At 39.3% G+C, this 72,089-nt stretch overlaps 1 protein-coding gene across 1 annotated transcript; it reads right to left on the bottom strand.

Moving 5' to 3' along the window:
• Positions 1 to 11,745: 11,745 nt before the first annotated feature.
• On the bottom strand, positions 11,746 to 48,050 carry Chic2 (cysteine rich hydrophobic domain 2). The gene is made up of 6 exons (XM_042678421.1): positions 47,575 to 48,050; positions 31,854 to 31,908; positions 31,561 to 31,716; positions 18,090 to 18,146; positions 17,864 to 17,923; positions 11,746 to 13,358 (listed from the first exon to the last, which is right to left on the bottom strand). Exons 1-6 carry the CDS (start codon positions 47,691 to 47,693, stop codon positions 13,308 to 13,310), a joined length of 498 nt encoding a protein of 165 aa, XP_042534355.1. The 5' UTR covers positions 47,694 to 48,050; the 3' UTR covers positions 11,746 to 13,307.
• Between the last annotated feature and the right edge of the window lie 24,039 nt (positions 48,051 to 72,089).

Genomic DNA, 72,089 nt, shown 5'->3' on the forward strand with positions numbered 1-72,089 from the left:
AACCATGATCTTCAGACCTTAGCCCACTGAGTAGCTAAGATCACCGGTGTGAGCCACCAATGCTTGGCAGAAGAGTCTACATTTCTTCATTTCTTCATTGCCAGCTGTTACCCCATCTCACCTTTTAATTAGATCCAATTTTCCAGGTGATTTTGACTACATGAATTTCACTTGTGAATTTGACATATCTGTTTTAAGGAACACAATTTTGATAAGTAGAAAGTTTTGATGTGGATTTCCAAAAATGTAATTCAGTAAGGAAAACAAAGTAAATAGCTGAGCAATTGTTCATGTTTACACATTTGTCTGAAAATTTGGCATTCAAGAATTATAGCATATCTGAAATATAATTACAAGGTTACACCAGAATGCTAGAAGACAGTGTGAGACACTTGCCAGAAAGTCAGCAATCCTGCAACATCAAAAATAGCTCAAGGCCTTGCTGGTGGCTTCAATAAATGAACTCCAAAGCAATGGGAGTTTCTTAGAGTGCTCCAGGCATTCAATAAAAAGAAAAGCACATTTATAAAAATATGAAAAACTATAATTTAGGTCTGGGAATGTGGTTTAGTGGTAGAGTGCTTGCCTAGCATGCATGAAGCCCTGGGTTCGATTCCTCAGCACCACATAAACAGAAAAAGCCAGAAGTGATGTTGTGGCTCAAGTGGTAGAATACTAGCCTTGAGCAAAAGCAACTCAGGGACAGTGCCCAGCCCCTGAGTTCAAGCCCCAGGAGTGGCCAAAACAAACAAAAAAGAAAACAACCAAAACCAAAAATAATACTATGATTTAATATGTTTTCTATTTTTTTAACCAAAAATATATCTAGAGCTATTGTTTTTAAGCTGGTAAACTTTCAAACTACGGAAGTACAAGTTTACAGATTCTGATCAGAAGACATTCAGCCAGTGAAAAACCATTTTACATATTGTAACTGCAGCCCACTAGTTACCATGTGTCAAATTTACGTGACACATAAAAACTCTCAGAAAACATTTGACCTTCTCACTGTCAATAGCCACAATGTCATTATTATCACCTATGCCAATAATTAAAAGTAAGGCCTTTCCTGTTACTTCACGGTACCTGCTTGTCAACTCCTGCAACTGGCACCTTGCTAGATGGCCAGCTCCTTAGTTCTCAGGTCCAATATGTCTGTTCATTAAAGTCACTCCCTACAATTGAAAGAATTTTCAAATTCTTTTTTTTTTTGGCTGGTTGTGGGGCTTGAACTCAGGGCCTGGGAGCTGTCTTTGAACTTTTCTGCTCAAGGCTAGAACTATACCACTTTGAGCCAGTTTTTTTTTTTTTGTTGTTGTTTTTTGGTGGTTGATTAGAGTCTTGTGCACTTTGCTGCCCAGGCTGGCTTTGAATTGAGATCCTCAGATCTCAGCCTCCTGAGTAGCTAGGATTACAAGTGTGAGCTACCAGCCCCCCAGCTCAAATTCTTTTCATAACTTCACAAAACCTTTTAAAATATAACTGTCTCAAAGGATGGAAAACTGGAACTGAAAAATTTTATATTAATCTCTAGTGAATGTTGACCAGGAAATATTACTCTTATAATGTCACTTATTTGCAAGATTCGATTCCCATCCATGCAAAACTAGACTGCAAATGGTTGTTCACTGCACAGCGGAGTAGTGATACGCTCAGAATACCCTTTACTACCTACAAGCACTTATTACAGAAGGAATATTACATGGAATTTGTGTGCATAAAATAGCTTCATTAAAATTGTTGCAGTACATTATAGTTAGTTTACGCTTTGAAAGAAAAAGGGAAATTGATAATAAAGAAACAGTGTATAGTTAGCACTGCCTCATTCACTTGTTTGGTTGGAAGAGTTCAATGAGAACATACACACACAAATCAGTATTTGTAGACCTTGCAATTTAAAATGTTAATGAAATGTAAATTTTTCAGTTGGAAATTCATGAATGTTCATCCTTCAGCGGCATTGTATCCAATCTTGTAGGAATCCTTTTTAAAAAATTTATTAGTCCCAAAGTCACTCGTTGTGCCTTTGCCTTCCATCATTCTGGGTGTATATGACAATCAAAATGAGAATGATGGCCAGAAAACACAAAATAATTTTAACTTAGAAAACAACTTGCTCTCTTCATTTTTTTCTGATGAACTCAGGTTTTTGGGCTCCAAGCTATTCATCAGGAAGAGAATGTGTTTAATCTGATGTGAAGCTGGCTACTGAGCAGTCTAGTCAGCCTGCAGAATGTTTAACTCGGGGACTGGTAGGCTGCCAGCCATTGTAAATGTTTTCACATGATGAGAAGTACACCATTAAATCTCTTAAATGGGCAAGACAGAGGACTAAGATTTCATCCCTTTCAGAGCAGAGCGGTGGGGAACAAAGTTTGGAGGGATTGGGCCATCTGCCTCAGGTACTCTGGGCATTCTTGATTTCCTTTCAATCCGCTGGGATGACATTTTCTCATTTTTCAAGAGGTCAGTTCTACAATCTTCATCCTTCCATTTGCAAAGCAGTTTATTTACAGTACTTACTATAAATAAGATTTATAGTATTTACTGTATGAAAGAACCTACAGTTGTGAACTAGAGGTTGATACCTGAGGTGTTAATCCTGGCATTGTCACCAACAACCTACAATCTTAAGTCACAAAACTCCTAGGTATGCCATTCTAAACTGATGGAAAAGTTCTCAAAATTGAGAATAGTCACATTCCATCCATATTCCATGTACATTTTAAAACAAAACAAAACCCCTCATGGGGTTTCTTTGTTCTTTGCTTCTCATACAATCACCTGCCGGTCATCTCTAAGATTTGTTTTTAACAGATGAGGGTTATTTCTAACCTTCAAACAAGCTCTGTTTTCACAGATTTAAAACCATGTGATTCTTTGATTTTCAGATGAGCCAATGAGTGCCTGAAAGGCATGTGTATTCAAAGCTGTTCCCAGAGTGGGGCTACTGCAAGGTGGTAGAAACTCTCAAGAGAAGGTTTTAAGGTAGGTCTGCTAGGAGCATGCCTTGAAGAGGACTGTGGGACTCTGATATCTTTGTTTCCCTTTCTCACTTTCTAGCTATAAGCGAATGGCTCTGCTCCTACCAGGTATTTATTCCTTGCCATGATCAGCATCCTTGTCACAGCCCCAAAGCAATGGAGCCAACCTATCAGACTAAGACCTTCCAAATGTGAGCCAAAACCTTTTCTCTTTGTAAGCTATTTGTTATATAGTACACAAAGCTAGCACATTTAGAAGAAACACTAATCAGATAACCAGGGAAGAGTGGTTGATTTGTTACTCTTATAATCTTTTACAAAATCATCATCCAACACGAATAAGAATGTAACTCAGGAGTAGGGAGCTTTACTGGCATGCACAGGGCCCTGGATTTAATCTCTAGCTCTGAGAGAGAAAAATCACCACCCAGCACACAGTATGTTACAAGCAAAAGACTGAGAAGCTAGCTTTCCAGATGCATAAGTGTTGGAAAACTTCCGGTAAACTTTACATAGCATTGAAAAATATTAGTGAGGTTTTGCCACATATTGGATGCTCAGGGTAAAACCACAGTGAACACATTTTATGTACAGTAAGTAGTAGGTATGCCTACCTCCAATCAGAATTTTCCAGTGTGAGACTTTTAAACTAACTTAAAAGTTAGTTTTAACATGTTAATTCCATCCCCCCTCCCCCGCTTTTTTTTGCAGTGCTGGAGATTGAACCCACGGCCATGCTCATGGGAAAGTACTCTAAACTGAGTTATATCCCTAGCCCTAGTTCCAATTTTTTTTTTTTTTTTTTTTTTTTGGGTCTGGTCGTGGGGCCTGAATTCTGGGCCTGGGCACTGTCCCTCAGCTCTTCAGCTCAAGGCTAGCGCTCTACCACTTGAGCCACAGCCCCACTTCCGGCTTTTTTCTTTTTGCTTATGTGGTGCTGAGGAATCGAACCCAGGGCCTCAGGCATGCAAGGCAAGCGCTCTACCACTGAGCCACCTTCCCAGCCCCTAGTTCCAATTTTTTTAAGAGAAGTTCTTAATGTTCACAAGAAAATGTCTTCTCATTATTTATATATCTCAGCTATACTCTTGGCTACATTTCCATTAAAAAAAAAATTTTAGCTTTAGCATTATATAATACAAAAATATACCTGTGGCTACAAAGACCATTGTCAAACACTGCCAGAAAATCCAGGTTGAAAATACAAATAAATTCTTCCTTGTACTTGACTTTAATTAACTTTAGTCTTTGGACTAGAGTTAGTTTTAAAAGTTCTGAAAACATTGGAAGGAAATCCTCCCCACTCCCCCCCAAAAAACCTACAAGTATTTCATGATACAAAAACTAGTCTGGAACTTAGCATTTTGCCTAGTTGAAAGCTAGGCATCTTTAGGAGAAAGTCTATGAGAACAGTAGAAGATTGAAACTAATGATTTCCTTTTTCAGACATCTCTGCAGATTTCAAATTTCCCAGTGATTACAGAATGTCTAATTTATCCTGCATTTATAAATCACTGATACCAAAGAACTGATAGGTGACTTTTATTTTTAATCAACAAATTATTTCAATAACACACAAACACTTGTTTTTAATTTCCCTGTAGTTCTGTAGTCATTTTCCATAGTTCCTATATTACTTTTGACATAAGTACCTAAAACATCTTCAAAGTTACATAGGTGCAATTTTGTGCTTTTAAAAACAAACAACCATATGTAGGTGGCTCAGTTCCTCAGGAGTCTTAGAGCTGAAGATCATACTTTGAAGCAGGCCTGGATGGGAAAGTCCCTGAGACTCTTATCTCTAATTAACTACCCAAAAAGCCAGAAGTGGAGCTGTGGCTCAAGTGGTACAGCATTAACCTTGAGCACAAAAGCTCAGGCTGAGCACAGTGCCCAGGCTTCAAATTCAAGCCTTAGGACTGGAACAAATAACAACAACAACAAAGCCACAACCTCCCAACCATAGTAACACTCTGCTGTTTCAACAATGTATTAAGCTTATACTGCTTGATCTTTTTATGTTATTTCCCAGGTAGACAGTCTAGTTGCTGTTTCCTCAGTGTGAGTGTTTAAGAGTCACATTGGATGTGACAAACTAAGGAGCATATAAGTAAAACTTACTTGAACTACTTAACATGCTTCTCATCTAAAAAGACATGGCAAGATTTGAACATGCTCATCTTCAGAACCAGAACTGATTCATCTTGAGGACTTCTGTACAAGACAAGTTAAGGTGAAAAGGAATCGATGTAGCTCAAGTCCCTCTAAGATGGATGCAAAGCGGGGAGAGAGAACCATCTCCTGCCCTGTCAGAACTCTCCCTTTTGAAATAGCCCGGTATTAGCCAGTGAGGTAATCCGTGATGTACCAGCCATGGCTCCAGAAGTGGGTGGTCTTTGTGGAGGGAGGTGCTCACTCACTCTACCTCTGGTCACAGCCAGTTCCTGCAGCTGGAGAGAGGGCAGCCCAGACTTCACTGGCACATTTCTTCATTTCTCACTTGAGTGCCCTTCTTTAGTTTCCTTTCAACTGCCCACTTTATATTGGCTTCATTACACCACCGCTCCATTTGTAATGTAAATTGGGGGACTCGGGGGAAGTTTTTCTTTTGGCCTTGTCTACGGAAGAATACCGAGAGGTATTCAAAACGTATTAACACAAATCAATGGCACCAATAAAAGCAAAATCTCCTTAGCAACATAATCTTGATTGCAAAAGGAGAACTGAGAGCATTTAGCAGAACAGTGGCCCACATGGAATACGCATTTGTCTGGAAGAATCCAGCACAAAGCCTAAAAGAGAGATTTTGAAAAAATCCGAAATTAACTCACAGGGAACAGTTACTCTTTTTTTCAAAAGTACACAATTGGCTACATTAAATCTATCGTGTGCTTTTGGCTCAGCAACATTGTATCACACCGCTTTGCAAACTGAAATTACAACACCCTGCATGCTTCACATGAGTTACAGGGTGTTTTTTGTTTGTTTTGTTTTTCGAGTTTTTTTCCTTGGTTGATTTCTTTAGTAAAGCAAACAAAAAAGTCTCAAGAAATATTCATCTCCCACACAATGCAAGGAAAGTTGAATGGCACTCTAACAATATGGAAGACTATAGGTACAAAAGGTTGAGCTATCTTACGTTTTCTGCAGTGGATTCCAGGACAGGAACTACGGCAGGCAGTAACAGTCTCCATTTGAGAAAAAAGAAACTCAATACACTGCAAAGAACCTGTATGAGACTCGTTTTACTGTAAAAAGTGAATATAAGAATGGAAATTCAGAAATACTGGATCATTTTCTAAAAACTGTAATATTGACATAAGGAATTTAAAGAAGGCAATTCCTTGTTAGACTTCAAACTTTTCATCTAATCCACTGTCATTTTATATTTTAACTAAACAATCCTAGTGACAAAGGTAAAAATATCTTTATTGCCCACTGTAGAGATTTTTAGTAAATGAAGCCATTTTGCTAAACATTTTATCCCTTGTTGTATTGCATATGAAAAACATGTGTAAATACATTTTCCATATATGTGGTACTATTTTTATAAAGGTTAACATTGGAATGTGGGCTAAATGGAAAAGAATGTAACAAATTCATACATAGGCCTTAGAAAATACTAATGCATATTTACAGTAGTGTTTAGAATAATTTCTGCCTCCACTTTGAAATTTAAAAACCTGAACAGGATAATAATCCTATTGAAAGCTACATGCATCTAAAATATTTACAAATAACTATATTTGGGAAATAAAGGTAATACTTAAGTTGTTCTCCTCTTCCCTTTCTCCAGCACTGAGAACAGAGCCCAGGGCCTCATGAATGCTAGGCAAGCTCTTTCTTATTCTTTCATGAACACGAATGAAAGTCCACGAAAACGTCACATTTTAACTTCATTGTACACAGTCCTAACTTCATATTCATAATAATGCCAATGTAATTGTCTTACTTCCAGACATTATGAATAAGTTGTGTCTGCTGAAGATGTGTTCATGTATTCATGGGAAAGTACACCGTGTACTCCGTCCACTCATTTCCACACATCTTACTAGCTCTATCAACTTCTTTAAAAGGATTTCTCAACTCCAGACTCTTTTCCAATTTTACCTAAACTTCCTTCTAATTTTATAGAAAGTATTTTATAGACTGAACATTGTGAATTTTAGTTTTGACCAGGGCATTACGTTTTGAAATCACTTATTACAAATAGACTAAAAACACTAAGACTGGGATGGTGGTACACATCTGTAATCTCAGCCCTTGGAAAACTGAGGCAAAAAACTGAGTTCATGACCAGTTTGGAATACATAGGAAGACCCTGTCTCTGTGTTGCTCTCTCCTCTCACAACATGCACAGAGAACTAAAGAAACAAAACCAACAGCAAGTAATCAAAACAAGCACACTAACCAAAAATGTTTAAACATGCCCTAGCTGAAATCAGATTTTTGTTTATTGGGATTATATTTTGCATACATACATACACACATGTATGTAAGGTATCTTAACTGTAATTCACCAACTATAACACATGTCTGGCCAAAAAAAAAATTTATCTAACCAAAAAGACAATTTGTTCTAAAAAAAAAACAGTATTTGAAAGCAAAATATAACTTATGTCTTGGAAATTCAATTCCATATTTTACCAGTTATGTTCATTTTTAGAATGTTACAGTACTACCTAAATGTTTCTATACTTACCTGGAAGCATAAGGAACCCTGCCTACCCATCAGAAATTGCTGGTGCTTCTAAGAAACTATTTCATTCCCATTCAAGTACACGGGTACACATTCCTTGAATCCTTTATTTAGTAGGTTTTTCTTCTAAATATTTTTTTTTTGTAAAAAATGAATAGAAGTATACTTTTTTCAAGGTAATGTTTTGATATCTTCTCAAAGTAATAACAGTAAGCTAAGTAGAACAATATTTCCTTTTAGTAAAAATTTCCATTTTTAAGCCAGGCACCAGTGGCTCATGCCTATAATCCTAGCTACTCAGGCGGCTGAGATTTAAGGATCATGGTTCAAAGCCAGCACAGGCAGGAAAGCCCATCAGACTGACCTCCAATTAACCACCAGAAAACCAGAAGTGGCATTGTGGTTCAAAGTGGTAAAGGACTCACCCAGAGCGAAAAGCCCTGGGACAGCACCCAGGCTCTGTCTTACAGCCATGCCCACAACTGACAACAACCAAAAAACAAAAAACAAACAAAGAAAATCCATTTTTAATGAATGAAAATAGAAATTTCATTCATAGGGAACAAAACGCTTAAAACAAAAAGTCCATGTCTCATGGACTTTCCTGCCCAGGCTGGCTCTGAACCATGATCCTCAGATCTCAGCCTCCAGAGTATCTAGGATTACAGACATGAGCCACTGGTGCCTGGAGGACTATTTCTTAAAGAGCTAAGAAAGCAATATATTATTTTTCATTAACAGAAAAAAAGTCCATTCTCCAATTAAGAGCACTGTGAACAGAATAATTATTCAAATATCTTAGATGTTACTATAGTCTTAAAAGTCTTAGAGAAAGCAATTTTTCAAGTATATTTAATATTCCCCAATTCTTAAAGCATTCTAAGTACTCAGACTTTTCCATTTCAAATGCAAAATCTGACAACTCAAGCTTAAAATGACATTGTAAATAAGTTGGAAAAAAAAAAGGTAATCTCATTTCTACTAAACATCCAAGACTTAAAATTCAAACATCATTAAGTGGTTAAAATCCTGCTTTGGAAATAAAAAAAATAGTAACAAAGAAGCAAAATCATTTGATAATCTTCTAGAACATGTGAAGAGAATTAAAAGTCAAGATCAGAATTCCCTTTTTTTCAGTTTTTTTAATATTGAATACTCTGTTGGTTCAATTTTTCATTTTATAAGGAAACTACCAATCATTATTCCAGAACCAGGTATACCAAACTGCAATTAATCAACAGTAAGTAATCTTTCAAGCTGCTATCTAAGCATCTTTATAGAGCCCAGTGCAGGTGGCTCATGTCTGTAATCCTAGCTACTCAAGGGCTGAGATCTGAGGACTGAGGTTCGAAACTAGCCTGAGTAGGAAAGTCCATGAGACTTATCTCCAATTAACCACTTAGAAGGCCAGAAGTGGCACTATGGCTCAGTGGTAAGAGTGCTAGAGGAAAAAAAAAAAAGCCCAGGAACAGTGTACAAGCCCTAAGTTCAAGACCAGCACAAAAATAAATTTTAAAAAGCTTCATAAATGTACAGAACAAGATAACTCAAGAATTAAGGTGTCTTTCAAATATCAACTTATATGAAAGGTTTCCAAAAAAAGACAAGGTAGGCTGTTATACCAATGAAAAATTATTTCACTTTTAAAAAGAGCTAAATTTCAACATGAAAGTAGGGTTAACCATTCAAACATAAATAGTTTTGGAATTGGGCCTATTCTTTCCTCCCAAATCATATGTACTTTTGTAAAACAGTAGTTTGAGCTGGGTGCTGATAAAGCACACACCTGTAATGCTAGCAACTCAGGAGTCTGAGATCTGAGAATTGTGATTTGAAGCCAGACAGCTCAGGAAAATCCATGAGTCTCTCCAATTAATCACTAAAAAGCTGAAAGTGGAGCTGTGGCTCATGTAGTAGAGCATGGGAGAGCACCCAGGCCCTGAGTTCAAGTCCCAGGACAGACACAGACACACTATACACACACACACACACACACACACACACACACACACACACACACACACACAAAGTGGTCTGAGAAGCAGCCTCAGGTCCATTTTTCTATCCTTCCTTCCTGTGTATAAAGTATGAACAGACAGGATCTACCAAGAAGCAAAACAGCAACTGGACCATTGTATACATTCTTTTACAATAGGTATAGCAGGGGGTAGGACGGTGCTCAGTGGTTGCCTTGCATGCATGAGGCCTTGGGTTCCATTCCTCAGCACCACATAAGCAGAAAAACCCACAAGTGGTGCTGTGGCTCAAGTGGTAGAGAGCTAGCCTTGAGCTGAAGAGCTGAAGGACAGTGCCCAAGCCCAGAGTTTAGGCCCCACAACCGACAAAATAATAATAGTAGTAGTAGTAATAATAATAATAATAGCAGGGAACTAGTGGTTCAAGCTTGTAGTTCTAAAGTGTAGGTCGAGACCTGGAAAATCATAGTTGAAAGCCAGCCCTGGTTTAAAAAAAAAAAGTACGCAGGATTCTATCCCCAACTAACTAGCAAAATGCCAGACTGAAGACCTGCCTAAAGTGGTAAAGTACCTAGAGCACAAGGGCCAGTTCAAACCCCAGCACCAGTATAACAACAAAAATTCAATTACCATCTTTGAAGAACTGAAGGTGTCAAACTACTCAACTTACTGTGACTCACTTTAGTTGGTCTTCTAAACACCTAGTTAAGAATGTCAGAGGGTAGGCATGGTGGGACCTGCTTCTAATCTCAGCACTTGAGAGACTGAGGTAAGAGGATAGAGTTCAATATACTTCATTCTTTCTTCCTTTCTTTTTTCTTTGGTCCAAAACTGGGACTCAAATACTTTCACTTATTGGCTGGTACTCTATCAACTGAACCCAAATATACTGAATTCAAGACCAGTCTGTGCTACAAATAAGGAAGGAAGGAAGGAATGGAGGGGGGAGAGAGGGAGGGAGGGAAGGAGGAAGAGGCAGAGGGAGGGAAGGAGGAAGAGGCAGAGGGAGGGAGAAGTGGCAGAGTAGTTTCCCATCTTTCCTGCTTACATGCATGCACACACAGAGATCCACAATACTTCCAACAAGTACAAGGAGTCTAGGACTAGATGCTAGAGTAGGGTCAAATAATTTTAAATACATTTTTCATTTAGTACTACTGATGAACAGCAAGTCACAGCAGATACTTATGGTGGAAATGAGGCATGTAGCTAATGGGTACTTGGCTGAGAAGCCAAGTCCGTGAGAACTGAATCACATGTAAAAAATTACATAAAACTAACTCAGGCAACTTTAAGTCCAACTATACATATCACTAATGTCACAAATGAATGTCAATGTACTCGAATGAAGTAACAATCAGAAGTGCTTTGTAAATGATAATAAAAACATCATACTATAGTGCTTGATTTCAAAATATTCCATTATAGCTGGGTGCCGGTGGCTCACGCCTGTAATCTTAGCTACTCAGCAGGCTGAGATCTGAGAATCACTGTTTAAAGCCAGCCTGGGTAGGAAACTCCATGAGACTCTTATCTCTAATAAACCACTAGAAAACCAGAAGTGGTGCTGTGGCTCAAGTGGCAGAGCGCTAGCTTTGAGCTGAGGAGCTCAGGAACAGAGTGCCCAGACCCAGAGTTCAAGACCCATGACCAACCAAAAAAAAAAAAAGAATACACATTCCTAGAGAATTTTTATGCAACTGCACAAAAAATAAAAATCATAAGTGACAAAAGACTAATTAGGATAGAAGAAAAATTACGTTAAATAGCTGGTCACTATAGTTCTCTATGATGTACTGCTGCATAGTCTACAAAGTCATTACATTTTTATGCTTTTTTGAATCCTGAGGCTGAGTATTTTATGGATATACAGAATTTTCACATTGAAACCACAGGAATTACTGGGGCTTTGGGGAAGCAGTACTTTTAGTTTCACTACTTTAAGGTGGTATGACACAATCTAAACAGAAGTTAAATAAAAGTGAGAAGTATTTGAGTTCTTTTTACTTTGTACACTTCACAAAAAAGTGTTATATAAATCCAACTTGTTAAGTATTTGGGTGTGTGAGGCAACAGAAACCAATAATTCTCAGACAAAAACTGTTGTAAATTTTAGTTTTAAGATTGCTCCTAATGCCCAATACAGAAACAGGATATAAGATACTGGCACTTAACTATTCAAATATATAGAGAAAAGTACAGTACTTAGGAGAAGCACAAAGAAATACTTAAAAAAAAACCACAGGTATATTAATTAATGAAACTGGTATTTAAAAGATTTAATACAAGGAAAAAAGGTATAGTGGTACCAATTCTTAATACAAATTATTAAGCACAGTTCATATAATTTCAAAAATTATTCACATTATTGCTCGATACCACAGCCATAGGGAACAAGTTGTTGACACATTAAAACGTGTATTGTTTTAGCCATATAAAAACATAAACGTACAGATAGGCCATTCATAAAGTTCTAAATGCATGGAGATATGTACAACCCAAAGGAAATAAGATATAGTTATATATGTGTGTGTGTGTTTAAAAGCAATAAGCTCATCTGACTCAAACTTACATGTCACATCTTCAATAAAAAAGTCGTACACATAACTGGATTGAAGGTGAGACCATAGGGTGGATAAAAACAGTACTAAGTGCTCCATTTCTTAGTAATAAGCTGTTCTAAATATTGATGAGGTACTAAATACCAACTTACTTTTAATTCTATAACTTTTACTCACTTTTCCCCACACTCTTCAGAACCATTATGTCCATCCTACAGTTACTGTCAGATTAAGAGAAATATTTTTCTTAGAAAACTTTAAAAGAATTATGTCCATACATTTGTATAGAAGATTTAATGACAATAAAAAATAACCCATATAAGGCCATTATTAATATCATTCTGATCAATCAAAAATATAAACAGATTATGATGCTATTATATTTTGTGATCCTGAGCTCTAGCAACCATTAGATACATGCATACCAGCCATTGATTTGTCTATTTTAATAAAAATAATTTAATCCTGCCTTCCTACCTTTGAAGACAGAAATATTTTCAAAACTTTTGACAAGTCTTCATAATGTTAACAGATATATCTGCTGTAAACAGAGCATTAGGAACTATAAGAGAAAGGACATGTCAGGTTTCAAAAGGCTATTAAAGAAAACTTACTATTTTAAAAATAATTACTATTTTAAAGGGAAGAAAAATTTAATATAAAGAGTGTGCTCAGTAGAATAAACAAGTAGAGACTTAGAAAGATGTTTTTCTACGTTAAGAATTTATAAATACAGGGCTGTGTGTACCTTGGTGATAAAATAAAAAAGGCTGGCCACTTTTTATGCTAAGTTCAAATGTATTTTTTTTTTGAGAATACAAAAAAGTAATCCTTGAAAATCAGAATACATAACAGAAAAGAGCACAATAACTTAAGTATTAAACATCTGTATGAAATAACTTGCAAAGTTTGACAAATATGCACACATAGAACATGCGGTTATTTAAAAACAAAAACAAAACAGAAACAAAACAAAAACACCACACAATTCTGTAGAACCAATGTTATGTCACCACCAGGAGAGCACCAAGCAAGGCACCATTGGAAAGACAACATACTTGGAAAGTCTCTATAAATAAAGTAAATGCTAATCTGGTCGAAAAATCGGTGTCTTTGGTAAAAATTCTATGAGGATGACCTGTAAATGCAGAAGAAAAAGGTTTCAAAGATTTGAACAGACAATTATCTTAAAACTTTAGTTATACTATATCTTGTAATTTTTTAAAAATTCTATTTACTTTTCAAAACTACAACTTTGTTTTCTTAAAGACACTTATCTGATAACCTAGAACCTCACATTGAAAATGTAGTTTATTTCTGCATCTTTACCAAATATAAAAACTTCTTTCTCATAAGGAAAACTTTATAACTTTACAATTCCTTTGACAGTGGAGGAGCACATGCACAAACATGCATGCCTGGATGAGAACAGGAGGCTACCTGCACGTCAAGTTTTTCATGGTCCACAGATTTATTTAATCCCAGTAATTATCATCCTTGTTTTAGATGAGAAAAACAATGATTCTAGTTGTAACATCATAGATTGTGGAGTCAGAATGCGATCAAGAGTCGTAACTTCAAGTCTTGCCTTGCCTTATTTCTACTGTTCTAAAGGACTGCAGCTGATCAATAATCTTCATGCTTCCACACTATTATTATTCATAGATCTTTGGGGTGGAGGGGGGTGGTAGATACTGGGATATGAACTCAAGTTTCATGATGGCTCAGTTTGCTTGCTTGGTAGTTCTCTAACACTTGGGCCACATCTCAGCCCTGCTTTTTCCAAGTTATTTTGGAGATAGACTTTTCTGCCTAGGCTGGCTCTGAACCACTTACCTTTGGATCTCAGCTTCCTAAGTAGCTGGGATTACAGACAAGACTATGGGTGCCCAGCTCATGTTCCCACTCTTTTATCAAGGTCTCTAAATTCTAAAGTTGCTCCTATTTTACCTACCAGGATTTGTGATCTCTAGATAAAGAATGTGAAGTCACACACACACACACACACACACACACACACACACACACACACACACACACACACACACACACACACACACACACACACACACACACACACACACACACACACACACACACACACACACACGGCAGGGGGGAGAAGCATATGTATATATGTGTACCTTAGGCTGGCGACTGGCTTTCATTTTTAAATTGTTCTCTTCTTAGATTAGCAAAAGTAATTTGTCCCAAAAGACTTTTAATAGTTAAGTGAAGGAAAATGAGCAAGAAAACACAGTAACACTAAAATACACAAGGGGGTCAGGGATAATTTTTATTCAACTTGATCTGTCTTAAATTACAATTAACTCTTTTGCTTCAACTCTACATAAAACATATACTGATAAATATATATATATATATATATATATATTTGACCTGAATAATTTCCACATGTGGTAAACTAATTCTTTCTTCAAGACACTATGTCTTGATATGATTTCCACATCTGAACAACATATGCAACTTAAGTCATCTGAGGCAAGAATCTTCATTTTTACCCTTGAGTTCTACTAGTTTTTGCTCTGCCTTCTATATCTGCCTCAAAAACCTTCATCCTGCTCCAGTTAGCCTACAACTAAGCCTGCAGAGCCATGTTTGCCATTCTCTGGACTTGTTATTTACTCACAACACATGTCCTAGCATCCTGTGCAACTATTCTCCACCTAGCTTTTTCATTTGAGCTATATCTCCATTCCTCAGGCTTTTCACCTATAATAATAAAGGGACTAGTGTAGGTGAAAAGGTTCTAATGCTTTAAAATTTAATTAACAGGTGGTACCAATGCTCGATAGGAAATGTACTCATTACCTTACTCATGTAACTGTAACTCCTCTGTACAGTATCTTTACAATAAAAAAGTATTAAAACAAATTTAATTTACTTTAAAATCCACTTTCAAGCCAGGACCTGGTTGGTTCATAGCTATAGTCCTAACTACTTAGGAGGCTAAGATCTGAGGATCCTGGTTTAAAGCCAGCTGGGGCAGAAACGTCTATAAGACTCTTATCTCCAATTAACCATCAGAAAACAGGATATAGCGCTGTGGCTCAAAATGATAGAGCACTAGTCTTGAGCAAAAAAAGCTCAGGGACAGTTCCCAAGCCCTGAGTTCAAGGCCCACAATTGAACCCCCTACCCCACCCAAAAAAAATTCACTTTGAAGACAACACTTCCTTATTTCTAGTACGTCCTCCAACAGTAATTTTAACTTTTTCACATTTTATAATGTAAACTACATAATATAAATTATAGACTATACTGGACTATATTTGAATTATTAGTTCTTAAAGAACAATATCCTTTAAGCTCTTTTCCTTCACAAACCACACCCGGAAATTAGCCACTGTCTTCTTTCTTCTAAATTGTACACCTCTTTATCATATCTGAATAAAGAAAAGTTAATTTTGAACTGGTATTTTTCCAGATTATCTCTAATGTCCAAAAATCAATGAGGTGTAGATAAATCAAGGAGACATATCTGTAAGTTACAGAAAAGTTAAGAAACAACATGGGATAATTAGGTTACTATCTTACTGTGATACTGTGTGATATTGAGACATTTTTAGGACTCCCTGAAAAATTATTTTTAAGGGAGCGTTTTTTGGTTTGTTTTTGTTTTGTTTTTGTGGGTTGTTGAGTTTTGAACTCTGGGTCCGAGACTGCCCCTGAGCTCTTCAGCTCAAGGCTAGTGCTCTACCACTTGAGCCACAGCACCACTTTCAGTTTTCTAGTGGTTAATTAGAGATAAGAATCTCAAAGAAGTTCCTGCCCAGGCTGGCTTTCAACTGCAATCCTCAGATCTCAGCCTCCTTAGGAGCTAGGATTATAGGCGTGAGCCCAGCATTTTTAGGGAGTTTTTAAAACTACACTTTTTTCCTGTGTCAACTACAGAAATATATATGTCTTAGGAAATCTAGCAATCCTTATTTTTAAGACAATTTTTTAATACTTTGTTTTACTACTCCTCTATATTTCTTCTATTATAATGGGAAGAAGATTGGCTTTAAAGGTGCTTAATCATGGAAAACATGTAAATTTAGGGAAGTAATTTTACAAACACATACTTTAGAATGTTTTAGATTACTAATTTTTAGTTAACAAAATTTTAAGTATATTTTGTGAATCAAAGAAAATCACATAGCAAGATTTCCTTGGAAATCATAGCATTGGAAATATTTTTTTCAGTGTTGGAGATCCAACCCCAGGGCCTTGCACTTGATAAAGAAAGCATTCTACCACTGAGCTAAACCTCAGCTCAGGAATAGCTTTGTTTTCCTTTCTAAGGTGAATTTAAAAACACACAAAAAACAATTAAAACTTCAGTTTTAAACTGTGTTGGGTTTAAATGTATTGCATTATTTTTCATAAAACTGTTTAAATTTCCTATCTCTGGTTTCCAAATACATACATAAAAAAAATACATGGGTCAACCTTAAAACACATTACTCAAATGTGTTTTTTTAAGGTTATAAAGAGGTATCAAGTATCTTTCTTTCTCATCATCATAAATTAACGTTTGATATAATGGCTAAAGCTAAAACCTATATTATTAAATTCACTGAATACAGCTAGTTTGCAGTGGAAGAGATACTTAAAATATCTTTTATGTTCAAGGAAAAAAATGGGATTTGGCCGTATGGTAATTAAACAAATGAAAAATATAACAAGGAAATTATTTTATCATAATTTCCAACTGTTTCAACACTCTTTAAATACATCTTGTTGCACGCGCACGAGCACACACACACACACACACACACACACACAAAATCTATGATGGTTATATTGTTGCAAAGAATAGACAAAAGTTGGCCAGAAATGCTATACCAAGTACTTCACAAACACTGTGTTTTTAGTTTTCAACAATCAGCTCTCCCTTAAACGCTTTTCTTTTAAGCTAATAATCTTTCCATGTTTAAAATAAAGCACTTACGATCAAGGGAGACTTAATGAAAATTCATAATTTCCTATAGTATTCTGAACTTCTCAAAAGGAGAACAGTCATTTAAGTATACTAGGGAGTCACACAAAATTAAAGTTTAAAATCACAGCATATGTATGCAAAACTAGTATCTTTGAAGGATAAACAAGATGGCCAGTTTCTCTTCTTAATTTTAAGATAATTTCACAAAGCAACATTCTAATAACTGAGAGATTCTCTAAAGTCCACTGAGGTATATAGGCAGTTAAAGTCTATAAAGGCTAAAGGTTTCTTAAGCTCCAATGGCTTGGCTGAAAGGTTTTCTTCCATACTTGGAAACTTGATTAGCATTATATAAAAAAGCCATATCTGACTTGCTGCGTAACCAAAGTTGTGGTTATTCTTTATACAGCATCTAAAATTTCACACTCCATCAACACATGTTCAGGCTATTTTATCTTGGCAATTAATTTATTATTTTTCAGAACACAGTGAAGCCTTGTTTTCAAGTCATTCATAACTTTATAAATCAGTCTTGCACATGAAACCCATGCATCTGTGAACCGTAGAAAATCCTTGCACTCAAGAGATTAAGCTCCTGACACCTTTGCTGATTAATAATCATGGAAAGAATAAGATCAGAAGCAAAATAAATGATCATTTAATAGAGAAACTCACGAAACAGCCCTTTAACTTACATATTCCATCATGTTATTCGTTTCACATTTCCTTTTGCTCAGTCTCCAGTGCAAGCACAGCTAGACAAGTAGGAGAGTAAAAGAAGAAAAATGAGCTCTATTTTATTGCAGCACACAGACTAGCCCATTTGTCCACCTTTCATATTTTTAGTTCAACAAAAGCATCTGTTTCCATACTGTGCAATTCAGACCCCAACAGTACGAAGCTGCTCCCTGTGGTACTCACCTTGTGGTATAACCTATTGTTTTCCCATTCTAATAACTTCTCAATCGATCTTCGTGTCTGGAAGACAAATGAGGAAAAAGTTTACTCATGACTGGTTTTAGAAAAACTTTGTTTTGCAGCTGCTTTTTGTGAGAAAAGAAGTATAAGACAGTGTCTGAATATAGGGTGGGCTGAGACAATGTTCCAGCACTAAATAGTAACTTGAGAGAAAATAGTGTTTCTAAGCATATGTATCTTTTGAACACTGTTCCAAACCTATTGGCCTCTAACTTAAAACTAGCCAAGCCAAAAAATAATGTCATTAACCAAATTATATTTGTATTTATATTTATATATATAAACCCTCACTTCTTCAGAAAATATCTTTGCAATATTTAAATAATTTAAAAGTATTTAGCAATATGTAAACAAACACAAATTAAATATTAGTTAACAAAATGAAAATGACCTTTAGGGTAGATCCAAAATCAAAATAATTGTTAAGATAAAGGAAACATCATTAAGTTATAAAAATCAAACTAATTTGAACACCATACTTTAAAATGTCCATATATAAAAGCCAGTTTATTGGCTATTCTAAGAATATTTTTTCCTAGCAGAGTCAAATTTTAATTTTTAAAAAATTAATACTTATTTCACAATCAATTGTGAACTTTAGTTTACTTGACGGTTGCAATATAGACTATGCTGCTTGGAGCAGTTGCTTGGGGTAATAAATAAAGAAGATAATTCATGGTGCCAGGTGTTAGATGAGCTGACACCACTGCAGGTGCAAAAGGGACAGTGATGCAGCAAGGATTGACTTGGTGCAGACAGGATTGACTTGCTACTTGGTGCAGCTGCAACTTCCTTAAGAGGAGGAAAAAAGCATCGACTGCTATTCATGTGGCACAACTGTAAATAAATAGTAATAATCAAATACTCAAGTAAAGGATGAGCTAGGATGAGCTAGGTGAAAAAAGTATGAGGATCAAGCTGGTTTTGAAGAGCTAACAAAATACTAATACTTATTTAAAGCACCTACTGTAATCCATTTCCAATATTATCTGTTAGCTTGATCAACATGTGAAAAACACACCAAAGTCATTTAGGTGCCAATTATAATTCATAACTACCAACAAATTGTCTCTAGGTGCATTCTATTTTCCAAGCTGAAGTAAGAAAAATCAGAAAATCAACTACTTCTCTAGGTAATAATATGCCAATGACTAATTTATTACATTACTTTTTTCAAACAGTCTTTTTGGCAAGAATTTTAAAGAAAAAAAAAGTGCCCTTGTTAACAATGATCAGTGGACCTCACTTGTTTCTTTGTAAAGATAGCCTTTTAGAGGCAGCCCTCCTTTTAAATGAAAATAGGGCAGCAGTTATGGTCACACTTTTTGTTAATTTAGTTGCCAGTCAGCTCCAAATCAAAAGAAAATAAGGCTGCAGAGTGTAATTAACATTCAGTTCAGTCGTTTTGTCCCTTGTCTAGCCCCCAAGCTTTGTTAAAATTGCCATCTGAATGCTGAAGGCTGTAGGGAAATCGATTTGATTCTAATCGCACCATGAAAAGAACATGATCTAACTGCTTTCAGCCCTCCGTAAATCTGTACTAGGTCTTTAGCACAATGCAACTTCCAATTTAAAAAGCACTGAATGTCTCGTCAATGACTTTGTGAAGAAAAAAGAACAAGGAGCAGACATAAAAATTCCAATAGTTGTTTAAGCATTAAAGTTCATTTGCATCACAGCGAACCTGAAAAGGGCTGACCTCTCAAACCGCCTCTCAGGTCTATGAAGTTGTAGCCTTGACAAGCTCACATTGACAGAGCTCATTGACTCTGAAAGGCTACTCTATCAATGGTGAAAAATGGCAATAGGTTCTACTATGAGCAGGCATCTGCCTGCCCACCCGCTGCTAAACCAATGGCAAAACCGATTCAAAACCTGAATCTACCTTGTAATCTTCCTTTCGAGGACCTTTTAATAATAGATTAAGATTACTATACAATTTGAGGTTTTACTTTTACTGATGGTTTTAATGGGAATGAGGGGTGATGAAAGAGTGGAGAACAGGCTTTCCAAGTCTGCTACTTTATATTAAAACTACAAGGAAAAAAAATAGGACTAAAGAGCTTAATCCATCTTGAAAATATTTATTACTTAGGGGGAAAAAAAAGGTTACCACCATCATCAGTTCATCAGAAGTTTAAATACATGATATACTATAGTGAGACTAGATCTCATGATATATGTACACACAAATGAACTTAAAAACATTTACTTTAAATAAATCGACTACCAGTATTTGAATAAATGACAATTACCAAGTATGAAACCTGAAATTCCAAATTACTTATGCAGGAATTCTGAATTTATTCTTTGCCTCTAATTATGAGTTTAATGATAGGGCTTAGTACAATAATTGTATCTTATAATATTTAAGAATTCTAAACCAAACAAACCCTGCTATGCCATAGTCTGAATAGGCATCTAAATATACAATATTTCTTCACACTTGACAGTCTGAAGTAAACGCTGTGAACTAGAGACATCTAATCTTGCTGTAAGACTTCTTTCCTGCTTGACAGGTGAAAAAAAGGCACTTGCACGTGCAGCTTAATTAATCATTGCACTTGACATCTCAATGATTTACAGTGAGGAGCAGGTGAGAACATACAAAACCAGAAAGGAACCCTTGATTTGAGTGGAACATTTCTAGCACACTAAGGTGACAAGTATATAGATTCTAGCAGTGATTCAAAAAGGAAAGAAAGAAGAAAGAAAGAAAGAAAGAAAGAAAGAAAGAAAGAAAGAAAGAAAGAGGGAAAGAGAGAGAGAGAGAGAAAAGGAAGGAAAAGAAACTATGCCACAAATTATTTGTTAGTAACAACAAAGGCTCAAATTAAATGAAGGAAAAAAAGCATTAACTATTGAGAACATTTAATACTCGGCAATTATTTTAAGTTAACAAAATCAAAATACATTTTCAAGAATAAATACAATATCAATTTAGCAGACAGTGAAAAATATGACACTTCAACATTTATAAAAGCATTTCCAAAGCTTTTAAACTTCAATGAAAAGAAAGCACATTATAACTGCAATCATCTAAATATAAAAGTTAAGAGTTTATGTCCACAAGGTTGTCAGATAGCTATTTCTAATGAAATGTTAAGATTTAGCACGTCAAACTCTATAATTATTATCTGGAGAAGCAACCTGATAGTATAAAAATCTGTCACTCAATTTCAAATAATTACATTTTCTCTTCATTTTCAAAAATAAGTTAAAGCAAATAAATATGCATCAGAAAAAAACAGTATGTATAGGATCTATAAACATGAAATATCACTGAAACATATCTTTCTGGGCCAGGTTCTAAAAATAAGTCATCTTATTTTCTTAGAAGAGTTTAATACTTCTGAAAGCACCAGATTGATAGTCATGGGAACTAAAACTCTGTTTAGCTGAAAGAACAGAGGAAAGGGCAGTACAGGCTTCAGTACAAGCTTCCCTACAGTGGGCCTTAATCCTTTTCAGTGTGCACACCCTGGGGTGAGAGGACAGGTTAGTGGTTCTTTACCAGTGAGTCCTAAATCCTTCTGCCTAAGATGAACAACTCAAAATCTAATTTTATCATGGGTTCTTTAGATAAAAGGACCAAGACCACCAACTTACAGCATGTAAAAAAAAAAAATCAACTTTTGTGAGCATATCATATCACCAACCTGGTTTAGAAGACAGTGCTAAGCATCCCTCATGTGAGAGCCTATTTTGAATGGCCCTTTCCCTCTTTATAAAAATAAAACAGTAACAACACATTCCTTCATTTCAACACTTTGGTGGTTTTATTTTCTTCATTGGTAAACTAGTTCTAATATGTCAGCCCCACTACAGTAAAAAAATCACAGGGATTCAAAAACATCATTTTAACTACAAATTAAATAGATTTGTGTACACAGACAGATCTCTGCGCTTCTATTTTAATTGCCTTTGATCCTACTGAAATTTTTGGTACAATTATGAAAATAAGTGAAAATATGAAAACTGCAAGAGAAACACAAAGATCTAAATGAAATAATGAAGACATAAAATGGCTTATTAGATAATTACTCAATATTTAATATTAGATATGACATGTCCTTAAAACTTTCTGAGAATTTAAAGTTGGCTTACAACAGTACCCAGATAAACTATATTACTGAAATAGAAAACTAGGACTTTCTAATAATTTTTTCCTAAATACCCTAACTTCTTATTATTCCCTATAGACAAGCTATGTGCCATTATGCATAAACCTTTCAGAATAGCGAGGAACCACTTAGATAATCTTGAAGATACTTCTACTTTGTTACCACTATTACTGCATCTTCATTACCAATGACTAATTTATTATTTGAATTTTTTAAAACTTTGTAAGTAGTTTGCTCCTTAAAACTACAATTAAAATTTATTTGAATTGAATTTGTTCAAAACATCACAGAAGGTCCAAGCAATATTTCAAATATTCAAATTCTTATTTAAAACATGTATGAATTGAAACCTTTGTACAATTAAAGTTACAAAAACATACTTGATTTTTACATTCTTAAATTTATAATGCATTAAGATTCAACTACAGTGCTTTAAATGTTACTGTAATCTTAGTTTTAAGTATTTTCAAATAAGAATGTATATGCATTTATATCAGTGCAAACTGAAATTGTTAAATCAAACATCTTTTTAAAGTTACTGGAAGGGGCTGGGAAGGTGGCTCAGTGGTAGAGTGCCTGCCTTGCATGCATGAGGCTCTAGGTTCAATTCCTCAGCCCCACATAAGCAGAAAAAGCTGGAAGTGGTGCTGTGACTCAAGTGGTAGAGTGCTAGCCTTGAGCTGAAGAGCTGAGGGACAGCGCCCAGGCCCAAGAAGAGTTCAGACCCCACGACCGACAAAAAAAAACAGTAATAATAAAGTTATTGGAAGGAAACTATATAAAGTAAAAAATTACTTAACTTAGGAAAAACTTAAAACAGAAAATTACTTGACTTACTTCTGAGATTAATGTAAAATTTCATAATGCTGAGATGTGCTGAAAATTAGTATTTTAATATATAAGAACCAGGATTTTCACCAACAGGCTCAACAATAATATACAATCAGAAAATAAAATTTCCTTCCAGTATGTAAATAGTCCTTTTAAAATCTGTATATGAACAATAACTTTCAAGTAATTTAGACATACTACAATATTCACTGAATTATCACTAGAATATCACTTTCCTATGTTGGTCAAAAAGTAATACTGTTAGATAGTTACAAAAGAACTAAAATTCAGTTTCAAATGACAGCAGAACATTAGAAAAAAACTCTTCATAAGACAAATTAGTATTATTGTCAAGAATGTTTTTAAGCTATATAATTGCCTAAAAAATTTAAAAATCAGTGCTTAGAACTAACAGGTTAAAAGCAATTAAAAAATAACAAAAACACACTAGCTGATTGATCAGAACAGACAATTGAAGAAAAAAGAATAAGGAGCTAGCATTTCTGGATCCTCATTTTGGGCATGAGGTCATTCTAAATGTCTAGCTTTTATTACCTACACAACGAGCTTACTAAGCATCTTGTACTCCTTTCATTTTACAAATAAGAACGTAAAGCTTGGAGAGATTAAGCTTAGAGCCTTACTAGAAAATAGTGGAGTCAAAAATCAATTAGTGGCTTTCTACCTCTTGTTCTTTCCATCATAGCATAGAGCTATAAATTTGTAGAAAAGAACCTTGAAGATATCTTGAAGTAAATAATGCATCCATGATGTATTGTAAGTTATCTAAGTCATAACCAGGTTATCAACCTTCAATTTGCCTAGAACTATGATTCAGGAAATAAAGATGAAATAACAAAAAAAACCAGAAAATTTCAAATAAACAGAAAAAAAAATAAATTAAAATCCACAAAACCATCAAATGAGTCAGGCACTGATGGCTTACACCTTTAATCCTAGCTACTCAGGAGGTTGGGATTCTGAGGATGAAGGTTCTTAGTCAGTATAAGTCAGTTGAGACCCCAATCTCTAGCAAAAGGCAGATGAGGTGTGGCTCAAGATGTAGACCACAAACTAAGCAAGCAAGCCAAGTAAGCATGAGGCCCTGAGTTCAAACACCAATAACAACAACAAAAGTCAAATAGACAGCCTAGAACTGAAAGATACGAAGTACATGTCCACCTATATAATCTACAATCTAGGATGTAGATATAATCAAATAGACATCTGATTAAAATGTACTTTTCACCTGTGTCCACTTTATCTACTATACAAGAAAATGGACAGCAGATAACAAAAAAAAAAAAAAAACAAAAAAAAAAACAAGGCAATCCTTTGAAGTTTCCTAAGCTTATTAACTTGAGAAAGCTTCTAGGTCATAGCCACTATATAAGAAAACCATGAGACAAAGCCAGAGGCTCCCTGAGTTAAAAGACAGAACTCTGTAGAGATCAGGGTAGCTAGAAGTCACAAAACTGGTACATATCCAGAGATACGAAGAAAGTCCTGTGAGTAATACATGAAAGTAAGAAAAACTACCAGTACTGGGCAAATTACTACCTAAAAAGATTAGCAGTAACAGTGCCTAGAGCCATAAAGATCAGTACAATGCTACTTTTTTGTATCATCCATACTCAAAAACATAATAATACATAGGCCATTGGATAAAGTACTAAGGAAGGTCTTGATTCACTAGGGAGAATAACTAAACACTGATTCCTTGGAAAATAAAACAGAATTATATATCCCTACACTCTTAGGTACATAAACAGAAGAACTAACAACAGGTACACAATCTTCAGAGCAATGGTGATTTTTTTAAGTGCAAGCAGCCTAAATGTTAATTGATGAACAGATAAACAATCTGTAACATGTAGCTCATATATGTAACATATAATATGTACAATAGTTATATAATGTACATATAAATATACGGATACACACACACACAGCTCTTCTTTTTCTCAAATCATAGTATAGTTAGATATGGTGGTACATGCCTGTGATCCAAGTTATTGAGATCAGGAGGATCGAGGTTTCAGGCCAGTTCAGGCAGAAAAATATGCTATCTTAACAGAAAAAGCTGGTGTGTTGGAACCTGTGTGTCTGTCACCCCAGCTATGACAGAAAGTCTAAAAGAGGTGGATTGCGGTCCAGGTGCATGTCTAGGCAGGAAGCAAGACCCTATCTCAAAATACTCAGCATAAAAAAGGTTGGAGGGGTTGGAGGCATGGCTCAGTTGGTAAAGTAGTAGATGAATGAAAGCATCAGTTACTGAGTTCAAGTCCTGATCTCAGACCAGAAAAAAGGGCTAGACATGTGGTTCAGTACTAGAGTGCCTGCCTAACAAGCTCAAGGCCCTGAGTTTAAACCCCAGTACTACCAAAAAAAAAAAAAGAGTATGAATGAGAGAGAGAGAAAGAAAGCCAAGCACTGGTGGCTCATGCCTGTAATCTTAGCCATTCATGAGGCTGAGATCTGAGCCTGGTGATTCAAATCAGCCCAGGCAGCTAAGTCCATGAGACTGTTATCTCCAATAACAACAACAAAAAAAAAAGCCCCAAGTGGCACTTTGGTTCAAGTGGAAGAGCACTAGCCTTGAACAAAAGAAGCTCAGGGACAGTACCCAAGCCCTGAATTCAAGTCCCAGGACTAGTACAAAAAAAGACTATATATATATGTATACACTCACATATATATATATATATATATATATACACATATATATACATATACATATATATATACATATACACATTTATTATGTATAACACATATTGTATATAAGTTAATAGAAGCATTCAAATGAAATCAAAAGCTGCTCTTTGTAATGATCAATAAAATAAATCTCTGGATAGTCAGAAGAGTAAACAGATCCTTTCTTGATATTAGATGTATCTTATAGGGCTGGGAAGGTGGCTCAGTGGTAGAGCGCTTGCCTTGCATGCATGAGGCCCTGGGTTCGATTCCCCAGCACTACATAAGCACAAAGGAAAAAAAGCCGGAAGTGGCACTGTGGCTCAAGTGGTAGAGCGCTAGCCTTGAGATGAAGAGCTGAGGGACAGCGCCCAGGCCCAGAGTTCAGGCCCATGACCGGACCCCCTCCAAAAAAAAAAAAAAAATAGATGTATCTTCTAACAAAGGTATGCATGCAATTCAGTAGAAAAAAAAAGAATCATCTTTCTAATAAATGTAATTAGAGCAAAAAACAAATTCAATTCATTCATCCAACCATACAGAGACCTGTTATTGCTCAGTGACATTATCTGCTCAACTATTACCTTTCTGTTTTTCTAAGTAATATTTTGGGGCTAGTGTACATGTCTTGTATATCTTTAGTCAGATATATCATTAAATAGTTACCATTTTTGTGTTAAATAGTCCATTCAAATTTTTTCATTTTATTTTCTTTTTGAGACTGTTCCAGAATATTTTGTAGATTCTATTGACTTTTCTTCATAGATGATCATACCATCTGAACGAGTATTACTTTTTTTCCCTTCCTCCCTCCCTCCCTTCCTTTCTTCCTTTTAAAAAGGTCCTACAAGGGGGCTGGGAAAGTGGCTCAGTGGCATGCCTTGCATGCATGAGGCCCTGGGTTCAATTCCTCAGCACCACATAAGCAGAAAAAGCCAGAAGTGGTGCTGTTGGCCAAACCTTAAAAAAAAAAAAATACAGGGCTGGGAAGGTGGCTCAGTGGTAGAGCGCTTGCCTTGCATGCATGAGGCCCTGGGTTTGATTCCTCAGCACCACATAAGCAAAAAGAAAAAAGCCGGAAGTGGCGCTGTGGCTCAAGTGGTAGAGCACTAGCCTTGAGCTGAAGAGCTGAGGGACAGGGCCCAGGCCCAGAGTTCAGGTCCTACAACCAGACCCCCTCCCCCCCAAAAAAAACAGGTCCTACCAGGATATTAATTTGGATTGCAATTAATTTGAGGGTATTAAGATATTTTACCTTCTGACATATGAACCAAAATTGTTCCAGTTATTTAAGTGTTACAATTTTTTTTTCTTTCTAACCTGGGTGCTTTTGGTTGCCTTTTTGTACTAGTTACAATTTCCAGATAAACACTAATTATAGATCAATAAGACATACCTTTGGCTTGTTTCTGAACTTAGGAAAAATATTTTGGGAGGTTGATCATTAATATTTATGTTAATTGTAGAGATTCTGTACCTTATGAACTTTAATAATTTTTTTTCTCTACCTGGTCTGCACTTGAGTTTCCAGCACCTCTTCCTCCCAGTTCTTGGCCAATGGCATTGATTTTATGAAAGTAAGTGTTGCATACTCACTGGTACTTGTATTAGAAAACTATAACATGAAAACAAGATGCTTACATACTCAATGATAAACATTTCATGTCAGAGACCAAAAACACTTATCACTTATGTAATCCCTTCTCCTCAGCAATAATTGAATAGAGGATCTTTGTATCTTATGGAGAAAGCCACTAATAAACCAAAACGTCTGTCCATATCAACTGTAGCATGTCAGATCAGTGTTGTTGCTAAAACTACCTCCTCTAATTGCCAAGGTCAAGAACAAAGAACAGGTAATCAAGACATTAATAGTCAAGATTGTAAATACAGCAAAGTAGCTTAATCAGTATATCCTACCAAATATTTTGGTTGTAAGCTGGGAGCACATGCCCAGTTTGATGTTAAGATTGACTGCTACACTGTCAATGGATCTCAGGAAGTAAATAAGCCTATAAGACATATTGTATAGGGGGCTTGGAAGGTAGCTCAGAGGTAGAGCGCTTGACTTGCATGCATGAGGCCCTGGGTTCAATTCCTCAGCACCACATAAGCAGAAAAAAAAACCAAGCCGGAAGTGGCGCTGTGGCTCAAGTGGTTGAGTAGTAGCCTTGAGCTGAAGAGCTGGGGGACAGCGCCCAGGCCTAGAGTTCAAGCCCCACAACTGGACTCCCCCCCCCAAAAAAAATAAATACATATTGTACAGATTCAATTAAAATTGTTTTTATGTCTAGGAACACGGCTCAAGTGGTAGAGTGCCTGCCCAGCAAGCACAAGGCCCTGAGCTCAAATCCCAAATTGATATAAAAAATGACTTGCTGTCCTAAGTATGAGAAACCTCCAAATAAGGAAACAATGGGTAACTCTTTGAAAGCCTGAGGCTACTGACGCATGAACTTGCATGTTCATTCTCAAAAACCCATGTGAGAATAGAGGCAGAGGCACAATAAAGAGAAAATGAAAATTAGAAGGGCAAAGAACAGACAAGGAAAAATGACTCCATATCCAACAGTGATACCCCCACCCCCACCCATCATCAAATGAAACCAATCCTTCTCATGCCGAAGAAGAGGAAGATAAAACTAGAGGACTAAACAACTAGAGGAAAATACAACTGAGGATGCTCAGAAGTGAGGATGAATGACATCAGTGTCCATGTAAACATTCTGACACACTGTGATGATTTGAAAAGAACTACATTTGAAAATGGCAATATACTGTTTTGTTAAGAAAAAGAAAGAAGGAATTTCATCTGAAAAAAAAAATCCTTGCTTGGGGCTGGGGGTTTAGCCCAGAGGAAGGGCGCTCGCCCGGCATGCGCAAGGCCCTGGGTTCGGTCCTCAGCCCTGGGAAAAAAAAAAAAGACAAAAAAAAATCCTTGCTGAGGTAGGAAGACTAGATATAAAAACCATGGGTCCTCTTTTTATGACTGAAGGTCTTTTGAATAAGTAGACTAAGTAAGAGATTAGGAAATACAGGTGCCATTTACTATGATTCCATCACACCAAAAAAACTTAGTATCTTCTTCAAGTTCACATCATTTCCAGGATTCCACATTACCTGAAGTTGTATGATATAGACCTTTTAGAAGAAAACGTCATTACCGGCTGATCAGAAAAAGCCTCTTTTAAAAAGTATCCCTCAATGGGCTGGGAAGGTGGCTCAGTGGTAGAGCGCTTGCCTTGCATGCATGAGGCCCTGGGTTCGATTCCTCAACACCACATAAGCAAAAAGAAAAAAGCCGAAGTGGCGCTGTGGCTCAAGTGGTAGAGAGTTAGCCTTGAGCTGAAGAGCTGAGGGACAGCGCCCAGGCCCAGAGTTCAGGCCCCACGACCCGACCCCAAAAAAAAAAAGTATCCCTCAGAAGAACTTGCCAAAGGGATTTGTGTTAAAACAGAACCACTTATAAAATGATTGAAGAAGGCAGAGAAAGAATTAATTGTCTGGTGGAAAGAAGATGAGGATAAGAACATCAAGGTGGCATATATACGTCTGCCAGTGAAAGTAAAGTTGAAACTATGACATTGATATGTTACTATTTAAAAGAATAGATGCAAATTAGTTTAACAGTGCAATGCTACGAATTTTATCCATTATCAGTCAGAGTAGGGCAAATATAAGCAACATCATGTTTATAACATCATGTTATAAACTTTACACACAAAAGATCAATTACTGTGAGTGGTCTATAATTAAGCCTAATGAAACATTATATATATCAGTAAACATATATAATTTGCTTATTTATAACGTTTCTTTTGGAAAAACTAGTAGTAGGTATATTGGGCTCATACTTATATACTTACAAAATCAAAGATTTGTTTTAATCATCACCAAAGAAGACATACAACATCACTATTCATTATAAAAATGAATACTAAAACCTTATTGTTAACATTGCCCACCTACTAGAATGGCTGAAATTTTAAAGACACATGAAATATTGACAAGGATGTAGGCAGAATAAAATCTCATACACCTGCTTGTGAAATTGTAAAATACTACCACATCTTTGGCAGTTTGTTACTTAAAAAGTTAAATATAGCCACGGGCCAGTGGCTTACACTTGTAATCCTAGCTCCTCAGGAGACCTTATCTCCACTAAACTACAGAAAAAAAGCTAGAAGTGGAGTTGTGGCTCAACTGTTAGAGTACTAGTCTAGAGTAGTAAGATAGCATGCAGGCCAGAGTTCAAGTCCCAGAACCATCAAAAGAGCTAAAAAACAACTTTTTAAAAATGTTAAATATAGAAAGCAGCATAAATCAAGTCATTCTACTCAGGAATTTTTACTCATGAGAAGTATATGTCCATAAAAAAGACCTGAACAAAGATATTTATAGTTTGATTTATCCATATCAAAACAGGAAGAAACATAAACTTCATCAATGTACATAAAAGCAACAATACTATATACATATAATAAAACATCATTATTTCGCTAAAAAAGGAACTGAGTATTAATTAAGAATTAACAATATGGCTAGAACTCAATGAGTAAAAAAAGAAAAACAAGGGCTGGGAAGGTGGCTCAGTGGTAGAGCGCTTGCCTTGCATGCATGAGGCCCTGAGTTCAATTCCTCAGCACCACATAAGCAAAAAGAAAAAAGTCGGAAAGTGGCGCTGTGGCTCAAGAGGAAGAGCGCTAGCCTTGAGCTGAAAAGCTGAGGGACAGCGCCCAGGCCCAAAGTTCAGGGCCCCCCCCACCCCCCGCCAAAAAAAAGAAAAACAAGAATACATGTTGTTTGATTCAATTTATATAAAAGTCTAGAATTGAGGCTGGGAAGGTGGCTCAGTGATAGAGCACTTGCCTTGCATGCATGAGGCCCTAGGTTTGATTCTTCAGTATCACATAAGCAAAAAGAAAAAAAAACAAAAACAAAAAAACGGAAGTGGTACTGTGGCTCAAGTGGTAGAGCACTAGCCTTGAGCTGAAGAGCTGAGGGATAGCACCCAGGCCCAGAGTTCAGGCCCCACGACCGGACCCAAAAAAAAAAGTCTAGAATTGTTTTTAGTCTGCAGATTACAAAAATGCACAAAGAAAACTTTTAGGGCTGATAAATATGTTCATCAAATTGATATAAATATAGATATGTGCTGTGACAAAACTTTCCATTTAGGGGCTGGGAAGTTGGCTCAGTGGTAGAGCGCTTGCCTTGCATGCCTGAGGCCCTGGGTTCAATTCCTCAGCACCACATAAGCAAAAAAAAAAAAGCTGGAAGTGGTACTGTGGCTCAAGTGGTGGAGCGCTAGCCTTGAGCTGAAGAGCTGAGGGACAGGGCCCAGGCCCAGAGTTCAGGCCCCACGACCGGATCCAAAAAAAAAAAAAAAAACTTTCCATTTAGTGATACAATTTAAATAGGTGCAATTTGTTATATGTCATTGGTAAGCTCAATGAAGCTGTTAACCTTTAAATACAAATTTAAGATACAAATACCAAGAAATACTAAGTTCTAGGCTTTAACATAAAACCTATTCTCAAAAAACAAAACAATCACACACACAAAAAAAAAATCACAAAGATATGTTCTCTGACATTAACAGAATTAAACTAAAAGAGAAAGGTTTCTAGAAAAATTTCCAAATACTTGGAAAATAAACAACACTTAAAAACTCACAACATTCCATACAATAAATAAAAAACTATAACTATGTGAGATTTGTTTATGTGTAAAACTAAATTAAAAGATATAGTTCAACTTACTCTTTTACTGAGGCAAATAACTGGCCACATACTGCAGCCTAATGTGCAGCAGCAACAAAGGCAGCCACAGAGGAGCCAGCGTACATTAACAGGGAGGTTCTTCTTAAGACAACTGTTAACTCTGTTGATGCTGGCTTTAAATTCTTCAGGAGCTACCTAAAGAAAAAGTTTAAGAGATAATAGCATCGTGGTATCAATTTCAATAGCCATGACTCATTAGTGTACACTTTTCTCTATTAGCAAGATAAAGTTTTGAGACATGTAAATAGTAGACAAATAATTGACAAACTCACTTTTCCAGTTAATGAAGAAGGGAATTCTGATTCAAATTTGTTGCTCAGTCCAAATCTATTAAAAGAAAATAAGAATAAGTTATTATATATCATTGTTATTATATATAATAGTTATTATATATCACTGTTGCAAAAACATTGCACATTTAACTAATTAAAGCTCAAGTAAACAGAATGCAGAATCCTAAAGAGAGGAAGTTGGAGACATGACCAAAGTTTGACACACAAAATCACCCTAATATGCAATGTAAAATGTAACAATTATGATGGCAGCTGAATCTAAACTTTTATACAGTGGCATGAGGCATATATCAACTAATCGGAAGTACACAAAACAACAAACAAAACAAATGGTTCACTTAATTTGAGCTACACCTGTACCACAACAACTTCAAAGTTTTTTTTTAAGTTTTTTTTTGTTTTTTGGTACCATTCTGGGCTTGAACTCAGGGTCTGGGCACTGAATCTAAGACTTTTGGCTCAATGCTAGAGCTCTACCACTGGAGCCACAGCTCCACTTCCAGCTTTTTGGTAGTTAACTAGAGGTAAGAGTCTCACAGGGAAACTGCGAATATGGCTTAGTGGTAGAGTGCTTGCCTAGCATGCATGAAGCCCTGGGTTCGATTCCTCAGTACCACAGAAACAGAAGTGGCGCTGTGGCTCAAGTGGTAGAATGCTAGCCTTGAGCAAAAGCAGCTCAGGGACAGTGCCCAGGCCCTGAATTCAAGCACCATGACTGGCAGAAAGAAAAAAGAAAAAAGAGTCTCACAGGCATTGCTGCCTGGCTGGCTTTGATAGCTAGAATTACAGACATGAGCCACTGGTGCCCAGCTCGAGAGAGTATTATTTTAATAGAATCTCTAATTTCCTGGCATAGAAATCAGCAATTGTTCGAAGTTTTAATAAGTATCCTCAGTAGACACAAGAAATAAGAAGCACAAATGTAAGTAACACAGTAAGGAAAAAGTAGCAGGAAAAAGGGTCAGAAAAAGGTAACAAAGTAGGATTTGGCCAAGTAGGATTTAACAAGAATTGTCTTAGGTGCCACTGAGCATGCACTTGTCAGCACATTTGATGGTGTGAAAGAAAATGTAGATATCTGAAATAGCTACATCTATTTCTAACCCTTAAAAGATCTTTTGTTTCGTTGGTTGATTTGGGGGTTTTTGTCAGCCGTGGGGCTTGAATGCTGGGTGTGAGGGCTGGGTGTGAGTGCGAGCACTCTACCACTTGAAATACAGCGCCACTTCCGGTTTTCTGGAGGTTAATTGGAGGTAAGAGTCTCATGGACTTTCCTGCCCCAGCCTTTGGACCGTGATCCTCAGATCTCAGCCTCCGGAGTAGCTAGGATTATAGGTATGAGCTACCAGCACCCAGATCTTTTACTACATGTCTTTAGAACTGATTTTTTTTTTTTTACTTAAGATATTTTCAAGAAAATAATAAAGTTAACTCACTTTGCTCTTACCTATTAGAAACATACATAGCACTTGAAGAAAAAGGCATTCATTCAAAACTCAAAAACTGAGTATCTTCACAAGAATAAATCACAATATCCTGAAAATAGGCTTTTTGAATTTGGTAGTTTTTTTTTTCTTCTTGTTGTATCTGTGAAACACAGTCTTACTATGTACCCCAGGGTGGCTTCAAACACAGGATCCTCTCATCTCAGTTTCACTACTGGGATTATAGACACGCACCACCACAACCAGGCCCAAGTATTCTTTTTTTTTTTTTCTTTTCTTTTTTTGGGCAGTACTGGGGTTTACATTCAAAATTTGCTTGCTCAGCTTGCTTGTCTAGCTGGCATTCTACAACTTGAGTCGTGCCTCTAGCCTTGCTTTTTCCTGGTTATTTTGGAGATGGACTCTCACAGACTTTTCTGCCTGAAACTTTTTTTTAGAACTATTCTTTACTGCATTCAAGTAATAACATGAAAAGCATTAAAATTGCTTTCAGAAATGAACTTCTCTTTTTTCAGAACTATTTAACTTCCATGTCTTTACTTTTTTTTTTTTTTTTTTGTCGGTCGCAGGGCCTGAACTCTGGGACAGAGCACTGTCCCTCAGCTCTTCATGTCAAGGCTAGCTCTCTATCACTTGAGCCACAGCGCCACTTCCAGCTTTTTCTGTATATATGGTGCTGAGGAATTGAACCCAGGGCCTCCTGCATGCAAGGCAAGCACTCTACCACTGAGCCATCTTTACTATTTTAAAGTTTGCTCCTGATTCTATCTTTAGTCTCCTCTGCAATCCACTGTATTTCTTCTTCTTCTTACAGACTATAAACTTGGATAAACCTCCTAGTCTTAATGTTTATATATTTTTTTCTCTTCCCTTAATGCATGAGGCCATCCAGTTTTTTCCTTCCTCATTGTCTTAAAAGAGTTCTTTTACACTCAATATCTTCATCTTCTCACTCAGTCATTATTCAAACTACTACACTGCAGGGTTTTGCTCATTTCTTTTTTGGTGGGAGGCAGTAATGTGGTTTGAACTCAGGGCTCTGGACTTACTGGGAAGGTTCTCTAGCTTAAGTCATGCTTCCAGTCCTCATTCCAATCTGTCTACAGATGAAACTGCTCATCAGAGAAGCTGGAAAAAACTTTCAGCAAGTGTTTTTCTGTACAGACACTTTCTTCTGGCAAAAAGCCTGAGCATCAGAATGTCTTATTTAGCATAAGCCACAGCAAATACTTGCCCCTTTCTTAAGTCCTTCATCCATGCCAAAGCTTACCTTTACAAATGTAGGCCAAGCAAAACAATATCATCAAGTTTTATCAAGATCATCTTACTTTATTAAGTAAATTTTAAAGTCACATTTCATATTTTATAATTGATTAGTTTCAGTGCTACCAAAAAGTAGTTCTAGTAGGAGGCAGTCACTGTTAGAAAAACAGTGCATTTCAGTTTCAATTGACATTATAAATTATTCTTAAATATTGTAGAGAAAAAAAACACCATAGTTTAAAGATAGGATGTAGCTCAGTGGCAAAGTGCTTGCCTAGTGAGTGCAAATGTCCTGGATTCAATCCCCAGACTCAAAAAAGACAAAAAAAAAAAAAAAAATACAGTTAAACAAACAAACAAAAAGTACTTTATGCTGATAAATTGTTGGCCTGAAACAGTACTGAAAAGGCCAAATATCATCCCATAAAATGATAGTTTGATGTATGTGAATAAAAAAGTTGAACTCCCCTCAAATTCTAACAATCTTGTATTCTATTAGTACAAAAAGCTAGAAGTAGCATTTAATCTAAAAGGAGATACTCAAGGTGAGTAATATCTTAATTACCTACAAAGACTAATAAAAACATTTTATGTGGACAAGAAAGCTTTACAGTACAAAATTTCATGTATTGTCAGAACTATAAATTATTACTACCACTTCAGAAATCAATTTGGCATTAAAAATATTTATACTTTTGCTAGAGTGAATTCTCTTTTAAGACGGTAATCTAAGAAATACCATGGCCAGTGGCTCACGCCTGTAATCCTAGCTACTCAGGAGGCTGTGATTTGAGAATCGTGGTTCAAAGCCAATGTGGGAAGTAAAGTCCGTGAGGCTCTTATCTCCAATTAGCCACCAGAAAACTGAAGTGGCATGGTGGCTCAAGTGGTAGAGTGCTCCCCTTGAGCCGAAGAGCTCAGGGACAGCGCCCAGGCCCTAAGTTCAAGCCCTACGACTGACAAAAAGAAAAAAAAAGTAACATGATATGTGGAGACAAATTTTGCATGAGTAAGTCACAGAAACTGTTTACAAAAATAGTTCATATTTTCAGTAATGTTTAAATTGCTACATGAACACTTTAAATACCATTACAATTCTATTTGAATATTTTACTTGGGATTAACTACATATTTTGTCAGAAGTGAACAGGGATGTTAAGGTCCAAAAATCAATTTTTTATGCATTTCAAATTTTTCCATAACCCAGGTCTAAATTAACTACAGTCTTTTTTATTTCAATTTTAAACTCTCCTTTATTCCTCATACATACATACATACAAAATATTAATGTCTTTCAGAATTGATTAGGTGCATTGTCATTTTGAATTATTTTGAACTCATGGTAAATTTTGGCTTTTACAGAACTACAAGAATCTAACTGCTTCAATTTGTTTTACCATTAGCCAGAAATATTTGCTCAAGTTTATTTTCGTTGATTCTGAAATGCTGTGCTATTTTTAACAATGAAAGTTTTAAAACAAGTGAAATATTTTACAATTACATTCATTGTAACACATTAATCTGAAACGGTTTTACAGCTTAAAATTATGCTAGAAGAACAGCTTGTTACTCTGAAAGCCTAGAAGCTCCCTATATTCTGGATAGTGAAACTACAAATGAGCATTTGCTCTGAGGACAGTTAATCCCTAGACTAGCTAGGGACTACCAGGCTGCCCAACTTAGGCAACCATAACCAACTCATAGTTAAGTCTTTTCTCTTACAAAGTATCTGAATACAAGACAAAGAGTTGGTATACAGACTACAAAGAAATACAAAGAAATAATTTAAATTGGAGTTAAGATACAGTAAAGTCATGAATAATTGAAAGTTAGGAATATTTTTTAAATGCCAAGAATTTTTTTAAAAAGGCAACTATGAAGTTCAGGGGAGGAAAAGTCACATTGTGACAGCTGAGGCTAGAAGTGAAAGTAAGTGAATCATAGTGGCAGAGGAAGCAAAGGACATACGATGCTGATAAAAATGACAGAAACTGTATCACCAGAGCAGCACTATATCCTCAGCAAGCATTTCCCAACTTCCCAAAGCCTGGCTGTACTATGGCAGTTTCCTTGTCTTCCTTAGTCTCTATTCTTACAATAAAACTGCACTGCTTAAGGCCATGTGGGTAGCTCTGCTCTCTGAAATATAACAAAGCCTAATAATTCATACCTGAAGAACCTGTAATGATAGTGGCAAATGATCCCAATATAATCTCAGATGAAAAATATACAAAACAAAATATGAGTATCTCAATTTTTAACAAGAAAATATGTGCACATAAATAGACAAACATTTAATCTATCAAAATAGAGGTTCATTTTAGATGCTGAAATTATGGATGACATTTTTTAATTAATTGTATTTATTTTTTTGTTTATATGGTACTGAGGAATCAAACCCAGAGCTTCATGCCTAGATGCTAGGCAAGCACTCTACCACTAAGCCACATTCTGAGCCCTGGATGACATTTTTATATGCTCCTATTTTCCAAATTTTCTCTATCAAAATATAGTAGTATTTAAATCTAAACAGTTTCTAAAAATAATTAGGAAAACTAAGAATAACTACATAAAAAAATTATTATGACTTTTGCTTCTTAATGACTATGTATATTTCTGCTTTACAGGCACATAAAATTCCCCAATTTTTAAATAACCTTCCCATTTTTCTTTATAATTAGAAAAGGATTAAAATCTCAAAAAGTTTACAAATATTGTTATTGGACAGTTTATCAAAGTTAACTGAAAAGGGTTTCTACCTTTTTACAAATCAAGGTCAGGGAGTAGATGAAAAAGCAGGAACACAGAAATGCTAGTTTCTTACAGGTAACAAAGGCAAGCATTTGGTGATGAATTTAGGATGAAAAATCAAGACACAAAAAAGTTGTAATCAAAACAAAACAGCTAAGCAATGGATGGATATAATGCCTGCTAATTCTGGTGTACATTATCAGCATGATATATTATTTCAGGAAAACAAATCTCCCTTTTGGTTCTATCTCAGATAAGGCAACAGACCAAAGGTCAAATGCTGTCCCAAACTGTCTGCTTTTATACTGCTGAGGATCAAACCCAGTGTCTTGTATACAAGTCCTCCACTGAGCTATATCCTAAGCCCCACACATTTTTTTCAAGTAGGGTCTCTTTATGTATCACAGCCTGGCCTTGAACTCATAATCCTCCTGATGTGAACTCCCAAGTCATTTGTAAGTATGCACAACTCAGCATGCCAAGGTCACAATTGTGTGTGTGTGTGTGTGTGTGTGTGTGTGTGTGTTGGCTGTGGGGCTTGAACTTAGGACATGGGCCCTGTCCCTGAGTCTTTGTGCTCTACCATTTGATCCACAGCACCTCTTCCAGTTTTGGGGTGGTTAGTTGGAAGAGTCTCATGGGGGACTTTTCTTCATGGGCTGGCTTCGAACCATGATCCTCAGATCTCAGCCTCCTGAGTAGTTAGGATTACAGGCATGAGCCACTGGCAGCCAGCACAAAATCTGGGGCTGGGAAGGTGGCTCAGTGGTAGAGCGCTTGCCTTGCATGCCTGAGACCCTGGGTTCAATTCCTCAGCACCACATAAGCAAAAAGAAAAAAGCCGGAAGTGGCGCTGTGGCTCAAGTGGTAGAGCGCTAGCCTAGAGCTGAAGAGCTGAGGCACAGCGCTCAGGCCCAGAGTTCAGGCCCCATGACCGGACCCAAAAAAAAAAATTTTTTTAAAGAAAAAAGATTAAAATGTTTTCTTCTGGATTCATTTTACAGCTGAGGACAGCTACTATACAGTAAGAAACGTTTTAAAACTTCATTCTTATTTTTAAAAAAAAGTTTACAGGTCAGGTATGTTGGCACACACACGTGATCTCAGCACTCAGGAAGATGAGACAAAAGCATCATCAGTTCCAGTCTGCCTCCAAAATAGAAAAGTTTGTACTCTAAGAAGTCTGGCTCAGACCTGTAAGAATACAAAGTTTGGGGATTTTTTTTTTCCTGACAGAGGAAACAATATTAAAAAAAAAAAAAAAGTAACAAGTAGATGCACTTGAAATAGGGAGGAGGTTAAGACTCATTAGGCCCATAAATGACAAAAGATTTGAAGATGATGAAGAACCTAGACACAGGGTATCTGAGGGGAGTACACCAGCAAAAGGACCTAACCCAACTAGTACAAAGTCTCTAAACTAGAGGAATTTAGCTATGAGAAAATAAGTCAGTGTAACTAAAGTGAGGTAGGCAATTGAAAGAGAAGGATGGAAGTAGTCAGGGAAGGTCTTGAAGGCCATTAAAAGAACTATACAGAAAACAAGCCTTTATTAGGGGAGCTGAAAAAAAAAGACAGCAGATCTGATTTATATTTTAAAATCCTCACCATGGCAGATCAAGAGGTTTTTAAGAGGAAAGACAAAGGTATTAAGAGGGACGAGTATTAAGTAGAATTAAGTATTAAGCAGAAGAGAAACAATGGCAACTCACACCAGCAACAAAAAGTGATCAATGAATTTCTGCACTATAGATAGAAATGCTATGATTTGGACCCTGAGTATCCCCCAAAGGTCATGTGTTTGAAGCTTGGTGCCAGAGAAGACTACGGTGTGAAAAAAACTTCAAGGCCTAGTGAGAAGTTTAGTCATTGCAGAACACACTCCTGAAGGGTAAGGGGACCCCTGTCAAGAGTTTCAGATTTTTTTTAATGTTCTATAGATATTGCAAGATCTATGAACATAGGAACTAGATATTTCAGAAGGAAACTGAACCCGTGGTTATGCAGACAGTAGTATTTCCTAATGCTAAACTCTGAGCTCAATGGAATCAGATTTTTTGCTGTTTTTGGATATGAAACTATAATTATAAAAAAATTAACAGATTCTGAAGCTGATGTTTATCTGGCTGCCTCAGTGTGTTTCTGAGTATCAATATAGCTCAAAGAGGAAGGACTGGAACTCAAAGTGTATTCCTAGAGTTAATGACATATTTGAACAAATATAAAAGTATAAAAATTTTATACCAAAACAAGTACAAAAATGTTAACTTTGTGATCATATTCTAACTAGCATTTCAGTTTATCCAGATCTGTGAAAACATAATCTCATTCAAGAAACTAGTCAAACTAAAGACTAATTTAAATCATATATCAAACTATATTAAGTGAAGTAAGCCAGGCCCAAAAAACATAGGTCCCATGGTTTCCCTTACTTGCAATAATTAGTATATGTCTAGTACAAGCAGAAAAGTTCAAAAGCTATGTACATATGACCATATTTTTTTCTTTCTTGGTATTGTTTTTAACTTATTTATAATGTACTATGTGATTTTTTTTGTTTCTTTTGTATGTTCTTTCCCCACAGTATAACCCCTGTTTTCACTGTATTTGATTCTGGTGCCCTGCATCTTGTATATACATTGTTCTAATTTGGGGAGGAGAAGGGAAATAACAAAATGCTGAAATAAGGATACATTGACCCATTGTAACAATGAGAGGTACAAAATACTATGTTGAAAACTTTACAACTTTGGGGGGAGGCATTGGGGAGGTGAGGAGGGAAGGTAGGGGAAAAACAAAAGGAGGAAGTAACAATGCTCCAGAAGGAAATGTACTCATTACCTTATTCATGGTAACTGTAATCCCTCTGTACATTTTTTTTTACATATTAAAAAAAGCTCACTATATCATAAGCCATGTCACTATGGTCTTACATTCTAGTGTTAGCATTTTACTGTTTCAGTTTAAATTATATTGCCAGTTATTAACAGATTATACACGTTGTGAAGCAGTGAAAGTAATGTGAATCTACATGGAGTAAAATTCATTTTATTAACTTTTTTTTTTAAGTCCTGAGGCTTGAACTCAGGGCCTTGTTTGCTCAAGGCTATATATAGCCACTCTACCACTTGAGCCACAACTCCACTTCTGGTTCTTTTGGTGGTTTTAACTGGAGATAAGAGTCTCATAGGCTCTCCTGCCTGGACTGGTTTGGAACTACGATCCTCAGATCTCAGTCTCCTCAGTAGCTAGGATAACAAGTCAGCTACGAGCACCTAACTTGTATTAACTTTCTGATACTATAAGGATTCAGCTAAGCTAAGCTATTCACTACCAAACCAAGGTTTATTCATATTATATGTATGTATGTGTGTAAATATATAGATATATATAGAAATATATATCTATATAGATATATATAAATAGATATATATATATATATATTTTTTTTTTTTTTTTTTTTTTTGGTCGTGGGGCCTGGGCACTGTCCCTCAACTATTCAGCTCAAGGCTAGTGCTCTACCACTTGAGCCACAGCACCACTTCCAGCTTTTTCTGCTTAAGTGGTGCTAAGGAATAGAACCCAGGGCCTCATGCAATGCAAGGCACTCTACCACTGAGCTACCTTCCCAGGCTTATTTATATTTTATATTTTAGAATATTCCTCATATTACAAAACTCTGACAAGCAAAACATTGTCACTTAATTATGTTCATTTATGAATATAAATTACGGTATATATATGTATATATATACACACTGTGGCTTGGCTTGGACATTGCCTATCCTCCAAAGGCCCTTGTGTTTGAAGCCTGGAGCTCAGACCAGTGCTATTGTGCGGTGAAAACTTTAAGAATAAGGCCCAGTAGAAGGCTTTTCAAGTCATTGGAGGACATGCCTTTAAAAAGGCCTGGGGAATCTTTGCTTCTTGGGTTTGTTTCTTCTGATTCTTTTTCCTTTCCTACTGGTACTGGGGCTTCAACTCAGGATCTTGCTTAACATTCTCCACTTAAAAGTTGGTCGTTATCACTTGAGCCATACCTTCTCTTCTGAATTTTTGCTGGTTAACTAGAGATGATTCTATAGGATTTGTCTGCAATCCTCAGATCTCAGCCTATTAAGTAATTAGGATTACAGGTGTGAACCTAAATCCTGGACCTGACTCTCTTTCTTTTTGCTTCCCAGCCACATAAAAAGATTTGTTCCACTTTTGCTCCCGCCATGGTGTACTGCCATAGTCAAAGGCAAGAAGGCTAACCAATCATGGACTGAAACCTCTAAAATGTAAAGCATAATAAAGCTTTTGTCTTTTTAAGTTTATAACCAATATTTTAGATACTTGTTATAGTAATAGAAAGCTGACAAACACAACTATCAAAAATGTTAATTCAATTAACAATTACAATTGAACAGTATAGAAAAGGAAAAGCTGACTGAGTACAAAGGAACTCTTCACTGAACAAAACAAGGACTCCACCCCAACTACATGCAAGATGAAAAAGAATAAAATAAGTAGTTCTTGCAGGATGATTATTATATATGCATTCATTTAGTGTCTAACCAACTCTACCCTATGCAAATTTCATAGGACACAGCTTAAGAAGAAAAACAAAGCAAAATTTTTATGGCTCTTAAATATGAGAACATTTCAGCCCTGGTAGCTTCAATTTAGTTTTGAATGGAACATCTTTTCCTTAAACTAATAAACAAATAATTACCAAATACCACACATCTTAGAGCTAAAGCATACTACTACTTTATGAAGGAAAGCCCTTACTTCACAATCTGTGATCCTATGGGAGAGCCATTCTCCACTCCAGCACATGCTGCTCCCTTCTCATACACGCTGCCCCTCAGTCACAGAACAGCAAGGGCAGCAATGTCATCAAAACAGTCTCCAGTTCTATGACCTCAACTTCATACAACCAAAATTAAATAAAATCACATGCAACAACTGGGAAATCAGAGGGCAAAATGGCCATTGCTGTTTCTATATCTCATAGGAAAGTTACAAAATTTGATTTGTTTACCCAGAACTAAAGACCACCACCCTAACAAGGCCATTATCAACCTTCAACTAGACCATGATGACCTCCTCAATTTCAGTCTAATCATTTTACAATCCTCTCTGGCCCCACTGAACTCATCAACTTCAAGGCAAAATTATTTTTCTCTACTTCCTAGCCATACTACAGAAGTACTCTTTCAATTAGCTCCCAGGAAATCCAAGCATGGCTTAAGAGTCTTGGCATCTGTTAGTCTCCAAATGAAGGGTACTCTTCACACAATTCTTTCATTCTTCTGAACTGTTATTCTCTCTAATCACACTAGTATCTATCACAGTACCATGATAACATTTTTTCATACATAATTTGTCTACCACTTGTAAATTCCATGACAGCAGAAAGTATGTGCCTTTCATTCACAACTATATACATAAAACCTTGTAAAATAAATATATGCTACAAAATAGACTTGAAAAAGGACTTGTTAAATTTCTGAGAAAAATTCATACCCCATCATGAATAAATGAGCAAAAAATATTGTAAAAATATTCAAATGTAAACACCTAATCTCAGCATTTGGAATAAACTTTCCACTTTACACAGTTCAAATTGAATTGTTTTACTTCAAAGTACAGATTGGGGCTGGGAATGTGGCTTAGTGGTAGAGTGCTTGCCTAGCATGCATGAAGCCCTGGGTTCGATTCCTCAGTACCACATATACAGAAAAAGCCAGAAGTGGTGCTGTGGCTCAAGTGATAGAGTCCTAGCCTTGAAGCAAAAGAAGCCCAGGGACAGTGCTCAGGTCCTGAGTGCAAACCCCAAGATTGGCAAAAAAAAAAGTACAGACGAATTAGAAGAAGGTAAACAGAAAAGAGCGTCTAGACTTAGAAAATTCCAAAGAAAGTGCATTTAGAGAAGATTCGCAAACTCCAGCTAACCTCAAGGTCCCAAGTCATCACCACATACCCAGCTTTTTTTTCGGGGGGGGGGGGGGGTCCGGTCATGGGGCCTGAACTCTGGGCCTGGGCGCTGTCCCTCAGCTCAAGGCTAGCACTCTACCACTTGAGCCACAGTGCCACTTCTGGCTTTTTTCTTTTTGCATATGTGGTGCTGAGGAATCGAACCCAGGGCCTCAGGCATGCAAGGCAAGTGCTTTACCACTGAGCCACCTTCCCAGCCCAACACATACCCATCTTATATAGGCTTTGGACTAAATGATTCAGTTTTTTTGTTTGTTTTTTTTTTGGCTAGTCCTGGGGCTTGAACTCAGGACCTGGACACTGTCCCTGAGCTGCTTCTTTTTTGGGGGGGTTGGGGAAGGGTGGTCGTGGGGCTTTAACTCTGGACTTGGGCAGTCCCTGAGCTCTTCAGCTCAAGAGCAGTACTCTACCACTTGAGCCACAGTGCCACTTCCAGTTTTCTAGTGGTTCACTGGAGGTAAGATTGTCTCACAGACTTTCCTGCCCAGGCTGGCTTTGAACTGTGATCCCCAGATCTCAGCCACCTGAGTAGCTAGGATTACAGGCGTGAACCACCGGTGCCCAGCTCCCTGAGCTTCTTTTGCTCAAGGCTAACACTCTACCACTATAGTCACAGCACCACTTCTAGCTTTTTCTGTTTATGTGATACTGAGGAATTGGACCCATGAGCTTCATACATGCTAGGCAAGCATTCTACCACTAAGCCACATTCCTAGCCCCAATCAGTCAATCTTACAATTCACATCTATGCTCAATAAGGCATGTCACATTGTAGAATAATTTCCAACAAAATGGTAAAGATCAACCAAAAAAATGTGCAGGCAAAAATGCCAAAATATAAGGTAAGTAAAAACTTTGTTGAATGCCTATATGGCTCAAGATCACTAAATTATTTCTGATTCTCACACCTAACCACTAAGGCAGATATTTATTTCCTTTTTCATATGAGAAAACTAAGGTTCAGAAAGGTAAATATGCCTGTGGTTAATTAGAGCATCTGAGAATTGAAACAAGTAAGACTGATGTCAAAGACACTTCCACAGCACTATGTATTTTTTCCCAAATGTGTCTCATAGAAGACTCACTTAAGGTCTTATTGGTACAAATTCCTAGAGTAAAATGTGGTGCCACATGCCACTATCCCTTGGCACTGTCCCTTCCAAAGGAAAAAAAAAAGCCACTTATTTTTTTCAATGTGATAGTTCTCTAGTTTACCTTCACTAGAAAATGCAGAAAATGGTAATTAATTTGGCAATTCAACAAGATGCAAAAAATGTATGCAACTACTTCATTCAGAGACTATTTCAGTACCTACAATAATCTAAACATTACACTAAACAATGCAGAAATCAAGGCTGGTAAAAACAATCCTCATAAAACCTTGCAGCCTGTAAGGAAATACCAATAGAAAGTCTTCAAAAATCTCCAGAGTTTAATCTCTGAAATATGGCAAGGAAGACATACTAGCAAACTCGTGTAGTCCCAGTACTTAGGTTTGTTTGCTTTTTTGGGGTCCCATCGTGGGGCTTGCGCTCTGGCCCTGGGTGCTGTCCCTCAGCTCTTCAGCTCAAGGCTAGTGCTCTACCACTTGAACCACAGCACCACTTCCGGCTTTTTTCTTTTTTGCTTATGTGGTGCTGAGGAATCTAACTCAGGGCCTCATGCATGCAAGGAAAGCGCTCTACCACTGAGCCACCTTCCCAGCCCACTTAGAAGGTTAAAGTGGGAAGACCACTAAGTCCAGAAGCTTAAGAGTAGTCTGAATACAGCAAGCCCTTGTCTTTAAAAAATAATAATAAAAATGGAATATGCCTTATATTGAGTGGAGAAAATGGTGGGAATTAGTAAGTTTTTCAAATAAATGATTAATTGAAGTAATTCTGTAATATGGGCAAATTGTGTTCAGCTTTTTGATAGCTAACCACAGAATCCAGTCTTGAGATGTTGAAACATTTCAAGAAAGATAGTATTTTATTAACTGTACTATATGGAAGATCAATAAACACTAAGGTGTTCTTGGATATCTCCTATACAAAGATCATACTGCACCCTAAAGCTATTTCCAAACTTATTTCAAGTGACATTTCAATTTTCCACAGAATATCTTAAAGACAAGCAAAAAGTGATAGCCCAAAGCCATTTATAAAAACTGGTGCTGAAGAATGAGAAATTGTTTGTGGAGATGGAGATAGTAAGTTCACAAGAAAGTATATAAGAACAGGTAAGTTGGTAAAATTAAAGGAGTGCATTAGAAATCAGCAGCAAAATAACTTGGCTCTATGACATGGCTTAAATTAAAAGTCAAAGGTTTCATATATTCTAAGAAAGTCTCGTTTGACTCTGACAAGGGACAGATATGAAGGAAGGAGATGTAAGCAAAACACAGCAGTTATGATAGCTTAATTGGTTAGTACCAGATTCTAATTACTTTTACATTGTAACTTTTAGATTAACACTGCCTTGGAGTTACTATCCTTGTGAAAAATCAAAGTCATCAATAAGTCATCAATGTTTTATACTAACTTATCCTAAGAGATTATAAAAAAAAAAACTCCAAACTTCAAAAATATCAGTAAGTCTGGCCCACAACTAACCTGTCAGGTTAGTCACTTTTCCCCATTTCCCTCCTTTTCATTATAAGGAGAGTCATCCAAGGAAAGAAAAACAAAAAACCTACTTTCAGGCATGGCCTCAAGCATGCTAGGCAAGCCCTCTACCACAGAGCTTTATCAACAGCCAAGGCTGAATTTTTTTTTTAAATAAAATGCTGTCAGCTTTTCTTTGACATGAGGATTGTAGAGGAGAGCACAGACAGTATGAAAAAGTTTGTAAATCCTTATTTAAACACCTACATACCCCACAGATTTAAAACAAGGCAAAAATAGAGAACAGTCCTGAGTAAAACTGAGTATTAAGTGGTAATTTGTGACAATATAAATGGTGTAATTATGTGTTAAAATTAGTATCTATGGTATTAGTATCTATGATATTTTCTTAATTAAGATGATGATGACAGTTAAAAGAGTAACTGTTGTGATAAAACCCACTGTCTGGTCAGGCGCTGGTACAATGATTATTCAGTGCTTTTACCCTGTTAGGTCACCTAAATACAAACTAACAGGTGCTAAAGGAATCAAAACATTACATAAGCATACCCAAAAGGCAATATGACTAGTCAGTACGTCAAGTCTCGACAATATTGGGATCTAAGGATTTCGCTGACAGTCTTATAGGAGAAGTCTGTTTTACTGAGTTATTCACAGCACATCCCACTCACCCTGTACCAAAATATGACAACAAATGTCCCAGCCCTTCTCAGTCTTGCTGGCCCTTTCGTACTAGTGGCAAAGTGAAACAACAGAAGTACACTACTAGAACAGGAGATCGGCCTATGTCTTAAGCAAGCAACATAAAATAAAAGAGTATCAAGTTGTACACAACTCCAGGCTTCTCTGGGGGGGAAACATTAACTTCCTGCTTCCGGACAGCTCACTGCTTGCTTCAAGTCTTCACATCCTTTTATTAGTCACATCCTTTCAGAAAGCTTTCATTCCTTATTGTTTGAAAAATACTGGACTGTTGCTGTTGGAAAATGACAAGGGGGTGGGGTGGGGTGGGGGCAGTTCAGGCCCAAGGAAGGATTTAAGATTACAGGAAGCCCTGACAGTAGCTTGTAGATTTTTTTAAAATCCGTTGTAAACATACACCTCCATATCTCAAATGTATGTTCATCCATAAATTCTTACTGTACACAACTGCAGGACCTTGCACTGGTTGCAGAAACTCACCTGAAGAGACGGGGGAAGACTTGTGGGTTATGTGTGAGACACACACACCCCACCGTGAGCCTCATTACCGACTGTCACTGGGGCCTTACACGGCCCAGATGTGGCTTCGGAGCCATAAGTCACCGGGCTCAAAGGGTAACTAGGGGGGGTCATAAATCCGCCTGTGCCACTCCGAACCTGGAGGGGCGGCCAGACCCTAAAAACCACGTTCCGCACTGGGATCCGGCGGCCCGGCCCGGCCAGGCCCGGGGGGGGGGGGGGGGGGCGGAGGAGGGACGGTGTCCGTCCCCACTCACCAGTCCTAAGGAACCGAGAACAAGGCACGTCCTCACTTCCTGGTCGCCTGCCCCTGGCCAAGGCCGCGGAGCCGGGACCGGCGGCGGGGCAAGGGGGTCCTGAGTGGCTGGGGCCCGGCCGTGCCCGCGCTCTGGCCTCCCATCCCCGTCCTCGCCCTCCGCCGGGCCTTACACGGTGACGTGCCCCGAGCCGCGGACCACCACCGGGTCCGGCGAGTACTTGAGCAGCTGCTCCTCCAGGGCCCGCTCCTCGTCCTCCTCCTCCTCGTAGATCTCGTCGAAGTCCGCCATCCTGCGCCGGCGGGCCCCCTGCCCAGGGGCCTGAGGCCAGGACTGGCGCCGGGGGGCCGGCGGGCGAGGCGGCGGAGGCTGCGGGAGCCGCGACGCCGGCGCCGAGGCCGCCGAGTTCCTGTCCCGCTGTCTCGGCTCCGGCTACTGAGGAGAGGGGGTCCGGCCCGCCCTCGCCGCCATTACCATCCGCAACAACAACAACGCGATGTCAACATCCGCCCCCGGGGCCGACACCTCCACCAGCTCCGCCGCGGCCGCCGCAGCAGCAACTCAGGCAACCACAGCAACAGCCGGAGCCACCCGCTGCGGGAACTGCCGACTACGGCATCGCGAGACTTCCCGGGAGCGCGGGCGGGCGGGCGGGCGGGCGCGTGCGTAGGCGCGCCGGATGAGATGACGGGGGCGCGCGCACGTGCGGCCTCGCGCGTCCTCTAGCCTCCCGTCCCTCTTCACTTCCACCCTCCCGCCTGCCTGGGTGCGCGCTCCCGCCGGCGCGACCCCGCGCCTGGGCCCCGCCCCCCGCCGCCCTTCCACGGCCTGAATCCGCGGCCCAGGAGAAGGCGGAGTTGGACCGCGAGGTGATGATCCCAATTGGGAGGGCTGAACCGGGGAGGATGGGGAGGCGGAGGGGAGGCCACGGACAATTCCCCAAACAAACTGACAATGACATCCCTGGCTGGAGGATTTATCATGAGGGTGATTGCCACTTTAATAGTCTAATGCCAGTCTTTGGTCAGCTTTCCTCTACAGTGAGAACCGGACTCGATTTACAATACTGCAAGAATTCTTGTCTACTAGGCTACAGGATTTCAAATTCAAACATCTGGTTCCTTCAACAAGTCCAATATACAAGCTATCAGGGTACTTTTTTTTTCTTTCTTGTTACAAGAAATCTTACCAGTAGTGCTGTGAAACAAAACGGATCATCTGGATTCCAGGCTCCCCAACTCCCTCGGCAAGCATAACCTGTTTTCTTCCATCAAAACCTTAGGTCATCTCTTCCTTTTCTACTAAAGAGAGAGAGGGGGGTGGGGGGGGATTGATTTATCTGCCTAGGGTCACTTTGGGTTTTTATTTTCCTAGTCAACTTTCCAGGCACACGAGGGAAGAAATGGGCTCTTGAGATTCTGGATAGTGAGACTCCACATTGAGCAGAAGAAAGGTCAGCTCTACTGAACCCAGTGCTCCACAGACTATTCTCTAAGTACAGTGTTTATGTCTTAAGTCCACTCTATGTGAGTATTGTCTGAGCAGAAAAAGTACTAAGATCACATGGACTGTGAGAAATGCCAAACAACCAATTTACTATGGAATAGAGTTGAAGAAAATGGACACAGTGAACTAAGACAAAACAAAGGAGAAACAGATGAATCAAACTTGTCTACTTCCACAGATATAGTCACTCAACAAATTTTTATTGAGTTCCATCTATGTGGCAGGCACTGTGTTAAGTGTGTTTGCACCTGTGTGTGAATATGAATGAGGTACATAGCTTATCTATCCTTATCTATCCTTTCCAGTAGCTTATCTATCCTTAAGGCAAGAAAATGTGATTCTATCAGGTGCTCATCCTTATCCCAAGAGCACTAATAAAGCACAAAGGAGGCAGCTTAGTCTGATGATTAACAGTGGGTTCTTGAACCTGACCTTGAGTCTCTGTCACTTACTATGTGACTCTGCACAAGTCATTTAACCTCCCTGTTCCTTCATATGTAAACGGTGGATATAATAACACCTACTCCAGCTACTCAGCAGATTAAGTGTCTTAATATATGTCAAATTCTTAGAAGAGGGCCTAGGCACACAATAGAGTAACAAGAAGAGGAATTTAAGGCTTCAACCAGATCCTCAAATGAGAATTGCCACCAATTTTTGCTTTGTGTAATGTTCAGCTGTTTATGGAGCACATACACAATATATCATTTAAGGCTGAGCACGATGGTATCTGCCTTTGGTCACAATTAGTAGGGAAGCAGAGTTAGAAGGATCATGGTCCACAGTCAGCCGGAGCTGACCTGGGAACAAGGCAAAGAGGATGAAGAAGATGAGTTAGCCTCTGTACTTTGAGAGAGACTAATGTGAGACTCCCTGAAAACCAATGTAAGGCTAAAGGACTAGGGGAGTGGCTGGAGCAGTAGAGTGGTTAAGGCCCCAAGTTTAATCCTAGCACTGCAAAAATTACTTCATACATACATGCATACAGACAGACAAACATCATTTCACCATCCCCCAAGACTCCCATTAGGTAAGGAAGAGGGCATAATTTATCCCTTAATTTCAGAGATGCCAGTGACTCTGGCATTCAATGGCTATATGGCTATTGAATGGTCTCACTCACAACATCAGCTCCAACACATTGTACCAAACTCCTGAGTTTCCTCCTTGGCAAGCACCAGGTGGTCAGTGGCTATGCAAAGAGCAGTGGCTGCCAAGAGGAGGAAGAGTAGGAACCATTGGGAGGAAAGTCAGTTTGTTCCTGGCACTGCCTATACCCTTCAGGCTGTGGCTGAGGATTCGTCTTTCTGAAGATACAGCATCCCTGATGTTGGTATCCCCAAGTTTCTTAATCACCATGTGGTTGACAACTTCACAGCTCAGTATTTCTCCAGCAACTTCTACGATTCAGACAAACAGCCCCATGAATGTTATCTGAATTGAGACGTATCATTACTGGTGCTATTTCCAGACCATTTTGAGTTCCTTAGGCTTCAGAGGGCTGTGGGAATCTCACCCTTATCTTAACTCTTGTTCGATGTGGGAGAAATGTTCCTGTTCTAAGAGCTATTCATCAGAGAGATCTTTGTAATTCCCACCACTTGGATATAAAGGAAGAGCTGCTTCTTTTCTCCCACATCCCCCTCTTCTTTTTCTCTATTCTGAAAAACTGTGCCAGTGTGTGGAACGTAGGAACAAGGCCCAGAGGGTAAAGGAAGATGAGTCAAACATTGCCCCATGACAGTTGACATCATAATTCCAACTTCCACCCACAACCTTCCAGGGTCCAGTTTCCTGTCAAACTCCTTCCCCAAGTCTTTCTTGAGGATGAACCAGCCTTTTCAATATCTTTCTTTCCTCTCCACATCAGGAGCTCTCTGTGCCCTGCTGAGCTCCTACCCTTCTAAACATGGTTTTGCTTCATGTTCTTACCTCACCTGCACTACATTTACCTTCAGAACAGACGGCTCAAAACAGGATAATGTCTGAGAGCCTCCACAAGCAACAAGTCTTCAGTTGCTTTTAAAGCAATTATTACTCAATTTGAAGCCCTTTAAGTTCAGTCACTCCTGAGCTGAGTACCGTTGGGAAAATTTAACTTCTTAAGCTTCTTTTCTTTCACTCAAAAATGGAACCCATGTCATGGGTTTCTTGGCATCAAATGAGATAATGTATATTCTGTGGAAGGGTATGATTCTCCTCTTCCCAAATTCATAGCCCTTACTTTCAATGTGACCTCAGCTGAAGCATTTGGAGATGAGAACTTTGGAAACTAATCAGACATAGCTGTGTTCATGATGGTCGCCAGATGGGATTGGTACCTTTATATCAGACAACAGGAAGAAGGTAGTGGATCGAAAGCCAGGAGAAGAACCCTTTACTAGGAACCAAACAGGCTAGCACCTTGATCTTTCGCTTCCTAGTCTCCAGAACTATAAATTTCTGTTGTTCAAGCTATCCAGTCCACATGGATAGAATGTTTATGACCCCACAAAACTTGTCAGTCAGGCCGGGTGTTGGTGGCTCACGCCTGTAATCCTAGCTGCTCAGGAGGCTGAGATCTGAGGATCACGGTTCAAAGCCAGTCCGGGCAGGAAAGTCTGTGAGACTCTTATTTCCAATTAACCACAAGAAAACCAGAAGTGGTGCTGTGGCTCAAGTGGTAGAGCACTCACCTTGAGCTGAAGAGGTGAGGAATGGTGCCCAAGCCCAGAGTTCAAGCCCCAACACTGACAAACAACAACTTGTAGGTCAGGCTGAGTGTGGTGGCACATACCTGTAATCTTAGTTCTTGGGAAGTGGGAGGAAGGATTGTGAGAGGACAGCCTGAGCTACATAATGAGACTCTCTCAAAAGAAAAAGAAAAACCCTTGTATGTTGCAATCCTACCCGAAGGTAAGGGCGCTAGGCGGTGGAGTCTTTGGAAGGTGATTAGGTCATGGCAACAGGGCCCTCATGAATGGGATCAGTGTCCTTAGAAATCAGAACCCCAGAGAATTCACTTGCCCCTTCCACCAAGAGAGGCCTTACATCTTCCAGCCCGTTGAGCCTGGACTTCTTAGATTCTACCACTATGAGAAATAAATGTTTCGTTTTTAATAAACCATCCAGTTTATTATATTCTTTTATAGTAGCTTTAGTAGACTAAGACCGAAGAAATGGCATTCTGTTACAGTAGCTCAAGATGACAGCATTATATGAACTTGTATTTGTTCATTCATTTGTTTGTTAACAAATATACACTAAATGATTCCCATGTACCACACAGTGGGCCTGAGCTAGGGACTTAGCAGTAAGGGAATAAACAGAATGCAGTCCCTACCTTCAGGGAGCATAAAGTCTACTGAAGAGTGCCAACAGATAATTATAAAAATAAGGAAATATTATAGGTTTGATCAATCCTGTGGAGAAGCACAGGGGAACATGAGAGTAGAAAACAGACCTAACTTCCTCTTACAAATCAAAATTTCTTCTCTGGGGAAATAGTTAAGCTGATCAACTAAGCAAAAGTTCATGGGGAGGAAAAAAAAGAGAGAACAAAGGAGAAACAGTAGAATGCCTTGTTTGAGACCATGAGACAGAAAAGGGGCTTTCTCAAACTCACAGCAAGCCAAATCCAGTATGACTGGACCATAGTGAAAAAGAGAGCCAGATTTGAGATGCCCACAAGTGGTATGGCTGGGTCATGAGGGAGTTCTATGTTTACCAAAAAACTAAACTTTAAACACACACACACATTCTCTCAAGTCAGTATTACTTTCTCTTAGTGATGTGAATCATGTACGGAAATGCTTGAAGGATTTCAGCCTGTGAGGATCATCTAGGAACTCTGTACTTGGCATATGTAAAGACACCAATGTGTTCTTTGAAGCTGTCATGGAGGTAATCTGTAAGTTCCGAAAATTAAATGCATGTTGCTTACCAAGGGAATAACTTAGAGTATCCACATATTTCTAGCTGAATCGTCTCAGAAATCCTGCTGTTATCTTTCTTGTTGCAGTTACTTGTGTCCATTGGAAGACATTTGGAAATGAACTAGGAAGAAATGACTATTTAGAAAGCTAAGGGAGATGTGGTAGCTCATGCTTACAATCCCAACAGTCAGGAGGGGGCTGTTTGAGGCAAGCCTGATACACCTAGAAAAATCCTGTCTTACCCAGGCAGTGGTGGCTCATGCCTGTAGTCATCAGACTCTTTTCTCTAATTAATTACCAAAATAGCCCCCCACACCCGAAAAAAAAAACACACAGAAAGAGAGCTGTGTGTAGTTCAAGTGGGAGAGTACTAGCCTTGAGAGAGAAAAAAAAAAAAGCTTAGCAATAACCCCAGGCCCTGCATTCAATCCCTAGGACCAGCTAAATAAATAAATAAATAATCCTGTCTCAACAAGAATAAAAAAGGATAAAATGAAGCAAAGAAAAAAGTAGAGGCAGGCACCAGTGGCTCACACCTATAATACTAGCTACTCAGGTGGTTGAGATCTGAGGATTGCTATTTGAAGCCAGCCTAGGCAGTAAAGTCCTTGAGACTCTTATCTCCAATTAACCACCAGCAAGCCTGAAGTGGCACTGTGGCTCAAGCAGTAGAGTGCTAGCCTTGAGCACATAGAGGCTCAGGGATAACATCCAGACTCTAAGTTCAAGCCCCACCACTGACAAAAAAAAAAAAGTACAAGTCATATTTATATCAGTGTATACATAGTGTTTTACATTATCCAAAACACATGCACTGAAGAGTCACATCTGACTCTCACAACACCTTAGGGAAATAAGCAGAAGGGTATTTTTCCCATTCCATAAACTTCAGAGGCAACTGGAATTAAATGACTTACTCAAAAAAAGTAGCTCTAAGTTCTTGCCTTGCATGCATGAGGCCCTGGGTTCGATTCCTCAGCACCACATAAGCAGAAAACCTGGAAGTGGCGCTGTGGCTCAAGTGGTAGAGTGCTAGCCTTGAGCTGAAGAGCTGAGGACAGAGCCCAGGCCCAGACAGAGTTCAGGCCCCACAACCGGCAAAAAAAAAAAAAAAGAAGTGGCTCTAAAAGACTAAAGTGCAATTAAGAATCCCTAGTGTTTCTGTGAGGGGAAAAAAAAAGTTTCCACTAAGAGGAGACAAGAAAAAATATGTACCTTTATGAAAAAGGGAAGTGAATTGCTTTTTATCAGTATAATGAACAATTCTTAAGAGGTTATGAAGAAGTTCACATGCTTCCACAAACATTCAACCATCCTAGGGTAATCTATCAGAAACTCTGGAACGGTTGACTCAACATTTGTCCTCATCTGTGCCAGAGAGCTAATTATATAGTACTGGTGAAGTTGTATAGTTGTAATGGGATAATGCACATAAATTATGACATCCTTGCAACCACTGTTAGTTGTTATTGATAGTGATGTTGTTATTAACCAGGAGGTATAGAATACTAGACAAAGAGTAGTATGTATACTTGGGTTTTCATGCAACATCATAATCATCCCACTCTAAATTGCCTAACTGCCTAAAAATATGCCTAACTGCCTCCTTCACAGAAACAATTTGCCATAATGATCATTCTGAGCACCTACAAAGACTTGGAGAAACATAAGAAGATTCTGCAACTGGTCTTTCTCCTTCCCATTCTCAGCAGAGTTGTTTGTGGACAGTGGAAGGGTCCATGAGCATCCGTTCAGATGGGAGGTTGTCTGGCAACTTCCCAGACAGGAAGTTGATAGACAGGTGCTGGTGCTCTTGCCTGTAATCCTAGCTTCTAAGGAGGCTGAGATCTGAAGATCACGGTTCAAAGCCATACTGGGCAGGAAAGTCCGTGAGACTCTTACCTGGTGCTGTGACTCAAGTGAAGAGCCCAGCCCCATGACTGACAAAAAGAAGGAGGAGGAGGAGGAGGAGGAGGGGGAGGGGGAGGGGGAGGGGGAGGGGGAGGGGGAGGAGGAGGAGGAAGAAGAAGAAGAAGAAGAAGTCGTCTATTACTGAACAGGTAAAGACTAGTAAGTATTTTCCAGGAATTGAGGGAAGATTCACATTATTTCTGGAAGGCTCATTGGGGAGATAAGCCACAGGTCATCTAGAACAGTGGACAGGTTATTTAGCTGGGGTGATCACAGTGACTAGCCTGTGTGAGGATTCTCAGATGAGTGCTCCATGCATATTCACAAAGCTGTTCTGGCTGCTGTTCAATTTACATGGGATCCCAGTTAAGCCAAAGACCCCATTGTGCTGGAGGTTCTGTCCTTTAAGAAATGAGCACTAAGCCAGCACCGGTGACTCACGCCTGTAATCCTAGCTACTCAGGAGGTGGAAATCTAAGGATCACAGTTCAAAGCCAGTCAGGGCAGAAAAGTCCATGAGACTTTTATCTCCAATTAACCACCAGAAAACCGGAAGTGGCGCTGTGGCTCAAAGTGGTCGAGCACTAGCCTTGAGCGAAACAGCTCAGAGACAGCACACAGGCCCTGAGTTCAAGCCCCACAACTGGACCAAAACAAAGAACACTAGCAAGGTACCAGTAGCTCACCACAGTAATCTGTGTGCCAGTAGCTCACACCTGTAATCCTACTCAGGAGATTGAGATCTGAGGATCATGGCTCACAGCCAGCCTAAGAAACAAAGAACATTAGACTCTTATCTGCAATTAAACAGCAAAAAGCCAGAAGCAGAGGTATGGTTCAAGTAGTAGAGTGTTAGCCTTAAGCAAAAATGTGTAGGGACAGTACCCAGCCCCATAATTCAGGTTCAGAACCAAGACAAAAAGAAAAAAAATTAAACTAAGCACTAAGACATGCTGTACTGTCAAGATTATAAGCGACAGAATCTAGGACCTTGCAGGTGCTAGGCAAATGTTTTACCACTGAGCTACATCTTCTGCCTCCAAACATGGTTGTACATACATATACAGTCAACTAATCTTTGACAAGAGTACCAAGAAAACACTACAGGTAAAGATTAGTCTCTTCAAGAAATCCTTTTTTTAAAAAAAAAAATGGGTATGTATGTACAAAGGAATAAAACTGAACCCTTTCTGGGCACTTGTGGCTCATACCTGTAATCCTAGCTATTCAGGAGGCTGAGATCTGAGGATCAAGTTTCAAAGCCAGCCCAGACAAGAGTCACTCAGACTCTTATCTCAATTAAGTACCAAAAGTGAAGCTGTGGCTCAAGTAATATAGAGTACTAGCCTTGAGCAAAAAGCTCAGGAATACCACTCGGGTCTTTAGTTAAAGTCAGAGGGTCTGCATACTTTTGCCCCACCCCCTCCACACACACACACACACACACACACACACACACACACACACACACACGTATGCTTTAGGCATATACAAATGGGTCCATTGTACCCTAATTGCTAAATGTGAAATCACACATAGTTTCTCTTTCTATATATGAAGGAGAGATCCAACTCAAAGGAAATTTGGCACGATTTGGAAGGAAAAATGTTGTGAGAGAGCTAGTTGCAGTTTTTGTTTTTGTTGTTATTTTTTGCCAGTCCTGAGGCTTGAACTCAGGGCCTGGGCATTATCCCTGAGCTTCTTTTGCTCAAGGCAAGCACTCTACCACTTGAGCGACAGTGCCACTTCCATTTTTTTTCTGTTTATGTGGTACTGAGGAATCAAACCCAGGGCTTCAAGCATGCTAGGCAAGCACTCTACCACTAAGCCACATTCCCAGCCACTAGCTGCAGTTTTGAGTACCAGTTCAAATATAAAAATGAGGTAAAAAGAGCTGGGAAGGTGGCTCAGTGGTAGAGCACTTGCCTTGCACGCATGAGGCCCTGGGTTCGATTCCTCAGCACCACATAAGCAAAAAAGAAAAAAGCCAGAAGTGGCGCTGTGGCTCAAGTGGTAGAGCGCTAGCCTTGAGCTGAAGAGCTGAGGGACAGTGCCCAGGCCCAGAGTTCAGGCTCCATGACCAGACCCCCCCCCCCCCCCCCAAAAAAAAGAAGAAGAAAAATGAGGTAAAAAGAATAAAAGCAATTAAAGTGGAAAAACGGTATCAGCGGGCAAACTCACTTCTGCTAAGCCAGCTACTTTTGTTATGGAGCATACAGGCCTGCCTAGTTGTAGTGGGAAGTTAATACAGAATGGAATGAGATGATGGCAGACATGAAAAAGAAACAGCTATAGCTGAAGATACATAGTGATGCTGTACTTAATCTTGCCCATTGACTTACCATTTCTTTCCCATGTCTAGCCTCTATATGGGCCTTGCAAGCACTTAGGAAACAAAAACAAACATCTGTGACCTAACCAGTGACTGAGGATGCTGACTCAGACTGAGAATCTGAGCAATGCCCTTAATAATTATCCACGTGCAGGCCCTGACATCTGAGTGCGCCAATCCATAGATTCTTGGCAACTAAATTGTCAACAGGCCCCATGGATATAAAGTTGACTCAGTCAATAAACATTAAAGGCCTACAGAGAAGGAAATCTTGTGTAAAGAAAAGAAGGCAGAGCATCTGAGGACTACATCAGGATTCTGTTTCTGTGGGATGGAATGAAAAAGAGTGCTCAGGGCAAACTTTACAGGGAACCTGGAAAAATGAGGCCATTTGTAACTTTAATCTCATATCTTACCAATTTTTTTGACTGTAATCCCATATTCATACCACGCTTCCTTACAACCTCAATTTGGTGTCCTCATTATAATCCAGTCCCACTGGATTACCCCCTTCGACAGACTTACAAGAAGATTATACATTCCTGACAGGCTCTGGGAGTGCATGCCTATAACCCTAGCCTCTTAAGAGCCTGAGATGTGTAGGGTCACAGTTGGAAGCCAGTGTGGGTAGAAAAGTCTACAAGACTCCATCTCCAATTAATCAGAGGAAAAAGCCAGGTTAGAGTCATGGCTCAAGTGGTACAGTGCCAGCTATGTGCAAGTAAGCCAAGTAAGAAAGCAAGGCTCTTGAATGAAAGTTCCAGTACAAAATGTATGTGTGTGTGTGTGTGTGTGTGTGTGTGTGTGTGTGTGTGTGTGTGTGTACACTTTGAAAAGCAGACAAGTAGGGTTCTCTAACCCATTCAGTTTTCAATAAATGCCACACAGTATTGTGAACTTCTGGGACAGGTAGTGAACCAAATGACATTAAGGCCTTTCATGACCATAATCCTAACCATCACACTAACTCTGGGTAATATTCATGCTATTATTTCAAAGCTTATGAACAGTTTAAATACTATAAAATGCCATTTTTATTTATTTTATTTACTTTGTTGGTCATGGGGCCTGAACTCTGGGCCTGGGTGCTGTCCTTCAGCTCTTCAGCTCAAAGCTAGTACTCTACCATGTGAGCCAGAGAACCGCTTCCAGGTTTTCCTGCTTATGTGGGGCTGAGGAATCAAACCCAAGGCTTCATGCATGCAAGGCAAACACTCTACCACTGAGCCACCTTCCCAGCCTTATAAAATGTCATTTTATTTCCAATCCCAATTTCTCTATGTTCAGATCTGTATTTGCAACTGATACTATACACCAAAAAAATTCCCTATCTGATACTGGTGGCTCAAATCTGTAATCTTAGCTACTCAGAAGGCAGAGATCCCAATAGAGGATCACAGTTCAAAGCTGGCCCAGTCAGATTAGTCTGTGACTCCACCTCAACCAGCAAAAAATGGCAGGGCTGAAAGTGTGACTCAAGTGGTAGATTGCCAGCCGTGCAAGCAAACTTAGCAAGTACAAAGACCTGAATTCAAACACCAGGACAGAAAAGAAAGAAGAAGGCCTGGGAGGGTGGCTCAGTGGTAGAGTGCTTGCCTTGAATTCATAAGGCCCTGGGTTTGATTCCTCAGTACCACATAAGTAGAAAAAAGCCTGAAGTGGCACTGTGGCTTAAGTGGTAGGGTACTAGTCTTGAGCTGAAGAGCTGAGGGACAGTGCAGAGGCCCAGAGTTCAACCCCCAAGACACAAAAAAAAAAAAAAAGAAGGAAAGAAAGAGAGAAAGGGAGGGAGAGATGGAGAGAAGGAGGGAGGGGGAGAAAGGAAGGAAAGGAGAGAGAGAAGTAAGGAAGGGAGTAAAGGAAGGAAGTAAAAGAGAAAGGGGTTGGAGGTGTGGTTCAATTGGTAGAGAGGTAGCCAATGAGCAAAAGCATCAGGTCCTGAGTTTGAGTCCTGGTCTTAGACAAAAAAGAAATTTTCTGATGGGTCAAGCATGGTGACAGCAAGCCTAAAATCTCAATGCTGAGAGATAGAGGCTGTGGAATTTCTAAAAACTCAAAATGTTTTAAACAAAATACTTTATCTTCTTTCTTTTGTATCCCCTTGGGCAACAATTCTATCCAAAGCATTATTCCAACCATAACCACTGTATTTGTTAACACCATCATCATCAACAGATATTTCAGTAAGAAAACCAAGACCATACTGACTCATTTCTCTTTCCATACTCCCATTTAACTAGTGGCCAAGACCTGTTGGTATTGCCTTCAACAGATTAATTGGACCCTTGTATTCCTAAATCTAGACTTTTATATCATCTCTTTCCCCTCAATCTATCCTTTATAATAGTTATAACAGAAAGACAGCTTCCAACTTTCAATGGTTTGATTTACCATTTCTCAATGTACCATGGTGCAAAAGTAATCCATATTTAATAGGAATTGTATTTGGAATTTTGATCTCTTATACAGAACAATACTTTGTGATGATGCTAGTGACAAACCATAGCTCCCAGGCAGCCGTATTTTCACAAAGGTTAACAACACTGTACAGTGCACTATATAGCTATGCTACAGTGTTCTGTAGATTAGTGTACTAAAATTCATGTTTGGCTCAGTATTTTCAATTGATAATGTTTATTCGACAGTAACCCCATTGTTAAGTCAAAGAGTACCTATCACCCTCTTGATTTTCTACTTGGATCTTCTAAAGACTACTTAATACAGAGACTATTTAATACAAAGATACCCTTCACGTGCTGGTGCTGTCGAGATCCAGCTGTCCTGGATACATCCTTGTTTTGTATGAGTATTTTGTCTCCATCAACATGATGAACATTCATCCTCTGGGCCAGGGCTCAATCATGAACCTGTGGCCTAGACTTTTCTTCTGCTGTTATTTTTAATTCAGAGCACCTTCTGTGAATAGTTTAAGTCTCAATCTTAGCATTCCCATTGCCTGCAGGAAGAAAGTGCTCTCTTCCCTGGTTCCACAAATATGCTATCTCACACCTATTAGAATTCACTGATGGCTGTGTGGTCTAGCATACCTCAGACGTGGGAGTCTAGTAAATAATGATGAGTTAAACTGGAAAGTTGAAGCAGGAGGATCCTGACTGTGAGGACAAGCTGGTTAAAGGCTGAGTTTAAGGCCAGCCTCTACTATATAGACAGACCTTGTCTCAGAAGTGGGGGGGGGGGGGGGTACGAAAGAGGGAAGGGGGAAAAAAGCACAGGCAGAAAGCTCTCTCAGGAGAAAGCAATAAAAAAAAAGGTATTTGAGTAAAACATAATATGTTTAAAAAAATCTCTCCAGGAGAATGTTGCCTTGTTTGATTTTGTTATCATTGCTTTTTCCTGATCTATACCTTTTCTATTCATTATTATTTCTGCTTCAATAGAGGAAATAGAACAGAAAACTGTGTATAGATGAGACATGTAGTAAATTACTAAAGTTGAAAGTTGGGTGTCAATGTCTGATACTTGTAGTCCTAGCCTCAGGAGGCTAAGATCTGAGGACTGCAATTCAAAGTCAACCCATGCAGAAAAGTCTGTGAGACTCTTATCTCCAGTGAAGCAGCAAAAATAAGCTGAAAGTGGAGCTGTGGCTCAAGTGCCAACCTGGAGTGAAAAAGCTAAAGGATAGCATCCAGACCCTGAGTTTAAGCTCAAGTATCAATACAGAATTAGCATGGAGATAACAAGTCAATAATCAAACAGTAAATTAATATTCCAACAAACAAATGTTCTTTACCTTGCCTTATCTCAAAAATACTTAAACAATATATTCCTCATTTACATAAAAAAATAACAATTTGGGCTGAGAATGCTGCTCCTTTGTCTAATACATATAACATCTTGGGTTAAACCCAGAACTGTCTAAGAAAGTAGCAATTTATAACATTTGATTGAAAAAAAGTAACTCATTTATTTTCCTACAAATGGACATCTTTGAAGGAAAAAAATATCCTTAAAAATGTTATTGAAATTGATTTTATGTCTTCTGGGTTATTATCGTTTTAAAAACAATTGTTACTATAAAGATAATATACAGAAGGGTTACAGTTACATAAGTTGGGTAAAGAGTACATTTTTTTCCTGGGTGCTGGTGGGCTCATGCCCATAATCCAAGCTAATCAGGAGGCTGAGATATGAGGGTAATGCTTCAAAGACACCCTGAGCAGGAAACTCTGTGAGACTTTTTTTTTTTTGGGGGGGGGGGGGTCCAGTAGTGGGGCCTGAACTCTGGGCCTGGGCGCTGTCCCTCAGCTCTTCAGCTCAAGGCTAGCGCTCTACCATTTGAGCCACAGCACCACTTCCGGCTTTTTTTCTTTTTGCTTATGTGGTGCTGGGGAATCGTACCCAGGGCCTCATGCATGCAAGGCAAGCGCTCTACCACTGAGCCACTTTCCCAGCCCCTCTGTGAGACTCTTATCTTCAATTAACCACCAGAAAACTGAAAGTAGTGCTGTGGCTCAAAGTAGTAGAAGCCTTGAGAGGAAAAGCTCAAGGACAGGGGCCAGGCCCTGAGTTCAAGCCCTACAACTTAAAAAAAAAAAAAAAAAAAAAGAGTATAGTTCTTTTTGGACAGTGTCACCCCTCCCCTTGCAAGTTATTACCCTTTAAAACTACTTTTGTGGTTTACTATGACAAATTCTTCTCCAACAACAGTTCCTAATAGTTAGTGAGATAGATACCAAAGATCTCATAAGAGGATGCTGATTATAACCAAACGACTGTGCAAAACAATGTAGCTATGTGAGCCAAGAGAATTAGGAACAGTGTCTTGCTCAATCAGTTTGAAGTCAATGAGCTCATCAGCTAATTCTGATGAACTGACAGAGAGCCCAAACATGAGGAACTGTTAGGCCCTGACTAAGGCAGTGTGTTGATTGCCCAGAGCAGTCAGACCAGGGAGAGCAGTCAGACAAGGGACGGCATAGTGCCAAGCCCAGAGATTCAGGCCAGACTCCAAATAAGCTCTGGAAAACAAAGCAATATATCTTGGTTCCCATGTTGTGTACATTTAAAAAAACAAAATAAAACAAGAGAATGTGGCCATTGTGCTGTGTTTCCCATCGTGAAGCTACATAATGCCTCAGGTAGATAATGGAACAAAAATCAAGACCAAGCTTTGGATGAACCCACAGTGAATCCACAACCTGTTTGTGTTCTTCGTTTAGTCAAGAAGTCTGGAAACAGAAAATGAAAGTTTTAAAAAAAATGACGCTTTAGGGCTGGGAAGTTGGCTCAGTGGTAGAGCGCTTGCCTTGCATGCCTGAGGCCCTGGGTTCGATTCCTCAGCACCACATAAGCAAAAAGAAAAAAGCCGGAAGTGGCGCTGTGGCACAAGTGGTAGAGCGCTAGCCTTGAGCTGAAGAGCTGAGGGACAGTGCCCAGGCCCAGAGTTCAGGCCCCAAGATGGGACCAAAAAAAAAAAAAAAAAATGACTCTTTAACTTAGATACTGGTTTTGGATTGGGGCAAATCCTTTTAACCACTCAATAGCTCATTGTAGAAATAACAAAGTGCTGGGGACCTATCTCAAGTAGTAAGTACCTACCTAGCAAGAATGAAGCCTTGAGTTCAAATTCTAGAACTACAAAAACAAAGAAAGAAGAAAGAAACAGTAGGTCTTACCTAGCTTATATAATTATGCAGATCCAATTACCTAATTTATCCAAGAGTATTTATAAACCCCAAAGTGCTGTGCAGCCATAAGACAGAATTATGTAGGCATCTGCCTACAACTCTGGTATTCTTTTTACCCCACATCCAATATGGACTGAGTGACTACTGTTCAGGTACTGTTCTCAGTGACCCTACTAGACATGTATCTCCTCCATTCTAACAGAGAGGTTTTTGTCAATAAACATAGAAACAACACATTATATGTCATGTTGGAACATAATATGTGCTACATACAGCATAATAAAGAGGTCAGAATGCACAGGGTCTAGTAAGGACTTTATATATATATATATATATATATATAGTTCTGGGGATTAAAACTATGCTCTCTACCACTTAAACTATACCCACACCCATTGGTTTTATTTTCTTATTAATATAAGGTTTAGATAACTTTTCTAAGGCTGACATTGGACTTGAGATCCTCTTGTTCTGTTTCTCTTCTATCTGGGATTGCAGGAATAGATAGATCATAGACACTCTCCAGAGATTTGGGTATTTTTAAATAAGAGTGTGGAAGTGACTTTGGAGGAAAGACCTGAGGTAAAGAAAGAGACAGTTGGCTTGCAGGAGAAGAATTCTGCACAGAGGGCAGGATCAGACCAACAAGATGAAGTCTAAAGTTAAAGTAGTCAAAGATAAAGCCATCACCAGATCACAGCTGATCTTTTGGGTCATTGAAAAAGTCTTTGGGTTCTGCTTTGACTTTTGTTTGAAAGGTTCTTGGTGGCTCCTTGGATGAGAACAGATATGTAAGAACAAATATGGGAAGGAGCCCAATCAGGAGGCTGAAGAGTCATGATGGCTTGGACCAGCACTGTAGTGATGACAGTGCTGAGAAAAGGTCTGTGGTTGAAGACTGTACTATGAGGACTTTCCAGTAGGTTAAATGTACAGAGTGAATGAAAAGAAAGTTTCAAAGGGTTTGCTTCTGAGCTACTAGAAGATGAAGTTGCCAGCAACAGAACTGGCAGACAGGGCATGGAGCTGGTACTCCTCTTTCTTTTCTCTTCTAGTTTCCTAGGATTCTTCTCCAGTGTAAAACTGTGGGTAGAAGAAGAAAATAGAGACAGTACTACTTGGTGACTTCAAGGCAGGAATGATCACTTAAACTATTTCACCTCTCTACACTTCCATTTCTGTAGTTGTGACATGAGATAGATAAGGGCAAAATTCCTTTCCAGCCATGAAGTTCAAAAACCTATATATTCCAATTGTCAGTCTACAAGGTTTTTGTCATTTGTCTGCCCCACCACACACCTTTAGAAAAACATCTTTATAAGGAAGCCCATTCTTTAAAGATGTTCTCTTTTGGTTTAAACCCAAATTATTTTTACTCTATTTTAATTTTTTTAATCTTAAGACAGACTCTTTAAAACAGTCCTTCAATTGTTTAAACAATATCTTGCTTTAGGAAAGTATAAAATAGCTAAATCAGGAAACACATTTCTTGTGTCATGTTTAATTGGAACTCTTGCTCACAAAGTTAAATGACTAAAAGTATTTTTTGTTACTATAAAAACGTTCTCTTTCACTTTAATGGACTTTCACTTTAATGGTAGATGGAAAAAGCTCTAAAGCTGCCTAAAAGAAAACTCTGGTCTTACAGCTTCTTTTTGCAGTTTCCCAACAATATTGTGTTTTGTAGGGTTTTTTTCCCCCTTCCCATTGATAACTTTTTTTAAAAAATTTACCCAGCAATCAATAAAGAATAAGCATCAGATACAAACTAATGCTAACAAAAAATGTAATATAAATGATACCAAATTAATTTAAATCCACAATCTCTTAAATTTTGTGGTCCACCAAGGAAGCTTCTCTTTTTCCCCACAATAATCCACCTGACCTGAGAACAACATCAACAATATCATCATCATCATCATTATAAGCTTTGATGGTAATGAAATAAATTGAGGGCTAACTACATACAAGGTATTGTGTGCATCGTGGTTACGATCTAATGCAATGCTAATAGAAGAGTGTCATTATTGTTTCCATTGTTCCATTGTTAAAGACAAGGAGGTTTCTCATCCAGGAGTTCCCATCTCCAAGTCCAAACTCCACGCCTCAGTGAAAGGATTAAGACTGAGATGGAGAGAGAATGGCTTTGTACTTGTTTTTAAAGCATTATCTTATTACTCCCACTCTCTGTTGTGTCGGCTCCCGCGTGAAGGCAGAGGCCAAATTTTGTGTTTCCACCAAGACCATCACAAATTAAACATCTCAAAGACCCAAGGGAAGCTGTGTGTGAGGCCTGAAGCTATTCTGGTCTGTCTTCCTCAAGTCTGGAGCCTGGCTTACCTCAGGCGCAACATGGGACCAGCGAGCAAAACTGGGGCAGGGTGAAAGAGAGGACTCAGGGTGGGACGATACTCCGGATCTCCACCCACTCCGGAGAGTGACTCTCCCGCCCCCTTCTTCCTCCTCCCTGCTTCCCTCTGGATGGATGACACTGGCTTTCCAGCCTCAACTCGCCCAGGGCCGGGCTACCTGTATTGACTGCTCTCTCCACAACCACCTGCAGCCCACAGGAAGACACGCGCGTGCGCGAGGGGCTGACTGCGCATGCGCCGCCTCCCCGACGCAAGCGCCTTGGCATTCACACGCCACGCGCCTGGACTCCACGCTACACTCACCTGCATGCATCCCGGTCCTCATCCCAGTGCACCTCTTCCCACGCTGGTGAGCACAACTCTGCCCTTCACGCAGCCTCACACACACTCACCCCTCCCTCTACACACGCTCATTCTCCGCACGCGTTTGTGTTCGCCCACTCCTTCGAGGTATCTCAGGTCCGTCCTGCGCGTCTCAGCCCCACGCATGCGTGTTAGGCTCCGGTGCCTGGTGCTCACTCACGCATGCGCAACCACCGCAGCCAGGAGGCTGGTGCCTGTGTGTGAATGCTGCCGTGCTGAGGGCTGGTGCTTAGGGGTGTTCTGAGGCTTTCTGCAGTCGTCTAGGTTCACTCGCCTGTTCTGGAAGTGGGGAGATCAAGATCCACCTGGAGGGAAGTGGGAGAGTAAGTTGCGATGCTTATGGCAGAGGTTAGAGCGAGGTGGAGCCGGTGGTGCATCCTTATCCCCACTCAGTCCTAGAGCCGTCCCCAGCCGCCACAGACAGGGCGCACCCCCTCCCCCGTCCAGGGTGCGGCCTCTCAGCCTCTCACAGATCGGCCTTGCCCACCCCCCACCTCCCTCCCTCCCACCCCTGTCCGAGGTGCAGCCTCTCACAGTTCGGGTCCCGTTTACCCCTCCACCCTATGCGGCCCCTCCCCAATCCCCACTTAGGGTACCGCCTCTCACAGATCTGCCTCGAAGACCAGCCGGGTCGCACAAGCAGGATTTAGGCTTCCTGTCCATTTTGGCCCAAGGACACAGCTACTGGAAGCTAGAGAGTTGAGTGAAGAGAGAATCAGGGTCTTAATGCCAGAAACCCAGGTTTGAAGGTGTCGGCCATGGCCGCAGTGACACATGCTTATTATAATCCTCGCTCTTATTATAATCCTCGCTCTTAGAAGCATGAGTTTGAGGTCAGCCTGGACTATGCAGAGATTCTGGCTCAGAAAAACGAAACCATGACAACAGCAACGAAAGAAAAACTTGAATCTTTCTTCTGCTACTTCCAAGATATGAAGCCTTGGACAAGTTATGGTAGTACATCAGAGCCTCGGTTTCCGTGTCTGTAAAATGAGGACTTGGGTGTTCCGTAAGTGTGAATTGCACTCCTGATTTATGCTGGCTCTGGGTTGGACACCTAACCAACACTGGTGAATAAACAAAAAATACCCAGGAGTTTGCTATCAACTGGGAAAGGTACCAAACTAGTGGCTAAACCAACAGGAATACACACTGATTGCAAAGAAGGCTTTTGAAGACAGAGAATAAGATCTGCTTTCCATCCACTTTTTACAGAATCTATAGTGTTCTGGGCACAGGTGCATAAAGACAATCATGTTTCCTATCAGCAGTTTATGCCCTTTGATATAGTCCACATTACTGATTCTTGGGACCTTTAGCCTATAGGAAAACTATACTAACTGAGAAGGGATTAAATGAATAAATCATTATGAGAAATAAATGATGTATTTTAAAGTCATAACCAGTTGCTAGGCATATAGTAGGTGTTCAATGTACACAACACATTATCAGGAAGTAATTGACTCCTAGCCTACACTAATCAATTCTGTGTGTTTTGGGGTAAGGGTTTTTTCTCCCTTTTCTCTTCCCCCTCCCCCTCCCACTCCAATACTTGGGTTTGAAGTCAGGGCCTGTGTACTGTTCCTTAGCTTTTTCACTCAAGGCTGGTGCTCTACCACTTGAGCCACAGCTCCACTTCTGACTTTTTGGTGGTTAACTGAAGATTAGAATCACAGTTTTCTGCCAAGGCTGGCCTCAAAACCTTTTATTCTCAATTCTCAGCCTCCTGAGTAGCTAAAATTATACATGTGAGCCACTGGGGCTTGGGTTAGTCTTTGGATTTAGAGGTCTTCTACACAAACTGCCATAATTAAGGCACTTTACCTAATAGGACTGTTGGGTAATATGGGTAAGGCTCCCAGTTCAGCACCTGGCAAGGACTTCTGGGAGGACTGGCATAACATTCAAGTGGTGCCTGTTTCTTCTTCTGCAAAGCAGGTGAAAGGGCCACAAAACTAGAATGTTTCTGGGACAAGAGGAATGTTTTGAAGGTTAGGATGCAGTCCCAGTTAGAGACAGCAAGGTCCAAAGGCCTTAGATGATGGAGAGAGAAAGGTAGTAAGGTCTCCCAGACAAGCCTAAATCAGTGGGGCTGCTGAGTAAAGATAAACCAGAAACCTAAGGCTAGATAATTGCCCCACAGAGCACCTTCCTTGTGGGGTTCAATCTGCAAGTGTGAGACTGAAAGATAATTGGGGAATGCTGTATCCAGTGTCCATGTTCCATGCTCCCTCGCCCAGATCTCTGATGCCTCATCCCTGAGCATGAAAGGGGCCTTGCAGCTGCAGAGCCCACATAGTAATAAAAACCAGAAGTTCTTATCAGGCCCCATGGTAGGCAGTCCTCAATTCCTCACAAAAACTTGAAGATGGGGGCATTTATCCTAGTTCACTGACGCAGACACTGGAATTCTTCTTCCACTCTCTGAGACTTCCTTTCAGTTCCCGCAATCAATGAAGAGAAACTTTGGGGTCCTGAACTTATCCCTCATCCCACTTTCCTAGGTCAACTCTTGCTCACCTTGCAGGTCTCTGCTTAAATGTCACTTCAACGTTTGTTTTTTTACCCACTTCAAGAGCTCTTTCAGCTTTTCTTTCCTATTCTCATGACCTTGTATAACTCACCGGGTTGTTGATTCACACACTGTGCTGGAAACTCCCCCAGGGAATGGGTTTACACTATAGAATACCTTGGCACCAAAACCTGGTGCCTGGTGTGTGTTGTATCTTGTATCATTGTCTTATTTGTGGTATTGAGGATAAAAGCTAAACCTTTTTGCACATTGGACAAGCCCTCTACCACTGACCTTCATCCCCAGCCAATGCATGCTTTCTTTTTTTTTTTTTTTTTTTTTTTTTTTTTTTTTTTTTTATTGTAAAGCTACTATACAGAGGGTCACAGTTACATGAGTGAGGTTATGAGTACACTTCCTCTTGAACATTGTTACCCCCTCCATTGTTTTCCCCCTACCATCCCCTCCCTCCCTCCCTTCCCCGAGGTTCTTTTTTTTTTTTTTTTTTTTTTTTTGATTGTGATTAAATGATTACATAATTTCAAAGTCACAAGTTCATTCTAACTTCCCTGGAGCAAATTGTCTACCACAGTCTGTAATATATAACAGTGTTCACATGTTATATACCATATTTGTGATCAGCAGCATGAGGATATTTAGTAGTGGTTCAACCAGATGAGCGGGAGTTCTTTGTTTCTTAAGTCCTGTTAGTTTTGTCGTATCACTAACCTTTTGGATTTAGCATCCACTTATGAGGGAGACCATGTACCGTTTGTCTCTTCGTTCTTGGCTTACCTCGCTCAACATGATTCCTTCTAGCTCCATCCATTTCCCTGCAAATGCCATTATTTTGTCATTTCTAATGGCTGCATAATATTCCATTGTGTATAGATACCACAATTTTTGGATCCATTCATCTGTGGTGGGGCACCTAGGTTGTTTCCATATCCTAGCTATTGCGAACAGTGCCAATGCATGCTTTCTTGATGGCATGGCTGAAGGAGACCCTATGAGTTAATCTCTGCAAGTTCTAGGATGGAGGGAGCAGGAGATAGATTTCTCGATCCTTACCTGTATCAGAACCTTTGTGCTGGCTGCATGTCATTAAATCAAAACCTCTAGGGCATTGATATTGTGAGCCTATACTGGGCCTTAAATTTAGGCCTTAGTGCTGTCCCATAGCTTTTTTTTTGGGGGGGGGGGTCCAGTCATGGGCCTGAACTCTGGGCCCAGGTGCTGTCCCGAACCCAGGGCCTCAGGCATGTAGCAAGCACTCTACCACTGAGCCACCTTCCCAGCCCCCCCCCCATAGCTTTTTTAAGGCTGACATTCTACCACTTGAGCCACACACAGTCTCACTTCCAGTTTTCTGCTGTTTGATTGAAGATAAGTCTTGGACTGGCTTTGAACCTCAATTGTCAGATCTCAGCCTCCTGAGAGCTATGATTATAGGGTGAGCCACTGGTGACTAATGGTCATTTTGTTGTTGTTTTGTTTTGTGTTTTTATAAAGCTCTCCAGGTGATTGTTGCAGCTGACTAATTTTGAAGGCTAGAAAAGCTGGATTGTTGCAGACTGCAAAGGCTTTCATTTTAGTGGCATTAAAAAATAACTCTTGATTCATATAATGAAACAGCTATTTTGGCCCAGTGTTTGCAGTAAATTTAGGCCAAGGAATGTGGGGAATTGGTATGCATTTGATTAATTCAACCCCCCCCCATCCTTCCTGTTCCCTTCATCTCTGAGAAGGGTTCTAAAAATGGTAAGTGCCAGAGGGATTGGATCCAGAGGGAGGGAGGTGTAGCATTTGCTTCAATTATCCAGATAATTGTTGCCTACCTCAGACTATTGTAACTGCAATGAAACAATATTCTGTTGGATACTGGCTTGGCCTTTTCAATCAGGCTCCCTGTGGTGTCCAGCACACGCTGGGCACTGAGTAGGCACTCAATAAATTTTATTCTGATGACAGAGAAGAGCTTTGAGGGTGGGTGAGGATTTGGAGGGTGGGTGAATAGTAATGAAGGTAAAATGGGCAAGAGAGGGGCCGGGTGGTGGGCATTTGGTGTCATCAAAATCCTGAAAGCTGAAAGATTGGGAGAACTGGTCTTTTCCGAAAATTTGGAGCCAAAACCCTCATTTCTTTCCCAGAAGACCTTCCTCTACCCGAAGGGTTGAATTGAACTCTTGCAACTGTGGTGAGCACAAAAGAGAATTCAGGTTTCTTAAAGCCCATCCGCTCTGAATAAACACCAGACAGAAGCAAGATCATTTTTGATGGTGCATAAGCCCGGCTTGCAACCTGTTATGTCTCTGGAATGGCCCAGCCCGAATTTGCATTAAAAGCAACTATTGGGGCAGCTGAGGCTGTGGCTGCTGAGGCCCAGAGCGCCCCATCACTCAACCAATGGAGGAATGTAGGGACCAGCTCCCAACTGCTGCTTTTCATGCGACCCACAGCTTTTCAAGTGGAGCTTGGGTTCTCTATGAGAGTGTTTGCTAATTGCAGCCTCTGCTTTAATGAGATTCTTTTAACTCTCCAAGCTCGTTTGCAGGTTACAGCCTTATCTAGGGACCCACGTTTTCCATCCTGGCTACACGTCGTGTGAACAATCGCCACTCCATAGCCTGAAAGGAAAGCGGGCGCCCCGTTTCTGCTGAATGCAAGTCTTAGTTCATCCCAGGCTGGCGGGCTTTTTGATGGCCACAATGAACGTTACGCCCAAAGAGTGTCCCTTTGGTCAGATCGACAACGCTTGGCTTCACGTTTGCAAGTTAAACGGGCAGAAACCCGCCTGAAACTCCCACGCCAGACGCCGGGGACATTTCCCTCCGCCTTGCTCAGAGCAAAACTGCGGAATGGGGGCGGGGGGGTGGGGAGGGGGGGAGAGGTCTGAAAATGCGGGAGGAAAGAAGGGAGAGCTGGTAGCAAGGAAGGGGGTGGAGGGAAAAGGAGTCTTGGTTCCCAGCCATCTAGAAGAAGGGGGGGGGGGATGCGTCTTTTTTCTTATTTTTATTTTTTCCCATTTTGCTTTGTCGGCAGCTTTACCCAAACCCAAAAAATAAAAATCATAATAAATCGAGAGCATTTTCTTCTTGTCTTTACCTAGGTAGCTGCTTTCCTCCAACCCCTGAAAATGTGACTCCTTCATAAAATCAAAATTTATGATTATTCAAATGTTGGGGACTGTGAAAAGAGAGGAAGAAAGAGAGAAAATTAATATTGCAGCTGTTCTTCTGATTAATGAGAGATAATTGCTCATGAAAAGTCACCCCTGTGGCATTTTGTTGTCTCCTGGATCTTTGTTCTTTTCCACTATTATTGAGGACTTTCTTGAAGACTAAGCGGTTCTTTTCAATTTTGGGGTATTCAGAAAGGGTTGCCTGGTTACAGAGAATGGGGAAATCTCCGGCTATATCGGGTAAGATGTGCCACAGACAGCAATATCACAATGCCACTTGGAGAAAAGGATGGATACAAGTTAACGATGCGCTTTCAATAAAACATTCATAGACTTGTTCACGCTTTGATAATGACCTCATTAAAGAGAGCTGGGGGCAAGTAAGTCCTGTCTCCTGTTTGTGTTCGGCTAACAAAACCCAGCTTTGAGATCATTCATTGCTTTGGAAACTAATATGAAATCAATGTAAGAGGAGCAAATAAATCCGAGGCAGCCCTGCCAACTCCCTGGCCGTCCTGCCCTGCTTGCAGCCTCCGTTTGGAGCCAGAGAATCTTGTGTACAAATGCTGAAATGGAGAGGGGGGGGTATAAAGGCACAGGAGATGGAAAGGGAGGGAGCATTTTGAAGGTTGCAGAAGGAGGGGTTAGGTGGGAATTAGGGCCTGGAAATTAAAAAAAAAAAGCAAGGCTAAGCACATCAATGGATCAGAACTCTGGAGTTTGCTGAATAAGCAGTGCTAAGTCTCCGCCCTTCACTTTTCTGACTTTGCCCCTGAAAGGAAATGGGAAGAAAGGAGAATGTGAGGTTCAGGTCAGGTTCCCTCACACTGGAGGGAAAAAGTACTGGAAGACCTTTGGAAACCTAGAACCAAGAATTCAAATCTGAAGGCTAAGCTACAAGGAAACTGTTCACCAAGCCTAAAGTTGGAGAGTCCAGAATCAAAAAGA

The sequence above is a fragment of the Dipodomys spectabilis genome, unplaced genomic scaffold (assembly GCF_019054845.1).
Source record: "Dipodomys spectabilis isolate Male_0828 unplaced genomic scaffold, ASM1905484v1 ptg000043l, whole genome shotgun sequence".
NCBI classification, from domain to species: Eukaryota; Metazoa; Chordata; class Mammalia; order Rodentia; family Heteromyidae; genus Dipodomys; species Dipodomys spectabilis.

Coding starts and splice junctions, on each gene's coding strand:
- Chic2 (XM_042678421.1), bottom strand. CDS start 47,693: ATGGCGGACTTCGACGAGATCTACGAGGAGGAGGAGGACGAGGAGCGG. Junction 31,717..31,853: donor CTTCTTCATTAACTGGAAAA/GTGAGTTTGTCA, acceptor CTTTTTCTTTAG/GTAGCTCCTGAAGAATTTAA. Junction 18,147..31,560: donor TTATTTGCCTCAGTAAAAGA/GTAAGTTGAACT, acceptor TTTGTCTTCCAG/ACACGAAGATCGATTGAGAA.